Source organism: Vanessa tameamea, chromosome 17 (assembly GCF_037043105.1).
Source record: "Vanessa tameamea isolate UH-Manoa-2023 chromosome 17, ilVanTame1 primary haplotype, whole genome shotgun sequence".
NCBI classification, from domain to species: Eukaryota; Metazoa; Arthropoda; class Insecta; order Lepidoptera; family Nymphalidae; genus Vanessa; species Vanessa tameamea.
In genome coordinates, this window is record NC_087325.1 from 11,327,435 (window position 1) to 11,389,662 (window position 62,228).

Sequence of the window (62,228 nt, forward strand, 5' to 3'; positions counted from 1 at the left end):
TCTTATACTATGTAGGGATGATAGCAACAATCACTGTAGCCGAACCTTTTAGCCTTGCATATTAGATTAAACATGACTTTGCATTATTACACACTGCAGTCCGTCCGTTCATTATTTACATTAAGTATACACATGACGAGACAGTCACATCGACCTAGAGTTAATTTCTGTTAAGTTTTAAACCTTATACCAGCTTATAAACACACACTCAACATCTTATGATTTAAGATAAGTAAAATAACAGCCCGTGAATAAGTCACTGCTGGGCTAAGGTCTTCTCCCATTTTGAAGAGATTAAGAGCTTATTCCATTACGACGCTCCGCAAGTCTTTGGGTTTTTTATTAATTATATTGTAATGACGCTGAATACGATAGCCGTTCGCAATAGGGAGCAATTAGTGAATGTTGGGCCGAGATGGCCCAGTGGTTAGAATGCGTGCATCTTAACCGATGATTTCGGGTTCAAACCCAGACAGGCACCACTGAATTTTCATGTGCTTAATTTGTGTTTATAATTCATCTCGTGCTCGGAGGTGAAGGAAAACATCGTGAGGAAACCTGCATGTGTCTAATTTCAACGAAATTCTGCCACATGTGTATTCCACCAACCCGCATTAGAGCAGCGTGGTGGAATATGCTCCATACCTTCTCCTCAACGGGAGAGGAGGCCTTAGCCCAGCAGTGGGAAATTTACAGGCTGATTATGTTTTATGTAGTGAATGTTTTGGCAAGTCAGTGTTTTTAAGCCTCACACTCGATTGATGGTATATGTTCTTGGACTATTTTGATGATGTTATTACGTTTCCAACTCATTAAATCAATTCTTGAAATGAACACAATTGAACTAAATTGAATTATCGTTACATCTGTGTGCAAACAATCTTATCCGTGAACTAACAAGAGTACAAATGATTATTAAAAAAAATCGTAAAGTTTTCATCACTCACTCATATCTCAGATCATGCATCATGAGTCGCGCAAAGGAACAACAACTCACAATGAAAATACACATATATATTTTTAAGTTATCTTCAAACGGCTCAGCTTGTCCTATATTACCTTACATTATTAATCAAAGGTCGACACCCACGCACGACATAACCAATGTTTTCACGAAATTTATAAAATAATGTATTTTCTCACTCGGTTAATGAGAAACCTTTTAGGAATTATTCGACCTATGTACGGAGGTTAAAAGCTACTTGGAGGTCACGTGACGTGAGTTGGTCGCCTACCATCAATTTCTACCTGGTGATAGAATTATTTTTCGAAATGGATTTTGCCACGGAATTTTGTATAATTAAATCCCTGTTAAAAGCACTTTCGACTTTCACAAATACCATTACGAGGCAGTCACATCTAACACAGGGTTGTCGGGTCGGTTGGATAAAGAGCTGTTTTGTTTTTCTGTAGAAAAATTCTCAATAACAGCCCGGAATCTGAAAGTTGGAACTGTCTACAGTCCTGTATCTAGAACTCATTGCGCACTTGTGTACAGTATATAGTATATAATATGTCCCACGTAACTATGTGGCTAACTACTAGCCAACTGGCTGGTCTCTTGAGATATTCCGCCGCGGCCGGAATCATTCCGGTTGACATCACATAACATAACATCGATCAGGAGTATTAGACTCAACCCAAACTTATGTTTATGAATTTATGAATTTTAAAATGAGAAAAGTTTTTTGTATTGTTCTGTGTTCTGTAACCTGATTGTTATGTAATGAATGTGAGAAAGAAAAGTTTATTTAAGACAAGGCACAATTGAAAAACAAAAATTAATAACAAACTTGACAAAAAAATGTCAAACATACAATACTTAATTTAAAAAAAAAACAACAATAAAGAGAAGAATAAAAAAAATGAAATGACAGAAATGGTGTCCTAAATTTCCATTTAAAACATTCAGCTCCCAAGTTGGATTCCAAAACCCAACGCTTAATTTCAATGATACCCTATGTAGCTGTAACATTATAATAGATTATATGAAGTCATCATATCATCCTGACTTATTTTGGACACGACTATTTGGACTTATTAGGGAGATTAGCTATCAACAAGACATAGCTCGGATCATATTATAATACACAACCTATTCCCTTATTCTCATAAACCAGAAAGAGTTTAAGTGCTCATCTCTACGCGGCAGTGTAATCACTATCAATTTCAACATTGCAAATTTCTTGACGAAACCATTGCCTATGAACCCAGAACCTCGAGATCTTCTAGATGATAAGCTAGCCATTAGCGAGCTACACCAACTGAGCAATCGACCCACACACAGGTCAAAGGCCTATTAACGTTACACCAGCGAATGAGGTTATTCGTATTCCCAACACAAAGGAGAGCAATCGTTAAAATTTATTGATTTTATCCTTACAATACTCTTAACTAGTAGACTAAACAATCTTATTAATTAATTCAGATAATTATAACTGAAATACTCTTGAATATTTTATTTAAACAACAATAATTATACTAAACGATATAATGGTACTTCTTTCTGTTTAAGTCGTCCTAAAATTTAAAACTGAATTTCTCTAAGAAACTTTCCGCAAGCCTTATTGATTTCGGAGGACGTCGAACTTGGATGAAAATCTCAAAGCTTTATGCATAAGAAATATCTATTCTCGCAATATTGTCGAGAAAGTGGGGCAGGCTTAAGAGGAGACATTCAGCAGTCCTTACCCTAGTTTTTAAGTCCTTCTGTGTCGTCATTGCATGATACTTTAATTGTGCAAATTTTAATATATATATAAACTAACGCCTGTGCCAATATTTACTACCCATGAAATCAAATCTAAACAAAATATACTTTATTCAAGTAGGCTTTTACAAGCACTTTTGAATCGTCATTTAACAAACTATTTAAAGTAAAGCTACCACCGGTTCGGAATGTAGAGAAGAACCGGCAAGAAACTCAGTAGTTACTATTTTTCAACATCATATAACGGGACTCAATATTCCGACTGCCCTGAGACTAGCCGAGGACAGAGTGGTGTGGAGGAAGCTAGTCAACACATCGGTGAACGCATTTCAGAACAAGCACTACCTTCAGTAATGAAGCACACGAAGAAGAAGTCGGCTTTAAGTCTAAAGATTTCGGTTCGGAATCGGAATCAGTAAAAAGTATTGGGTATTTTTCAATAAGGATTCAAGAAGGATTTATTTTATGTAATATTAAATACATTTTATTTTAATTCCCAAGGAGTCAAAATGTAAGCATTAATATGGTATGACTCGACTTTTATGCCGTTTTAGTTTTGAGACATTCATTTTCTATTTATAAACTTAATGTTACCGTGGTGTGTTGAAAAGTTATGCACGCGGTGTTGTTGGCTTTTCAATAGACGTTTTTAAGATCTACATTTCCCCTGCCTGTAGTTTTCGAGGTTCTGTTCTAGTTTTAGCGGCGTATTTACGAAATGCCCGTAGCGGTGACTGTTTGTATAATAAATTACATATGTCTCGCTTAAAATCGCAAATTTTTAAGCACGATATACGACCAATATTTGTAAAATATTTATGTTACGGTTACTCTTAAATTACAGACACAAGACAGACATTTTCGTTTGTAAGTTATTCTAAAAAAAATGGACATTTTGAAATTGGTCTCAGAACATACTTGGAGATGATAGGAATATCTTAAATGTTTTTTTAAAACAACAAGTCTCTCTTTGAAATTATAAATGTTAATTGTAATATATGTCGATTTTGTATGATTTTATCTACTTCTTATTTACCTGTCTAATATTCATCCGTCTTGGATGTGCTAGAAGAAATCTCTTCGAGAGATAAGCATGCTTTTATAGTTAGTTCTCTTCTAACATCGTATAAAATAGTGTTAAACAATATTCAATATTTTAAGGAAGTAGGCCAGGCTTTGTTGGATATAATATTATTCGAGTTCCTTCGCCTGTAATCCTTTTGTGCGCGTTCATTGCTTTCGCTCTTTACATATCCTTGGAACCTTTTTATTCCAGCGATCTGTATTTGTGTAGTCGGCTCCTCTGCTCGCTTTTTCGTTTAAATACACTTTCGTGATGGTGATGCCGTTGTTGGAACTCTTTGAAACTTTTATATTTTTTACAGTTAGTATTATTAGTGAAAGCTTGTTAGGTTAGGTCATTGAAGAATGTTTTGGAACTATTTCACCACGTTGAAACAAATCATTTTGATACTAACATATATGGCAGATTTTCATCTGATGCATACAGTTTTTCTCACGAACACGAGTTAAGTTATTAAAAATAAAACCTCTAGACCATATTTTTTTCAAATATTAAAAGCTGTTAAGTGTATTTTCTATAGTATCTTACCGATGCTAGGGCTTTGTACGAGCCAAACTGGTAATACCAGCACCAAGTAAATACTTCAAGGTCAAATTTAATTACCGTTACTAACACTTAAATATATTTGAATTTTATACATATCACGCTCAACGAGTTTCACGTCAAAATATTAGTATTATATAATATCCTTAAAAACGATGGGACGGAGGCAAGTAGGTCGTTCGTTCCTCGCGAAGCCTTGCCACATTTTCTCATTCCTTGTTCCAGTCTAAAATTTTCTTTGTATTTTCTATACGAATGGTTTATTATTCAGAAATAATCGTCTTCGCGCGCACTCTCCATTCCTCCTTTTATATTTGTGATAACAATGTTTTATTGTTTCCGTTATTAAAAGTACAAAAGGGAATAAAACTAGAGATTTCTACTAAGTTTTTGTTATACGTAACTTGGATACTCGATCTTTTCGCTTCGACAGAATACTTATATTGTTGCCATCTGGAGGAAATTAATGTACGGAAGACTTAGTTATACAGTATAAAATAGTTCTTACGTCTTGGTTAGAATACGTGGTTAATCTTAACAGAAGTTGTGGGTTGAAACCCAGGCAAATACAACTGAATTTTCTAGGGCTTAGGGAACATCGTGAGGAAATCTATGCGTGTCACAAATAACTGTTAATAATTTTTCCAGTCCGCACTGATGGATCACAAACCATCTTCACAAAGGGAAAAATTAATGACAATTAATGAAACAAATATAAGAAAATAAAATAAATATAAAAAATAACATTCATATTTTATATTTGATGTTCAATGTTATTAACAGTATTAATAAGAATAATCTACATAAAAGTGTTAATAAAAAACCACTTTATACATATAATACACTAACAGTAAATGTCCCACTGTTGGGTCGAGAACCCCTCTAAGCCACCTACATCGCAAGCCGCTACATCGCAATGTGGTTGATAAACATATGGATTTGAGTCTACACAATATCCCAAAATGGTTTTTGCATTTGAAATTCCCCAGATCTATACCGAAAATGTCGGCCCATTAAAATCAAAACAATCTTACACAACGCGTAGAATCTTATTGTGCCAAAATCTCAATGTTAGCCTCCTTCAGAGATGTTTTGTTTTTTCGAAACAGTGCAGTACTTGCACTCGTCTTTTATATCTCGCAGGACCCTTTACTCGCATTCATATCGCGAGCGTAACTTAAAGTTCTGTTTAGGAATTACTAACATAACAATGGAGAGATGTAAACTTGAGATTTCGTTAGTAGAAAAAATTCGATACCTTTAATGTTAGTTTTTATATGTACTGTTGAAAACAACTTTTTTTTAATTCCCAAGAATATGAAGATTACGTTAATTGACAGCTACTTATAAATAAAAATAAATAAATAAATAAAAATTGGACAACATCACATACATTACTCTGATACCAACGTAAGTAACTAAAGCACTTGTATTATGGAAAATCAGAAGTAATGACGATACCACAAACACCCAGACCCAAGACAACATAGAAAACTAATGAAATTTTTCTACATCGACTCGGCCGGGAATCGAACCCGGGACCTCGGAGTGGCGTACCCATGAAAACCGGTGTACACACTACTCGACCACGGAGGTCGTCATTATATACTGTCAAACATCCAAAAAGCGCTCCAATTTATGGTGTAAGTTTTATGTATATTTGTTAAGTACTAGTTTCAGTTAAGCATTACAAAAAAAGCACAGATACTAACAGTATCTAAAACGGGATATTTACCATGTTTTTTATTTTTATTTGGTGGAGCTCGATATTTCGACATTATCTACGAATGTCTTGTTCTCGTGAACAGTAGTAATAAAAATAACCATGTTAATTTAAAATCTTAAAAAAAGCACAGATACGTTCAAATAATATATAATACATAGTCAAACCTCCGAAACTTGCGGCATCTTCTGGTATATTAGCTTAGTATTTACTTATTTTCTACCAATAAATAAAAAATACTTATTTATTGGTAGAGATTTTTTTTATAATCTCTCTTTTAAAGTAAACTAACTATATAAGAAGTTAGTAGAGATACGAAGCTTATTAATTTTATGTTAAGAGTAAAGGCAAGGCGGTGTTTAGTTTAGTCTTAAATTTGTATCGCATTTGCTCTACTGTAAGTAGTTTAATAATTGAAATATTAGTTCCTTGTTTATCTTTAACACACAAATGTTATTTAACTGTTACAAAAGTGTAACGACTGTATCCTGATGGCTTTTCTCGATAGATATATTCCGAAATGTTGGTATATAATACGCTTAAATATAAAAGTTTTTAGTTTAAAACCCGATGTGCATATATAAACATATTGTATGATGGAGTACCAGCGAGATCTATCATTCAAAGTCTGAATATGGTAATTTAAAGTCTTATAAAATAACATTCAACTTTATAAACAAGTAAATAGGAGCGCTCTTTACAATATCCGCTCCCATCATGGCCGCCTGTTAACTGGCTTTTATGTAACGGCTGCAGTTGAAAATTGCGCAACGTCCAACAGAAATGCTACAGCCTTGATGTCAGCAACTATAAATAACTTCTCTGGCTCGCCATCTTCCACGTCACTTGGAGCTGAAGTTCCAATTACTTGAAGACCATATTATAACCTTCAACCAAGTTAGTTTCTAGTTCCATATTTAAAAATATTATCTTCGTAATTTTAAATTCGTTCAAATCATATGCAATTTACTTTTAATTCATTTCTTATCAATATTCTGAAACTCTAATTAAAGTCAGATCAATTAATACCAGTTAAGTCTGAATTGTCATCGGTCGATGGCATGCGATATAGTCGATCAATAAGCGTTCAGTTCCAATGACTAAGATAAAATCTGGCCTACTCCTCATTGTTTCCAGAGCCGGTAGCGTTTGTATTGATCTCTCTCATTTCTTCGCAAACATCACTACTGTGACGCAATCTCCGATATGCAGCCAATAAGCATTGAAGAGCCCTCGCTCCTCATGTTAGGCTACCCTTTATCTACAACCTCTCAACTTGTCCTTGGAAGGAAGCCCTTACTTTGAAGATTGAATCCATTATGTGATTTAGCCTTACGCTCGTCAACCTTACGATATTGGAGTTTAAAGTAAGACCTAATTTATTATTTATGTGCTATACACATACATATGTAATACGTGTATATACATTTTATTCAAAAATAGTGTTAAAACAATATTTTTCTCATTTTTCTAGTGTTTAAAACATTCCGTAAATTTCAAATAAAAACCGTTGTCAAAGTATGCGTAATACTTCCAAAATGTACGACAACTTCAGTTGAAAAGATTTTTTCTGAAAACCAGAAATTTAAATTCAAAAATATATCATAAAAAATTGTGAGTGAGTTAAGTAGTTATACGACAAGTTAAAAATTGTACGCAAAATTCAACCTTATTAAGTTTGTGTTAAGGTTTAAAATTATACAGAAATACTAACCGCAATCCGCTGTCGAATTGTACTTAAATCTAGGGATGCGTATTGAAGGGCTCTCCATTCGATAGACTTCTGCCCCGTCCTCTCGTCAGTCCTCAGCATCGCAAGTACTTTTTCTAATTAATAATTAAACTGAACCAACACTAAAAATTACCCTCTTAAAAAGATAGTACAATAACTATAAATGTGGTAGAATTTTGTGTTGAGTCATTTTAAGCTAATGATGTGCAAACCTGTTCTGATTTTTTAGCTTTTTTTATCTAGTTGAATTGTGTTTCGGCTTGTCTCCTATATGCCACGTATGTAGGCATAAGCAACAGTTTTAGGACATTTCCTACTGCTGGGCTAAGGCCATCTCTTCCCTTTGGAGAAGGCCCAGTACGGATTGAACACGTCGAAGATTCTCATCCACCTTGGAGGTTATCTCACGATTTTTTCCTTCACCGCCGAATACGAGATGAACTATAAATATAAATTAAGCACATTAATTCAGTGATGCTTGATGCTCCGGTTTCGAACTCAGTCATCGGTTCTGATTTACTTCTTGTAACCACTGGGCCGTCACGGTTGTTGTTTGAAACGTTGATTTACATCCAAAGAATTATTGAGCGAAAAATAAATGGAATGGAAGTTCCTACAAAATGTTTTAATCGTAAAAAGTACCATGATATTTGAATAATGGATTCTGGCGAAGTAATTTACGCGCCATCACAACAACAGAAAAGTAATTCGTAACGAATTGTAACGCAACGTTACAAATTATAAAGAATAATGTATTCACCGATATTAATTCCACTACTTAATTAAACGAAAGAAATTAAAGCATGTCACAAAACAATGCTTTTTATGATATAGGTAGAGACGATAGCCACCTGATGTTAAGTCGAAGCCAACGCCCATAGACATTCGCGCTGTAAGAAATATTAACCATTCCTTACGTCGCCAATGCGCCACAAATCTTACTCACCCTTCAAACTTAAACAGAAACAACAATACAAAGTATTGCTGTTTGGAGAATGAATATCTAATGAATGGGTTATACCTACCCAGACGGGCTTACACAAATCCCTACCAAATTGTGGTGCTACTACTGGTGGTTAATTTGTGAGTAGTTTCTTATAAATAAATGTTTCTCAGTGTGTTTTAAATGTGTGTGCAAAATAGTACAGACTAGAACACGTAAATCTTAAAATAAGATTATGGTTTCAAACCCGGACAAGCATTAAAATGTGTTTATTTTGTGCTTTTAATTCGTGTTGTGCTCGGTTATGAAGGAAAGTATCATGATGAGACCTGCGTATGTCAGATGAAAATCTGCTAAATGTACACCAACGCGTATGAGAAAATCGTGGTGGAATAAGCCCCAAACCATTTCCTCAAAAAAAGATGTTATGTTACTAAACCATTTAGCAAGCTAGTAATTTTCGTTAGACATAATCCTAAAATTTAATTTGCAAAGATATTAAAATGTTTTCAAATACATAATAAGGAACATAGCGTTATCAATAAGCCGATTTGATATTACTTTAAATGTGCTTAAAATGATTGTTATATTCTCATCGCGAGCTAACCCTGTCGTTGCACTCGGCAAAGCGCAGTCAATGTAGGGAACCACTGCACTCGTGACCTTGTTACGAGGTCGTTGTCCCGTCATGTACCCCTCTTACGCCAATGTGAATTTTGAAAATATATTCTATCATCTTTGCGGAAAGAACAAAATTTCATAGTCGACTATTAGTGCAACGTAATATTCAACGTTTAAGTGCTTTAAGCACTTTATTATTTATTTCTATTTGGTTGAACTTATATGACGTCAATTTTTTTTTTAATATAGTTATTATTTTTTTATTAATCGATTTGATTGAAAAAATTTAATCGTTAAATAATAATGAAAATAGCGACACAGTTAGTCCAGCACTTTGTGGCTGTTTTTCATTAATTATAAAATAATTTTAATTTCTAAGTTTTCTGATATTAGTTTTTGTTTAATTTAATTTATAATTATTTAAACATTAAAGTAATATTTGTTGTTGTTTGTTAATATGAGAGTTTTTAATGTGTGGGTTTCAATTGTTATTAGACATTGAGGCACTAATGAAAAAAAACTTACCTTCAAATGTTGTGATGGCTTTCAATCGTCGTTATACCTAACCAAATAAGTTTAATAATAACTTTGATAAATTATAGATCAACGAGTTCTAAAAAAATTTCAACAACTACCTATATAAGATTTAAAAGAATTTCAACAAATTTCACTTAAAAATGTAAAGAAAAGTTTTGTAAAGAAAATTCGTTTTTAATTACAAAAATCAACTGCAATAGACCGGCACACTGAACTAGAACGTTAAGCGCTTAAATTGCAGCGCTCTTACGTGGTTCAGCGGGCGTTGGCATGTTCGACACAACGGCACGCGGTCTTGACGACCCATTACAGCTCTACCGGTGGAATGCAACGATTATAGCGCTCGCCAGTTTAGCGTTGAGCGTGAAGCTACTTTTTGTATGTTTTTTTTTTTGAATGAAAACATAAAATGAATGTTTTTATTATTGTTTCAATACGAAGTGGGTCATATGCTCTTGTAATATATTGTTATGAAAAGCTTTTTTTTTTTTTGTTTAATTTATAAGTAATTTTCATTTTTAATTGTAGCAATGTTATTGAATTATGTACAGAGGTACTTTTATAATTTTGATAACTTATAATAATTATAGATTTTATTTTGTTTATAGTTATTTCTTCTGGACGTGGACTATTAACAGTACTCGTGGCTACTAGGATTATATATGAATTTTAAGTTATAAGGAGTCAGTTGCTATCGGTGATGAACCGCACAGCCCCCATGCCCCCTCATTTTAGATAATTGTCAAAGTAACAGCCCGCAAAATGTTTCATTATTAAATAAAGGCCTCCTGTTACGGGGATTTGAAACTTGTTCCACCTCTGCGGGGTTATTCGTGATTTCCTAACAATATTTTCTTTCATTGTCGAACATGAAATGAATCTTTACTAATATTATAAATGCGAATCTGATGAAATTTGGCATGGAATAAGCTTGAACTCTAAGGAAGAACATATGCTTTTTGCATCTTAATCCTTACATCTACGAACCCCTCAGAGGGTGAGGCTGCGAATAAAAAATAGTTCGAAATAAAAATTATACACATCAAAACGTAGCGGTTTCCTCCACTTGACCCCTTTATTTGATAATTGAATTCGACTGGTAACTTTTTATAAGAGTTCATTAAAGCAAGTATGAAGGTACAGTTTTTAATTATATAGGAATTATAAATGCGTCCATTAACCTCTGCGACGGCTTATCATTCAGGATAAGAATCCATTAGAGTGATATTAGGTTCTGTAATTTTATGAAGAGTTTTTTTTGTAAAGCTATTTATTTAGGTTTCGTCCGAGTTTCGAGCAGATTGTTCCTTTTATAAATATGAAAATAATTATAATAATTTATTTACTTAAATAAATGTTGTATAAAATATGCTTAATTACGTCTTCTAGATATAAGCATACAAAGCCACTGCCGCTGAAGTAAGCACCGGTTAGTACCTATATTTTAGCAGGTATTGGAAGAGTAGTTATATATATGTTTAAGTATATAGATGGTTTTAAACTTAATGCAATACGTCAGTATTCGATTATATTAAAAAATCGTACGTAACATAGTTTTAAAAACGTCAACGTGATTCTGAGTTCTTCAATATTTTTTTATATATTTGTATATCCAAATATAGTTGTTTGTTTGTTTTTTTTTATTTACTTACTTAGGCTAAAGTTTTGTTCATTGAAATTTCTTCGTGCCGTCTCTGTCTTTAGTTTAATCTTTGACCACGCAAGTACTATAAATATTAGAATCTCACTCGATGCTGGCTTTAAATTTATGGCAATAATGAAGCAATACCACGCTGCTTCCCGTCAGTGGTGTATGAAATAGATTTTATATAAATGGCACAGCAATTTGATATAAAAAAACCGGGCATGTGCGATTCGGACTCGTGCTCTGAGGGTTCCGTACCACCAGACAGATAGACAAACAGACAACGACAAGTACCGTATAAGTTTTGATTCCCGTTAATACGCAGTTATGGGAATTGCGACAAAAACTATCATATATATTGATTGCGTAGGCTTTTAGTTGCGTGATAGAGCAGTTAGCGCTTTGTTTTTTTCAAGGCTCAAAAGGCTCTTTTCAAAGCTCTAAGGGACCGCAGTATTTGGTATTAACTTTATACCTCTACGTGTTCCCGAGAAAAAGGGTCTTGACGGATAGACAGACGGACAACTAAGTGATCTTATAAGGGTTAAATTTTTCTTTTATATGTACGGAACCCTAAAAATGAGAAATAAAATCTGTCGGTGCACTACTCCGTGATTCATCTCAATGCGGTGTTAGGAACACTTATCTTAATAGTTCGGAATGAAGTAGCTGGGTATATGGCGCCATAGAATTTTAACTTTATTACGTTTGAAGGAAGTTAGTCTTTATCGTAACTTTTAACATATCGTATAAGATCCAAGTGGATTGTACTTTAAAGTTTACTTTAAGGCAATTATATCAAAACATGTTAAGTTAAAGTCACTCGTTAGATATACATATGTTAGCGCTAATAATATAAACTATTTTTGAGATTTTTATTGTATTTTCAAGAGGAAAATCAGGCGATACACATATTTTGGCAGAATTTCAATCGACGCATGCGGATTTCTTCACGACGTTTTCGTTTATTCCCGAGCAAGGAATGCTTACTAGTCCGGGCTTGAACCCGCAATGTTTCGGCTATCATTCACTAGTCTAGGTTGAGATTGGAAATTAGTAAAACCTCCTTCGTAGCTACGTAGTTTGTGCTTCATTTCAGATTTTAAAAAAAGGATGGACTTTTCTTCTCATATCTGAGGATATATTTTCTACAATCAATAAGCAAATGTAACGTTTCTCCATATTGTAAAGATTTTGAACGTGTAAAGTATAAGTTATTTATTTAAACAGGATCGTACAAGTACTTTTGAAAAGTCATGTTTAAAGTGAAGTTATCGAGAAGAACCGATAAAAAAAAACTCAAGTATCCTTAAAAGTGAAAAGTACCGTAGTCCTCAGACATGTGTCTAAAATATAGTTAGTTCTATAGCATCAATGAAATATTATGTACAATTTGAATGGCGGACAGTTTATTAGCGCAACAGCAAAATGCACTCAGACCCGACTTCAAATAAGCATAACAATATATCGTAAAACAAGGGAATAACCGTACACCCTTCGACCAGTCTTCCACTGAAAATATAGCGCTATAGAGCTTTGAATGTGTTGTATAACATATTCAATGTTTCGCGAAAATTTCATTTGAATAGTAATCTCCGTGGACTTAGACGAACAGATCCAGAATAATTCAATCATAATGCCTATTGTGGACATAGACCCAAGTCGGATATTTATTGGCTGTTACTATACATTATGAGGATGTAGAAAATAATATTTTTTGGTCTAAAACTATGGTCGCGTCCATTTTAATCAACGCGTTGATCTGAATAAAAAAACTGTATACGACTCTCAGTTGGAGAAAGATGTATAAATCTAGGTATCTCGTATTCGGCAGTTAAGGAAAACATCGTAAGAACAACTGCATCTGACGGATGAAATTCTAAAACACGTGCATCCAGAAAGCCACATTAGAGCAACGTCGAAAAAGCTCAAGTCTTTTCCTCTAAAGGAGACGAACTATTAACCCAGCTGTGGGATATGTATAGGCTGTTACATTTTTATAAACGACTGTGTTCGTCAAATTACATATTTTAATTTGTTTCACGATGTCGACTTTAATCTTTAAGGTTATATGAAGTTTTAAACTAGTTTTTATGTTATCATAAAGCATAATAGCAAACATTTACCGCAAAAATTTAATTTTGCTAAATTGAAATTGAAAAAGTTACGCTATTTCAACTTTTTTATCCCTTTCTCTCATAATGCATTAAATAGTTTTATTTAATGTTTCACATCACTGTGCTGTCACTGTGATATCGCCTTTAAATAAGTCGGGGGGTAGCTTCGATCCGGATCATCGAAATTGAAATATCATTATCGTCGGGTTTCTGAGTATTTTCAACTTATACTTACAAAAATGGAAATCTTAAAACGTAGGAGTGCTCGAATATATTGGAACGGAATATATCATGATACTTTTATAACGTAACTTGACTACCAGTCCAGTGGCTAGCTATGGAGCCGCAGGTCCCGAGCTAGTCGATTTATTTTAATATTACCAGGTTGAAGACTGTTTCTAACTTTAAAAGAAAAAATTGAATTAATGAATCCCAATTTTGTTTACCTCAAGGTAAGACATTAGTTTGCTTGCAATCAAAAACACTACTACGAATGCAGACTAAATTAGCAAAATATATAATGATAAATACATGTAAAGTATATAGCTGGCTCTTATATATGTACAGTTATAATGAAAATATATATTGGGAACCATTTTCTTACATGGCAAGCACTTCGTAAAACTGCTTTGTTTCGTTACGGAAATCTCGTAGCGAGGTGGTGACGTCACGTGTCCAATTACGCATTGCGCCCTCGCATACTTTGCGGGTTTCAAGCGTTTTAAATGCACTTATATCGTACGAGACGAATACGACACGACTCGATGACAAGACGAGCGGAAATTATAAAATTAGTATTTTTATTTCCAGTAGCTAATAAGTAAAAATAAACATTATTTATTTTTTCTTTTGGTGTATTTTTTATGATAATTTAACTTATAATATTAGAGACAGTAAACTACCGTAAAAAGTTTAGCGTATGTTGAAGGAGTCAAATATTTATTTTATTTGAAACACCGAACATCGTAATAATTAAATTTATTCAACCGTTAGACTCGTAGTTAATAAAGTTTCAAATATCCAAGCGCCGTCAACAAAGAGTTAGCTTTTGCGGTTTTCATAGAAATAAGTTATACTACAGTAAAATTGGAATCAAAGCAATTGAAGGTTATCCTACAAAAAATAGGCAGATCTTGTTGGATAGAACCAAAGATATATATATTGTCTAGACAGCCGATGAATCTACAATATTTTTACAAAATAAATCACAACGATTACCTCACGTCAGATATAAATGTATTCTCCCCCTGAACCTTCAGTCTGGTTTATGTTCGGTCGAAATTTATCGCCAGCAACTTATCTCTTTGGATTTTTCGTCCAGCATTGTTAGAAAATGTTGATATAATGTATTATGTTGGAGCGGTTTCGTTATTCAATTCCACCGAGTGAATTTTTTTTATACATCTGTAAGTAGACCGTCAAATGGTCTACCTGAAGGGGTCACCGCTACCCACAGACAATGAGCATGAAATTTAAACCATTTATTACATAACCAATACTATCAATCTCGGGAACTGAGATGTTATGCTCACTGTGCCTGTAGTTACACTGAGTCACTCACCTTTCAAACCGGAAGTATATGACGACTGGGTTACCTACTAACCCAGTGGGTAACCCGTAAAAATATTAACCGTTCTTTAAATAGCCAGTGAGCCTCCAACCTTGGGAAGATATTACATATACGTCTCTTTTTCATGTAGTTACACTGGCTCACTCGACCCTTCAAACTGGATCCCAATAATATTAAGTATTGCTGTTTGGCGATTAAATATCTGAGTGGATAGAACCTACGCAGTGGGCTTGCACAAAGACCGACCACCAAATAAATTATTCATAAAGCTTAGTAGAGAGTAGAAGGGTTGTCCTTATAGTGCTTACCGTCTACTACCTACTCCCTAATGGGCTATTCCGTAATTTTAAATAGGACGAGAAATATAACATTCCAAATCATACAAATCGGTTCATAAATGACGAAGTTCCGAAATAACAAACTTCATAAATAAATGAACTATAATCTGGGATAAATTAACAACGTTTGAGAGTAATTTAATTGAAATAAATAAAAATGTTATTAATAAAAAATAATGTTATATAAATCCGTAAATAAGAGAGAGAAATAGAGTGAGCGAGAGAAAGAGGCCGCCTGGGGGGGGGGGGGATAGCACTTTCCTTTCCTTCCTTTCAATACAACCGAATTGATATACGCAATTTGAAGTCGGTTTTAAATTGCTACATCTTTAATACTTTCATAAAACAGATTTTTTTAATGAAAATGATTTTAGACTCTGACCTCTGACATTGCGGCAAGCAAACATCTCACCTTCTAACACACTTTTTTTTATATTTTTTATCAGCGCCTATTTTCAACCTTATAGCCGTCATAGAAAGGCGAGATTCCCAAACCAGTTCTTTCTAAATTTAAGGGCATAATTATTTTCAACTATGACGCACGAATTTCAACCATATATATTTCGAGATAGAGCTGTAATTTGTCTGACGCTTTTATGGATAAGTTTAAGTGGGCAGTTCTTGGCAAGGTAGGCTGTTTTGATAAATTCGATCGAGTGCGAACAAAAACCGTAAATGTCGCCGATTAGATCGCAATCAATTGTAAATAATGCTCGAAACGCACGCGACTTCGTTTAAAAAACATCTTATAAAGAGACGTAATAGTTATATCGTTAGTCTTAGGGAGGCTTTTTTTATTTATTGTTATATTTTTGAACTAACCGTCTAAATAAAGGTCGCCTCCAACCATATTACATAAAAGTTGTATTACCTGATCATCTTACACCGTCATTGCGCTGAAAACCTCGCGTTTTTAAATGTTATCGTAATAATTACATAGTGCCGGTAATAACGCTGGCTCGCACAACATTAAAACCGGAAAGTAATAAATAATATTACTGTTTAGTCGATTATATTGTGAGTTCAATATACTAAAAGTATCTCAAATATATTTATATAATAATTACTTAAAAATTCATTGTTTTAACTCTGATTTCAGCAACGTTTGTTGATTAGTTTTATTAAAGACGTCTTGATTAAGATAATAATAATTTCCTTTATTTAACAATCTTATATAATAGATACATTTCTTTCTTAAATACTAAATTTTAATATTGGAGACCAGTTTCGCCCAGATTGTCTTGCTTCCCAGCGTACCCCTCCCCTAAAGCTTGCCACGGTACGATCTTGTGTCTTTCTTCTCCATGTAAAACCTGATATTCTTTTTATGTCTTCTTCCCACCTACGACGTTGTCGTTCTTTATTTCTTTTGTATTGGATTCGTATCTTGATTAAGATATTACAAAATTAATAATGAAATAGAATCTCATAACGTTCGAAATCTTGATTAACTTTTAAAAGATCGTTATTAGATTTTACAAAGATCATATTATATTAATGGAAGGTAGGCCGTGTTCTTTATTTTAATTTAGACAATAAAACCTATAACCGATGAAGTACGTAAGAGAGCATAGTCAGGCAAAGCTATTTGGTATGAACTATTTATTGGGTACTAATTAAGGCCCGTGGCTTCGCCCATGACCCCCCCCCTCCATATAATGCGAATGTGTTTGATATATTTTTCCGAGATAAAAAGTAATCTACGTCGTATTCCAGCTCTGTCTCTGCCATGTTACAATAAGATCCGTTCAACTATTCTGGTGATTAAGTACCAAACATCCAGCCATCGAAACTATCGCATTTATAATATTAGTAAAATGAAGAGTCAGCGGTTCAACAATATGCGGCCCGGCTGACAGCGAGACGTGAGATCGCGTTTCCTAATATAAGTTCGCTCCACTGGAGGGGATGATACGTATCGGTATTTTCTTAAAAATATACGTTGCTGGGTTATTCATTAAAAATGGCCTGAATTGGTTGGTGGCGGTTGAAATGAAAGGCAATTCGGTTCAGAGAACCAGTGAAGGAACTGATGTAATACAGAGAGTAGTTAGTAATGAGTTCTTGGGCGGTTTATCTCGGCTGAGTCTACATTTCGAAGTGATACTACCGCGCTTTAATTTTTTTCGTTAATTAGTTTTACATTTAATTGTACCCTGTTACATGACGATTCAAAAGTGCGTTTATCAGTCTACCCGAATAAAGAATAATTTGATTTTGATTTTAAATGGACGTCGTCGTGGTAAGTGATCACCATACCCATAGTCATTGGCGCTTTAAGCCTTCCCTTACACCAACATAGCTGATCCACTACCCACCTTGGTGTTTTATATTATTGCTGTTTGTCTGTAGTATAAATTAAGAAGAGATTACCACACAACATATTAATATCCTATTTCAATGAAGTGAATTTTTGATATACAAGCCATTCAAAAGAACAAACAACGTATATTGAACATTATTTATTAAATATGTGTATAACGCGTGTCATGGCCTTGCTCGGGTATCGATCCCGCCACTCAGCCGTTATTCCACACGCACGTGCGATTGAATTACAAATGATTTATCGCGACCCCGCCGATGGAATCATACAAATAATTACATCAAAACGAATTAATCATGTTAATAACAACGACACGACGTTTAGTCTCTGTTTTTTGGAGATATATCAAATTATTGTCACGCTATCTTATAAAAGCCTTCTCTATAAGAAATTTATATACGCGTAAATATTTTTTAGTGATTATTCTAATAGTTCCGAAGGTTATTCACCGTAACAATAATATACTAACATCCATTTAGGTCCATGTGTTTATGTAGGTAATATCCGGAAAACTTGCTCTCGTCACCCGACTTTTACAAAGCTTAGTCGCAATTAGAGCAATGTATTTGGAGGAACGTTAGTTCGAGTCCGTAAGTAAGGTACCACCCACTCATCACAAATTCTAACGTCAAAAAGCAATACTGTTGTGCTCCGGTATATTGAGTGAGCCAGTGTAATTACAGGCACGAGTGAGATAATATCTCAGCTTTCAAGGTTGGCAGCACATTGGCGATGTAAAGAATGGTTAATAACTCTTACAGAGCCAATTACTACGGGGCAGGGGACCACTTACTGTGAGTTGCGTCATTATCCCAACCGAATACCTATTTCAAAAAAAAAAGGTCGTTCAATGAACGCAATCGTCTTTTTGTACATATTTACGAATAACAATAGATTAAGCCTAATCTGTATATCGCTTGGAACCAATACAATTCGACCGGCTATTCAATATCCCTCTCTAAAACCATTTTGTTAATGGCACGCGTTAGCCTCGGTCCGCTTGGCATTAGTTTGCCTTTGAAAATGTGTATCTACATAAATAACTGTCTGTGGCTCATTTACATAAGGACTATTAAATACCTATGTACGTAATTCGTAGTTTATTTTTTAGATTGCATGTAGAGTGCATACAGTTATTATTTTTATTTAGCTTAGGATTAAATACGTAAAAGCACATAAAAATATTACGTAATTTCTAATAAAAAAATCTAGCTCCAAATTGAATAATCCAAACTTCAAAAAATTCAAGTCGGATCATATATGAGAGATTCTAAGGTAACAAAAAAAAACAATACATCGGAATTGATAACCTCCTTCTTTTTTGAAGTCGGTTTAAAAGATATAGGGTCATGAACAACACTTCTATGGAAAAATGATTATTTAAAAAAAAAATGTATAAAATCAAACACTTAATATATCTCAAGCTTTATGCTTAAAATAAAAACAGACTACCGATTTTAATTTACGCATAAGATATAGATATCGTTTTACAATATTGTTACCTATGATGCTTGCAAAACTTTGTAACTCATCTTCCAAATGACTCAACTGGTTGTGATGACATATTTTGTACTAATGAGGTCATCTGGTGGTTCATGCAATGGTTTAGCGATAGACGTGCCCCATAGCTGGTGCTGTTAACCGATATCTATTTCTTCGACTTTCGAAGTTAAGTTTCAGCATCCCAGCACCTTTCATATTGTGTTATTCAATGATCTCTTAATCGTTCTTTGGTTAAATAATATTTCAAGATTAAATATTAAATTAATTAATAAATCTAACCTTATATTAAATACTATCCAAACGAAAATTTACGAATTTTAATAACATAAAATTGTACTTCTAAGTTCTATAATACTATTTATAACATTTTTCAAAGAACAAACACTGAAGTGTACCAATTATTTATTATTCTCTTAAATTGAATACGATTATGTTAATAATATTTTCATTAAAAATAAGAATTGAATGGAAGAAGAAAAGTCGAAAAACTCCGTATAAACGAGAGTCTAGTTCCCGCTTTATTTGACAAATAAAAATAGAATCAGCGAGACGAAAGAGATTTTATTTTTTCAGCTCTCGAAATAAATTAACATAACGAGGATTATGAGATTTTTACGGGAGGTTTAAGTGACGTTGTTTTATACGATTTAAGGCGGTTTTCACATCGAGATGTGTCATAAAAAAATTGCCTTTGGTAGTATTACGGAGAAAATAGGCTTTTGTGACAACGAGATTAATCGAAAAATAAATATCAAATTACTGATATTATATGTTCAAGGATTGTTCGCATGGCGGTATTTTCTATAAGGCAGCGTAGGCAATATACTAAGGGTTGCGCACAGGTAGGCCAAGATTAAGAACACGTTTTAAAATAAATTTTAATTATATATTTAAATGATGGCATAACTGCGTAATATATAACTTAAAAAATTCTGGTAACCGTCACCGCTCAGGCATATCTAAAGGAAACTGTCTACATGAAATAAATGTTTTTTATTTATTAATACAATGAAAACATGTTTAAATACTTAATGTTTTCGTAATATTAGTAAGTGCAAACCATGACCGCATACACCATATTAAAAAAAAAAACATTTTCAGTCATTAACCCGGTAGCATAAATTGCCGAACAAAACCCTTTAAGAGTGGTTTCAACTTCAAAGACATGTAACAATTCAATGAACGATTATCACATGCTTCGCTTGTTATCTTTCTCAGATATTCGGCTAAGTTTTGTTTTATTTATAATAACGACTTGAGTCATAATTTTGTACAAATAGAGTACTTTATAATATTATATTGTTTGACTTTTGTTCGGAATGATTGAATTTCCGTCGAAGAAACATTGAAAACTCTTTGTTGTCAAACATAAACTCGAACATGTAGGCACACTAAAATATAACAATAAAAAAATGAAACATAAGTTTTAGGTATTTTAAAATGTGTCTTAAAAATTCGAGCTGTATTAGTATTTGATGAGTCTCCTAAATAAAAGTGAGAGAGCGTGGAGTTTATGTTTTGTTGATATTCGTGAAGGATATATAAATATACATAGGGTTTATATATATATATATGTGTGTGTGTGTGTGTGTGTGTAATTTAATTAGCGTAAAAAATGAACATGGCTTTTCTAATCTTGTGAAATGACGATTCAAAAACGCTTGTAAGAGCCAAATTGAATGTAGCATATTTTGATTGATTCCATTTGTGTTCAGCGTACTTTATTATTCTTTATAAATTCTTGTATTCGTATAAATCACGGAGTACAATTTTAATATAATTGAAGCGAACAGCTAGTATCAGTATAAGTGTAACGAGGATTTTGTTCAGAGAAAGTTTTAGGCTCGAAGTTTTTGAATTAGTATTAAGTACTATTTTCATCTGTTCAGAGATCGGATTTCGGTTAATCGAATTTCATTTAGGGTTTGGGCGAGTTACTATCTAGTTTCGAAACATTAATTAAAATAAATATAATATTTAAAACATAAACCATTTAAACAAAAAGTAACATGAAAAAACAATAGCTCGTGACCGGATTTGAACCTACAAGCTTCGTAGAAGCCAATGGACAATCTCTAAACTAACCTTTAACTTTGGTTATTTTGACTGGAACCATAAATCTATGTGCCAGACAAAATCAAAATATACTTTATTCAAGTAGGCTGAAAAATTAAAATGTAGCTACCGCTAATTCGGAATACAGATTCTACCGAGAAGAACCGGCAAGAAATGTTTACATGTTTGATTAATATTATTTTAAATTTTCACAGTTATTCAGCTACACTATGCCTACACAAATATACATTTGATTATATTTAGGAATGTTTCACGCAACCGCAGAACTAAATTGATGGACTTCCATTATTGTTCAATCTAAATTAAATTTCAAAGCTCTCATCAATTGAAAAGCGTTCTAAACTGGCTACGATAAACTCGGTTAAAATTGAAAACTGACAATATTTATTGAGCTGATTCGGTCTGATATTAGCCTGAAGTTGCGGGAAATCGATCAAAAATCGATGGGATTTGAAGCAGTTGGCAAACTCGCAGGAATTTCATTTCCACACATTATCTGCTCTTTTCAACTTATAGTCTAAGATCCCGCTGCAGAATCAGTGTACCCACAGCAGCCACATTTTGCTAGGCAACCTGGTAGATATAAAATCTCCTAATCATAAATATGTGTAAAGATTTGGTTTTTAGCAAACACTCGATGGGTACACTGATTCTGCAGCCGGATGTCGTACTATTATATCGTTATAATTGTTAAGTGGCAGTGGCATTTGGTTCTGAAATTTAAGGTTCGACGATCGAATCTCATTAATAAAGTCGACTTATTTAATTATATTGATAAATTGTACTTTTTTTAATTATTACAATAAATATTTACAAAGTTTAATATTACAATAGAAATATTGGCAATTTCCGTAACATCGATATGTTTTTATGGCAAAAAAAATTGTATTTCAATAAAATTGTTAGCAAAAAAATATTCACAATGTAGTTGTTATTTAGAAAAGTCTCACGAATAGCTTTTTCAGTGGAAACCCATCTCGAGAATTTGATGAGCAAACATTACAAAATAAAAAATCGAATAGCTTCTTTGTACAAAAAGATTAAATTGTTTGGATATATTTAAGGGTGTTCCGGTATATCGATATTCGATTACCTCTAATCGAGCATCCTTTCCGCCCAAAGGTCCACGAGCCAGAAATTATTTCGAACGGATAAACATCGCGCTTTAAACGTACTTGAAGGGGTTGTCACTATTGGTATACATTTTGGAAAAATTGATTTTATATTATTTCAAACTATTAATACTAGCATTATATTAATGGCAAAATATATTTATTGATTAGACGAGTTTCTTTTGTATTCATATATTCTTTTTGGAAATATTTCGCTAATATAATAAGTCTAAAAGTAAAAGAGACTAGAGCCGAGTTTCAAATTAGTCCTATGAATATATTCACGTATGTTAATCTTATTTATGAACTTTTATTTGAATCAACGCGAGCTTAGATACATTACCAAATGCTCGATTTAAGTATACGGCTTCGTCATTTTGACGTAGAGTGTCCCTGAGCCAAATTTGTAGGCCGCACTGACATTGACTGGCAGTATTTAAAACAGTTACTTGTAAGAGACCGTAACATTTAGACTATTTACATATTTTTGCAGAATATTCGGTAGATTATTTTGAAAATCATCAGCATATAGATGAGACATATATAGAGAGAGAGAAAATAGATCAAAATAGAAAAAAAAGTAGAGGCAAGAGTACACCTCGCGGGACATATTAAGAGGTTCGTTGCGTACATGACTACACTGGGTGTCAAATGGCACGACAATAACACGGGATACTTACGCTCGAAGATTGTGTTGCCCGTCATGTCGCGGGCACACAAATTATACAATTAAAACAGCATTGGTCACCATCGCCAATAGTCATCGGCCCCGTGGAGTAAAATTCCTTACATTGCCTATGCTCCACTGACTTTGGTAGCTAAGATGTTCTTCCTCGTATAGTTGCCCTACTCATCTTTCAAACCACAACAACTTTAAGTATTTCTTCTTAACGGTAAAATATCAGAGCCGAGATGGCCCAGTGGTTAGAACGCGTGCATCTTAACCGATGATTGCGGGCTTAAACCCAGGCAAGCACCACTGAATTTTCATGTGTCATTTGTGTTTATAATTTGTCTCGTACTCGACGGTGAAAGAAAATATCGTGAGGAAACCTGCACGTTTCTAATTTCAATGAAATTCTGCCACGTGTGTATCCACCAACGCGCATTGGAGCAGAGTGGTGGAATATTCTGTAAACCTTCTCCTCAAAGGGAGAGGAGGCCTTAGCCCAGCAGTGAGAAATTTACAGACTGTTAATGTAATGTAATGTTTGTGGTAGAATATCAGATCTTGTTTCACTCGTCTCCTTATAAAAGCATCATCGTATCCGATCAACTAAAATGGACTAGACCCAAAAGTTAAATGTTAAATTAATCAGATTAAAATCAAATTCAATGAATTCAAATATATGTTCAATGAATGTTACTGGTATCCTCTTGATGTGGATATTAACTGCCTCATTGGTCTGGTGGTCAGATTTTAAGGCTCTAGATACTTAGGAGCTAAGTTCAATCCCCTGGTCGAGTCTCTAAAGTATTACTGGTTTATTTCTGTTATAGAATTTAAATTGTAAATTCGTATTTTACAATCCCTACCTAGAAAAGCATGTAAAACGTTTGCTACTTGAGAAATAAATGTAATGGAAAAATTAAAGTGCTCATAGCGAGTGCGAGGATTCTATGGAATTTATTTACGATAAATAGCGTTTAGTTTTATTAAATAATCCGATTATGAGCTTCAACTGTCATCATGAATACTTGATCACAATTGTGATGAACAATGTGTCCTCTAATATCCATAATTAATAATACCTTATCAAATATTTGTGCAACCAATTAGAGCATTTGGGAGCATCAAAATCAATCTTATCTATAATTATGTTTATGAAAATATTTTATAATTGAAGAAAACTAATAAATGTATATGGAGAAAATATATTAAAAAAACACCTGGCAAGTGCTCTTCCAACACGCGCTGAGGGCTCCTTTCCTCCCAGACAGATAGACAAACTGATAATGATGTAACAACAAATTTACGGTTTTCGGATCCTTTCATATATTTGAACTACAAAATATTGCTTCTTTGTTTCCCTTCGAATGTTTGGAAAATGCGATATTGTCAAAGTCAAAGTCAAAAATCTTTATTCAATATAGAAGTGTTTACACTTGCTTATTGATAGTCAAAAATCTACCACCTGTTCGGAATTTAACACCTCGGACCTGAGAAGAACCGGCGAAAGAAACTCAGCGGGATATATATTTTTTTCCATTTTGCATGTACAATAATAATTATATTTTAGTTATTTGAAACAGCCTGGAAGCGATCATTTCATTCTCAAGGGACGCAGTCAACTAAAAAGTCATTAGTGTTGGGACCGTAGTTCTCAGTATTTGGTTTTGGTTTCAACTTTAAATACCTCTGCGTTCCTGACAAAAACCGACTTTTTTTCCTCTTTTCTTTTAGAAGTACGGAGCCCTAAAAATAGAGTTTTGTTAATAATAAATGGGTTTGTAGAGAGGTGGCGAAAAGGCATGACGGAATAAGAGGGCGTCAAGTTGTTGGCCGTCTTACCCTCAAAGCGCATATGTTTGGCCTGGCAATACTCAAAAAAGACTTTTTTTAAATTGAAACAGCAAATATTGGTTATTAAAACGATGTATTAAATAAATACTCATGTATAAAGATTTGACCTCCATTATACCACAAATGTATAGGACGAGCCTACAAATAATTAATACATGTACTCACGTCCAGAGCAGTGACATGTCCCAAAAATAATACATGAAGGCTGACGTCCACTGTAGTGACATATCCGACAAAAGGGTACCCCTCAGTTTTAAGCCTGGCGTGTTTCAAACGACACTGTTTCAATAACCTTGCAACTTATATGGACAAGCTCTGTACGTGAAAATAATTAAATATTAACAACAATTTGTAGTAAAGTGCCTTTACTGATTTATCTCAATAGTAACCGTAAAATCACCAATTATTTTACACAAAAAAATGATGTAATAACATGTCTTATATACTTATATACCGATTTTCATAACCGTGCAAGGAATAAACTACAAAAGTAACTTACCTTAAGAGTTACATGTATGTACAACAGCAGTTTGTAAAATAGATAATTAACTGACCTTAAAATATCCCACCACTGGCCTTCTCTTCTAAAGTATTAGATTCTCTTCTACTCTGCTGCATGGATGTTTGGTTATAAAATGTACATTACGCACACGAATGTGAGAGAATTTCCTCTGACGCATACAAATTTTCTCACAGTGTTTTTCTTCAACGCTGAGCGATTTCGCTCTTCATATTACAATATCGCTCGCCCGATACAGACTACGGACTCACCTCGCCTCACATAGAGGGCTGTTCGTATCGTATTAAAAAAAAGATAAACCCAATGAAACTTATATTCAAAGTACCATTTATTGTTACAGATGTCGCGCTCCCATTGTAAACGAGATTTCATGTCGCAAAATGGATGCGTTTAATTTATGGTGAGTCGTAAATTATATATGATTTCTTCCTGGGGTGTCGAGGGATTTATCTGTTTGTTATGTTTTTTCTATGGTAATATATGTGTGTCTTTAGATTTTGGTATGATTTAGTCATATCGACTGAATGTCGTTCATTTACATGGAAATAAATGGCGTTCGATATTAATATTTGTATTGCCTTCATAACGTCCACGTCACGTCAGTCACGTTATGCTTTATACGTTAGAAAGGAAAAACAGATTTCAAGTTTTTAATTTTTTTTTTAATAGATAGCTTTAATTAAAACTTTTTTTCGTATTTTTTGCTTTTTTAATTCTTTAGGTTTATGTTTGACTTTTCTAGAGTTTCTGAATGATAAAAACAAAGTAAATGTTTTTCTATTTGAAGTAGGATAACTTCGCCTTAATATATATATTTATTAAAAAAGATTTCACAAAGTAAGTAGTCATCAATAAAGTAAGTAATCAATAAAATTATAATCTTACTACAATCAGACACACTCAAAAATATATTCGATACATGGACCACAGCCTTCGTGCTTTCCGAGGCATATACTGTAACACAAAGCTGAAAATATTTCAGGCATAATCCACGTGCTCAGAATGAAACAGTTCAAATTTTCTTACTTAGTAAAAATCTTGTTAGATAAACTTACAGACCCTCTAAATGTGCTATGTGATAAAAGCAAAACAATTTTTGTCATTCTTAAAAGAAATACCATAATTAATCAGAGACATTCAGCATTTGCTATTTTTAGAGTCCGGAGGACTAGACAGACATGTCTAATTCAGAACAAGCCTCGCAACGGAATGAATATCTCATTTCGTTCCGCATGCGGACGTGTTCTTGAAAAGGTTAAAAGTGTTTGCAAGTATAGGATGTACATATAATATATATATATAAAGGAGTATTACGTCACAATACCCTAAAATATTTCTAATCACAATCTAGGTGAGAATATTATTACAATATAATTTTATATAAGTATCATATAAAACTTTGATCTGTTTTCATAATGGTACTTTTTGAAGTTTTACATAATGGTAAACATTCTTGATATGTACCGATGGTAGGTAGGGCAAATAGTGATGGTAGGATTTTGTTTTCTACAATATTACATTTTTCAAATTTATTCTCACAAAGAGAAACATTACTAGAATTTTCAAACAAATACCGAACGTAGCTCGTACACATTCGTAGCAGCGCTACGGTATGCGTAGACCCACAGTTACAGCTTCTCGTAGTAATCGTTTCTATTTCCATCATTGCATTATCTCTTTACTTTAACTGTAAACTAAATTATATTAATTCTGTTAAGTTGTTTAATTTCTTTTCGTCGAGTATTTCAAGACAAGAAAATAAAACCGTTAAGTAGACATCATATGGACACGCTACGTACTTGCTTGGCTTGATATTAAAATATATGAGACATCACCCACGGCCGCCATTATGACGTGGCTCTACAATATGTATAATAATTCTTGTTCGACCACTGGAAATGCACCGTTATACCGAGAATATGTGGTTTTACATAAAGGATTCCTAATGGCAACGGTTAACATAACATTGTTTCAATTCTATACTATTCTAACCTCACTATGATGTAGCCTATTCGAGTTGTATATATTATTTTAATACCCTGAGTGTCTCTTTGGTCTATCCAGCTTAGAAGTGCGCAGATCCTAAGGCTCTGGGTTTAAACCTCGAGTCGATCCGATAAATTGTTATTGGGTTTTCTGGTATCATCGTGGTACATAATATAAAACAAAGTCGCTTCCCACTGTCTGTCTGTTCCTTCCCTTCTTATGTATGCTTAGATCTTTAAAACTAAGCAACGGATTTTGATGCGGTTTTTAATAGATAGAGTGGTTCAAGAAGAAGGAAATACTGATAATAATTTTAGAGGTTTCTAATGTGACCATAGACACTATTTTTTTGCGCTTACATTGTAAACGTTGGCTGAACCCTATGAGATAGATCAAAATAATGTTATACAGTATTGTACACCGTAAAAAGGTCTACAAAAAAGTCCGCGATGGTATATGTCTATCTGTTAGAGATAGCCCTCTATAACCATTTATAATCCCTTACTTTTTAGAAGAAATAATGGTGTATTCACAAAGCTAATTTAAGCAATACAGAATTAATCCTTATCCAATTAAGTACCTTAAATAAGTTGTGCATTTAATATAGATCAATGGCCCTTTACAGCATGTCATTAAAATTAATATTTTCAAAGATACTACGTATTTAAATGCAGTGACATAGCGGTTTGTATTGTCTAATGATAAAAAGCTGTGGACGTTGTATACAAAGATATTTTGTAGTATATTTAGTATCAGCATTGCACCCGCGCGAAGCCGGGACCCTAGTATGCATATAAAAAAGAAAAACGGAATCAAAGATTAATAGACAATAAGCAACTACGGACGATTTCGCGTCGATAGGTCTTAGTCTCATACGTTCAATGGTTTTCACGTGATAGACGTACAAAGAAAAAAAAAACATTATATATATATATATATAGACTATACCTATCTATTGGTAGCCAGCACCAACATTGTGTACAAAATATCAATCGAATTATTTCTGAACTGGTTGTAAATTCAATTGCAAGATTTACAAACATACAAATACGTTAAGTTAAATGGAAGGTCGTAATTAAAGTTGCTGAAAGGAAATCTGCATGCAGGTTCGGTTTATAATATTGTGCTGTTGGCTGAGACGTTGAGGTGAATTTAATTTATCCTTAAATTATAATTGCGGAAAAGGGTTTGTATCAACATGAAATTTTTCATACACGTTGTCAGGGATACAGAAAATAACATTGGATACCTGGGCACTTTGGTACCGACGCCTGGTCAGGATCAGGCCCTAGCCCCTCACTTTAAACGCAGATGAAGCCGCTGATAGAAACTAGTCCATATAAGTTTGCTTATATATTATAAGAAATACATCAATCAAAAATAAAATAAAGCTTTACTTAGGACCGACGGCCGTCAAGATATTTTTTGTTATAATTTTCCTCCGTGACAAAAATAGGCGCATCAAGATATACGGTCGGATGTTCGTGGGCGGTGGAGCGATTTATCAAACCCTCTGGCTGGCTGCTTCTTTGATTCTTATCTATCTTTATTCGCTACACATTGTACCTGCCAATCGCTGTATATTTGACGCTTCACCCACAACGTTTTAAACATATTGTTCGTTTATTACCCGTTATTTCCTAATGAATAGTTTCACATACTGACTTCGTACGAGAAGGAAAAGGGTCTACACGAAACGTTTAAATTGAAGGAAAATAATGCAAATATAATTTTGTTTTTTTTTTCGGTACGTACCTTTGCGGGTTTATGCAAAACGTAAACGTAAATGATCATGGGTTCAATAAATACTTTAACCTGCGACAGAAACTCTAGTAATATATAACAAATTTTAAAGATTTAAACACTGGAAACAATTAACCTCCTTCTACATTTAAGAAAAAGTAAATAGAAAACGTATATGTTCTCAGAAATGAAAGTAATCAGTATTAGAGCGCTGGAGGATTATGTGACAGTTCCCAAGGGGTTTTGAACGAAGCTGCAGATATGTTTGCTAAAAATTTATATTTGCTTTCGAATCATTCTCTGAGAGGCTGCAGCGCATGAGGTTATTAGAGTGGAATTTGAACATGTTAATATTATTTTTTCTCTTAAGAAAGCTGTTATTATAAAAAAAAATTAATATTAAATATATGATATCTACGGTAATAATTAAAAAAAAAAATGTAAGAAATTAAAAAATATTTCGTACTAGCCTTCGCCCACGTGTGAGGGGAGGAGGAGGGTGTGCAGTAGTGCAGTCGTCGTTTAGATATAAAAAAGTAGCCTATGTCCTTGCGATTCAACTTTCATACCAAATTTCATTAATTTCGTTTCAGTGGCTTAGCCTGAAAGCTTTACATACAGTTACTTTCTCTCATATTAGTATAAACTAGACTAGTATCTAACCGTAACCACATTGCTTCTGCGCAATTTTCCCAAAAAGGACAAACCAATAAGTTTTATTTTATTATAAAAAAAATCTTGAATTAATTCTCAGAAAATCTTTCAGATTACAAACTTTTAAATTACACGTCAGTTATATTGTGATGAAATGCGAAACCAATCGCCCGCAAACCACATACCAGAAGTTCAAAGTTAATTCCAAAAATACCCTCGTTTATGCTTGAAAAGAATATTGGCTGGCAACCGCACCCTAAACACCATTTAAACACATCAGCCCCATTGTTTACTCACGGTTTTCGTTCAGCTCAGCGCTAGTTAGAACGTTTTGTTCTCTCCCCACGAAAGATTTGTGTATGTACAAATTGATGGGTGGAGTTGGAACGGCGAAAGCCTGTCTTTAATATAATCGAAGACTAGCCTTGAAACATTTTTTTTTTTAAATTATAATAGAGCAAAGGTAGAACCTTTCAAGAAGGACATCACTATATTATCATATATTTCTTGCTAGATGTCACCTGTGGCTTCGCTTGCATTTTAGGGGTTGGTCGGTGTTAGACATGTATGTATGTATATCAAAATAGGATCCTTGCTTCATATCAAATTTCATCGAATTTACAGATAAATACATAACCGTAAGTGCGTAACTGAATTCGAACCTACGATCCTGTAAATTGATATCAAAGCTTATCGTTGGTAGCGTAAACTTAATATCCGTTGCAACATGTATGTGCTGTATGGTACCGTTGACTTCATTAAAGCGTTCGCAGTGTCGTCGTAATACGTCAAACTAGTATGTTTTAATTGAATGCTTTGTCCTAGATTTGGGTGTATTAACAAGATGGTATTGGTTATTCCAGTTTCGTCTATATAATAAGCCAATCGTGTTTAAATATTTACTATATAGAATATTTGTGAAAACGGCTATTTTATTTCTCTGAATAAAGTTGACTTAAAGGCGAGTACTAATATAATAGAGGAGGGAGAAGTAACGAGTCGACAAGGTAAACGTATCGATTTCAGAATTAGCATTCAAAGATCGGCCCGCGCGCAACCCGCGATGGTAGGCGCGGGCCGCGAATAAACGATTCCATATCTCCGCTTTTATGCACTCCTAGTACTTGTACATTTATTTAGTATCTTTAAAGATATAATATTCTGTACGTGTATGTGTGTGTGTCATTGAAAGGATTTTTTTTTTTTGTGTTTTTGACTTGGATTGATAGGTGGATCGGAATCCAGGTTATATTTAACAAAAAAAATCGAACGGAGTCGGGACGAGCATCTTGTTTTTAGTAGACTTGATAGTAGGGCTTTGTGCAAGCCCATCTTGGTAGGTACTCATAACATATTCTACCGCCAAGCAGCAATACGTAACGTTGTCGTGTTTCGGTTTGAAGGGTGAGTGAGCCAGTGTAACTACAGACACAAAGGGCGTAACATCTTATTTCAAAAGGTTGGTAGCGCATAGGTAAAAAATCCGCATAGTGGTGCAAAAAAAAATTAAATACACGTTGATTTTATACCCTGATAGAAACCTCAAGTTTAAAAATAAGATTACTTTTGTAATAACAAGAAAGTAATGAAAAAAAGACAAAGGACTGATTATAAATGTGCCAATGCTGTGCTGAGGTCTCCTCTATATTTGAAAAAAAAAAGACTCTATCCCATCACTCTGCTCTAATAAGGATTGACACGTGTTCCCTTAAGATGTTTTTTTCAAAGCCGAGAGCTAGATGAATCATCAAACAGAGTAAGGACATGACAATTGACACGTGTTCTGACTGACCCTACTAGAATTCCTACACGAAGGCAGATTTTACCCCCCTAACTAAATAACCCGTTACCTTCTTATATTATTTTAAATAAATACTTATAATACAATCTATCAAAAGTGCTTATAAATGTTAAAAATAATCTTTGTAATTGTGATTTATAATTCCTCCTCCTGCCCTTATCCCAATTTTACTTGGGGTCGGCGCAGCATGTCTTCTTCTTCCATACTTCTCTGTCGGACGTCATCTCACAAGTAACATTCTTTCTAACCATATCGTTTTTCACACAATCCATCCATCGTTTCTTGGGTCGTCCCCTATTATGATAATTGTGATTTATAATTGACAACAAAATTAAATTAAATTTGTATTCAAAAAAATAACGTTTATCTTTGTTAACAAACGAGGAGATTTTTTTGGAAAAGGTTTCAAAGGTTATTCATTAAATAAAGTTGTACAGACGAATGATCCGTGACAAATAACGCGTTTAAAAGTAAAATAGATAAACTCATTCGTATTGATTTTGTGTATCAAGATTCCGTCGACGCCTCGCCCTAGGGGCAGATTGGATAAGTAATTGCCCTGCCTACACGGTCTTGGTATTATTAGACTAAGGTTATTTTTAAACCTTAAAATGTAAACATTTTGTTATAATAATACGTTATTGATATACTATTTTCATCATACATATTTTAATTTATATTGTAAACTAGCTGAACCTGCCTTTACCCGCGCGACATTTATAAATCTTTACCTATGGCAAACAATCCGTCACTCGCCATTTCATCCCTTCGAGGAGTGAATTAAAAAAGTAACCTATGTCCTGCCGCGGGACTCAAACTATCTCCATATCAAATTTTCATCTAAATCAGTTTAGCAATATAAGCTTGAAGAGGTAACAATAAATGTAGTTACAGAATCAATATATAATTTGTACAGATGCATTTATAGTTTTATCTATTAAAATTGTTTGAAGGAAATTTAGTAAACTCTGTTGTAAGTGGCTTTTATAAATCAGCTCTTAGTAATGAAATTAAAATATTAAATAACAGTATTTAAAACGGGATATTTACCATGTTTTTTATTTTTATTTGGTGGAGCTCGATATTTCGACATTATCTACGAATGTCTTGTTCACGACGATTCGTAGGTAATGTCGAAATATCGAGCTCCACCAAATAAAAATAAAAAACATGGTAAATATCCCGTTTTAAATACTGTTAGTAATAAAAATAACCATGTTAATTTAAAATCTTATATAAAATATTAAATACTTATAAAGTCGATACAATCTTAATAATGTACTGTAGCTATCTCTCTTTAGTTTGCATTTACTAACTTCTGTTAGACACGACAATACCCCTAAATACTAATACCCGGTGTACGTTTCAATACCTCTAAATCCCAACTCACGTGACACCCATTGTACATTGATATTAATGATCCGGAAACCTTCACCCACGTCCTGATACTTCATAAATCCTCAACTATACTTTGTTCACTCAAATTAATAGTGTTCGACTTTTGAACTAACGACGAATTTCGAAATTTATAGATTACAAGCAACGACACATTAATTCACATTTATATATAAATAGATTCATATAAGATGATGTGGTTACAACGCGTACATCTTAACCAATGATTGCGGGTTCGAACCAGGCACAGATTTTTGCTTGCGTACTTCATTTATAGTTCATCCTGTAAACGGAGAAAATAAAACATCTTGAGGAAACAGGCACGTGTCTAACTTTAACGAAATTCTGCCACCCGTGTTGGAGCAGCGTGGTGGAATAAGATCCAAACCTTCTCATCGAAGGGAGACGAGACCTCAACCCTTAGATTCATATAACGAATGTCAAACAGTTCAGATGTCGCTACCTGTCGAATCATAAAGACCAACATCTCACCAAATTTCACACAGTAGATACAGTGGCGATAACACATAATAGACATAGATATACAAATACATAAGTAATACAAATACATAAGTAATACAGATTTTTATATATAGAATGGATCGTGAGACGGGTAAACGGGCCACCTAATGGGAAGTGGTCATCATTGTCGATATAAAAGTTAACCATTTCTTATATCGCCAATACGCCACCAACGTTGGGAACTAAAATGTTATGTTCCTTGTGCCTGTTACAATGTCTTACTTATCCTTCAAACAGGATACAATACGAATTATTGCTGTTTGGCGATAGACTAGTTTTTAAAAAGGTAGTTGCAAACGAACCATGCAACCATTCATAAGCTAAGTTCGTTGCAGATTCCGCTACTTGTCAAAACACCAATGACGACAAAGATGACATAATTATACCAAAAAGACATAAGAACTACACCACACTTAAACGATAACATTGTCAATACAATTATATAAGTCCCTTTATTACTAAAATGCAGAAACGTATCCGACGACAAAGTTTGTGTTTTATGACCGCTTTGAAACTCAGCTTCTAGTTTTAACCTTTAAAGTTAACAATACAATATGTTGGAGATATTTAAATTTATGCCAATGAGAATATCATTCAGAAAGTTTTGTCCGACTGATAAATTCAAGACTATACTTGGCTTATACTTTCCTTTATTATAAACTTAATAATTTTAAAATAGTTTATATAGCGTTCCGTTATAAAACCTCCTTCGTTTTTTTTTTCTTAACATTAAATATATTTAAAGATTGACTTGTAAGTAACGTAATAAAGATGTTTATTGTATTTGTTGAATTATTCGTAAAAGCAAATAATTCAGCTTTTTTTGAAGTCGCTTAAAAAGTAAATCGTATGACGTAATTAAAACGATATATTTATCTCCTTTTTTGAAAACATTTTGTATTACTTTGCTTATTTCTAAATAATTTTGTCGATTAGAAAATAGTAATAAGGCAAGATTCTCAATTTCAAGCTAGTACAAAATTGGTCGGAATCCACCATCAGACCCTTTCCCATCAATGGGACAGGGCGGTCGTAAATAATCATAAGGGGCTGAGTCTGAATCTAAAAATCCTCTTCCAAGCCGTAGCTTTGAGGGCAATGAAAAATAATATTTTTTGGGATTCGATTCGACGCGAGAATAAACGTCAGCGTTGAATTATTGCGTGCAATCACGATTAGGGATTTCAACTCAGAATATACGTGAAATATACTTTTATTTAGACACAAACCTGTAGGCAGACTTGTATGTATGTTCAATTTAGTTTTAAGCAACTTGTTTTATTGACGTCTTTGTGTACAAAATATAAAATATCTTATGTGTAGTGGCAATTTAATTTATTTATATTATTAATTTATTTCAGTAATTTAACGAACAACCGGGTCCAACTACAACTAAAATCCAGCCAATTGAACCTAATTTACTTATAGAGTTAAATAGAAAAGCTAATAATTATAAGGCTTATTATTATAATTATTAAAAAAACAACTCTAGTGTAAATAATGTATGAATACTTAACAATAATTAAATGTTTTTAGTACATAATATACCACGAAACTATTCTTATATATATAATAGTTGTGTTTATGTATTGATAATGTAAATTCATTTGAAAAGGAAAATTATAATAGAGTATATTTGCTAGGTAAAATCTAAACCATTCTATATGTGTCGTACAGCGTACGTCACGTCACGCTGTAAATTGCATTCGTATATTGACAACGCAAGATTGACGTTTTTATGTGTCGTCTAGGTGTGTGAATGAGTGCTCGTATTCGTATGATACAAATTACACGTGTGTGCGAAAATAGCAGCGCGAAACTGTAGTTTTAATGTAGGTAGAGTATAATTATATTAAACGTATCGGTTTTTTAAACACTTCAATTTAACATTTACTCTGTGACATGTAGTGAAGTGAAATATGTAGTAGCTACGATAAAAAAGAAAAAGTATAACAATTTGAGTCAGGGCCGGATCTACCGTATGGCTTGTTGGGCTTCAGCCCATTGCCCCGTGGATTCAAGAGGGCCCCGGCTAAGACAAGTCAAAGGCAAAAATAAACGATAATGCGAAAGAATCCATAATTTTATTACATTAAACAGATCGTATGGTTTGCAGCCCTGCGAGTCATGCAATTAATCAAACCCATTCAATTAATTTAATTCAAGTCTACGTTCAGATATGTCTTACGTGGGCCCCTAAGTAGTGTTAGCCCAGGGCCCCCTAAACTTACGGTCCGGCCCTGATGTGAGTCACACACAGAGATACGCAGGCATATGGCATAGGTGGCAATCGAGCAGGAGGCTCACCTTTTTGAAAGTCACTACCATCGCCCACGGACATTTGCATCACCGAAGGCAAGTGCAGTGGCTTTATCGCCAACCAAGAGATTCCAGTAAAACGGTTTTTAGATTAAGATCAGTACAGTCTTTACCATAATGGGCAAACAGGGCCTGAGGCAGAGCCCTCGCGGATTCTTTCGAGAGCCCCAAAATCTTCACAGTATATTTTTTTATATATTTTATAAGGCCCAACAAAAATAAATATGTAGGTTAATGAGGATTTTTTTTAATTATGTGGCAACATTGGACAGTCATAATAAAAAATAATCAAACGCTAGTCTGGTTTGCGCTATGTATCTCGAATCCATAATATCAAAGCTTTGTGGTACGGAACCTTCAGTGCACGAATTCGACTGGCCCTTGGTCTTCTTTACTTTCTAATAGGGGTTAATGTTGTATGCCCTAAAGCCCCAGAAATATTTCAGACGCTACTACTTAAGCCCTACGTCTTCCATCCACTTGGCCACTCGGTGGAGTGAACATCAACACTTTTCACTGACAAACTTTGCCTGTGCTCTAAATATCGATGACTTTTGCAAGTTCTCACTCCAAGAAAGTCAAAGTACCCGTAAATATTAATTTTCATCCAACATCGCAACTGGGTAAACCTTAATCTAGTTAAAGTTTACAATTAATAGCAATTGTTATTCATTTCCCGAGGCGTTATTAATGAATACTGTAAACTTTGAGACAGACTGATTGTAATTACATTATAATGATACTTATGGGTAGGTACCACCCACTCATCAGATATTCTACCACCAAGCAGAAGTACTCAGTATTGTTGTGTTCCGGTTTGAATGTTGAGTGAACCAGTGTAACTACAAGCACAAGGGATATAACATCTTAGTTCCCAAGGTTGGTGGCGCATTGGTGATGTAAGGAATGGTTAATATTTCTTACAGCGCCATTATCTGTGGGCGGTGGTGACCACTTACCATCAGGTGGCCCATTTGCTCGTCCGCATACCGATACCATAAAAAAAAAACTTAATAAACCATTCAATTAAGAGCCTAGCCTTTCTACCAAACGTCGCCATCATCATCAGCGGCTTGAATGACATTCAACCAATCTTCCGTTCATAGAATAGGGAATCGTAATTTGCTTTAGCGTCTCCTAAAGTAAACGACAGTTACAAGTTTAAACCGTTGTAGTTACTCAAAAAGTCATATATGTTTCATGAAAATCTACCACACTTGGTTAAAAACCGTTTCACACTAATATAATTTCTTTAATCAAACATTGAGCAGTCAGATCGCAATGTTAGATTAAGTAAATTGTAACCACCAATCGATGCAACTGTAATTTATAAGTTGTTTCTCTTTAGGGTTTTATATTTATAACCAACCGCATCGTACATATTATTCCTCGTCGGTTTTAATTTGAATATATGTTTTTAATTTTCTCTCATACAAATTTTCATAATATTATCTACCTCTGAGCTCGAGTTGACGGCGCTTGACACATAAACGGAACGAGGTGCACTCGGGGAAGATATTTTTTTTATTTTAATTGTCTTTATGAAAAGGCATTTTTTCAATAAAACTCTTAACCGATTTTTTTTTTAAACTTAATAATGTTCACAACATATAATGATATCAACATCAGTTTCAAGAGTTTACATTGTAAATAAAAATAGCTAATAATATAAGTTGCACAATATTTTTTTTTAATTCTCGAAAACTCACATAAAAATAATTTCTTATATAAAACCTCTTTTAATAAAAAAAGTGACGCTTAAGGCTACTTCATGTTAGTTTCACATGTGACGTGTCAAAGGCGAGTCAAATGCACTACAAAATTTAACACGAGATGAACATACACCTTCTTACCTTTTAGAGAACTATTTATATTAAACATTGTATACTTATTTGAAGTACAGTCAGAGTAAGAAAACCTTCGTCAGTTTTCAAATTCATTCCTTTATCAAGTTGTAAACTCTTGGTAGCTTTTGAAACTAAAGCACTAAACAGACAACTGCATATAAAATTAAACTAACATAGTATGATAACTTGGTTCAAAATAGTGTAACATCTTTGGACTACGTCTAATGTCATATCAACGTGAAACCTATTTAATGGCCTAATTAGTCATTACAAGATTTAAATTAGATATGATATCTTCTATTGAATTGCTTTTGCAATCTGTCAGTGTCATATATTTTCTTGCAATATCTTGCAATCTTAGAATAAAAACGTTTGTAATATTATTCGGCCGTTATTTTGAGTGACGGTTAATGTAATGACGTGACGTGTGATGAGTGGTTCCATCGGCACCGAGAAGTGGTGGTGATTCCTTGGCCTGCAAAAGCGGCGGATATAAAACCTATGGGATTTGATGGTGCAGCTGTGGATAAATAATAACGATAGAACCAAAGCAGCTGTCGTAGAACATTGCCGAAGTCTTTGGGAGGGCTTCAGAGGAACAGACATATGCTCTCGCCTTGATGGATCAATGCGACAGCGACTACAAGCTGTGATTAATACGAATGGCGGATAAACTCGTTTTTAATAAAAATAAATAAGATTTGTTTAAAATAATAAATTTTACCATAATTACTATTTATTTTTGCTTTTTTATTTACTACTTCCGTCATGCCCTTTCACCCGCGTTTCCGAAAGATTTTATGTTTTCCCGGGATAAAAAGTGTCCAATATGTTGTTCCAGTACATATTCTATCTGTGTGCAAAATTTTACCCAAATCCGGTCAGTAATTTTACGTGAAAGAGTAACAAACATCCATTCATACCTCAGAGAAATCAGCCAGATCCATACACACAAACTTTCGCGTTTATAATATTAGTAGGAAGTAGGATTACCACTATGCACTCTCTTTTAAAAGAGACAACACAATGTCCTAATCAATAAGTAAAGGTTTCGTGAAAAGTTGGTAATTCTCATCCCGATTGACGGCTTCTTCTTATTATTATAGCTTTTAAACGCTATTATACTCTTTGCTAGATGAGACTTATAATGACATTGCGACGCAATACGTCATACTCAATCGGTAAAGCAGGTTATCGCTCATACTGAGCACACGAATATAGATCTTAAGGTGACGAACCTTTTCTTACCCCGACTGCACATTACTGTTGACATATACGATAGAGAAAAATGTTTTATCTAAACAATTTGTTTACAAACGTGTTATAGTTAGAACTTAAGTTCGCTGCATCGATAATCAAACTATTAAAACCGAGCAAGATATCGCTTATAGGCAATAGTTTGCTTACGACCAATACGTCGTAAGCGCCGGAAATTTCATGACTCTTACGCTTTTCGTAAATCGTATTGTAACAGTATGGTAGTCTTTAATCACTTGTACAACGAGTAATTTTACTAACTTGACTACATAATTTGTATTTAAGTCCAGATTCATACTTTAATACGGATTTTCGAATTATTAGTCACCCTACACTGAATTAATGGCAAAACCACACTAATGTCAGGTGAACAGTCTGCAGTTCATTTCAGTCGAACACAACGATTGTTCGGAACGCCATGTCCAGTGCGTAGTACATATGTATATGTACGTACGTATGTATATGTCTGGACCGTTTAAAAACACTAGGAAATGGTATTTTAGTACCTCCATTTTAAACCTCCAAATTCGTCTACTTCGTAGGTAGATTTGGTGATAGAATAATTGAGTTCTCTTTTAGGTTATACCCACCCAGACGGCCTTGCACATAACCCTACCGCTTAAAGTAAGTGTTCAAAAGAGGTCAACACAGATTTTAATAAAAAAAATCAAACAGTCCTTCACGAATATATTACTGCAACTGTGACGATCAATATTGTCTTACAACTCCATTTCAAACACAAATCAAGTGAATGCCTCGTTATGTATAATCCTCCCTTTTGAAGTTAACAAACAAGGGCTCTAAAGAACTTCGTATTAAATGTTTCTTGCGTGAAGTGAATGTAAAAAGTATTAAAGTTTGAATATAGACAAATTATGAATGCATTTGATGGCAAAATGTTTAAAAGTAGCCTTCATGGTTTTTATTTCAAAAGAATATAGTCTTTTTGTGTGTGCGTGGTGTGCTTTCCAAGACACGGAAGTATAAATGGTGCCAACTTTCAAACTCCGGACGGTTACTGAGAATTTAATAACAGAAAACTCCGATTAGTTTTTACTGGTCGTGTTGGCATATAAGAACTCAACCTTATTTATTATGAGTTGATCACATTTTTTTTTCCTCTGTCTTAATCGGTTATTGAGATGTAAGCTTGTAACCTTTGTGCTAACAATATACGTTCGTTACATTTTCAAAGTAATCGTTTATTTATTTCCACTTAAATATCAACAGGTCCAACCCGGCCTTTGCTTCTAGGTATACGGAATCTGCATATTTATATGTCATCCAGTAAACCAACGAAGTGATTAAATATGAATATTCATTATAATATGTCTGCATGCTTATTTACTTATTTTATTTGAAAATACCAACAAGCAGTAAACAAAAATACACAATAAACCAAAAGTCATCGTAAGTAATTGGGTAATTGTCTACTTTTTTAAGGTGTTCTAAAATTACTTGGAAATTGACATATAAGTCAACATTGTAAAAAACAATAATTCTAAAAAGTTAATTGATAAAATAAAACATTATAAAATTAAAAATAATAAAAATAAAATAAACGATTTAAATAGATTGTTAGAATTTGTAAAATGTCATAATGGAAATATAAAATTTGAATTATACATAATGTTATCAGTTCGAACGTAAGACCTTAAAACCAGGATAAATATTAAGAGTTAATATATTAGTATAAGCTATGAATTATTATTTATGTACAATATTATACACTATTGCTTTTTTTATTAAAATTACGTTTATTGTCATTAAAAATGTCAATTTTACATATGCTATTTTAGTTAATAATTAATCTATTCATTGGGGATAGGCGAACATAGCATGAATGAGCAAATATTTCGACAAAAGATGTGCTCTAAAGCATCTTGTAGGGGCACGACACATTATTTTAGACAACAGATAAGATGATTCTATTGACCCATTGACTAATTTAAATATGAATGAGTGGTCTAGTACGCGTCTACGGTTTTAAAGCGAAGGTAGTTGGAAAAACGATAGCCTCTCTTTATAGTTTTGTATCTTTTAGCTAAATTGAGACTGTAGATTAAATGACAGATAAATCTTTTTTGAACACTTTCTAACCTATTTTTTCAATAGATAGTTGTGAATCGCGCCCTATCAACTGTCCTAAACTCACCTACTCGTAGCCATAGACAATAGGTATAATAGATATTCATTTTACGAATTACTTGAGAAACTACAGAGAAATATTACTCGTTTCAAATGCATTGTTATCATTGTAAGATATATTTTCTTCGTCATCAAAAGAAACGGGTGAGCCATTACTCAGGAGATTTAGTTTGAAAAGAACTGCTACTGACGTATAAACTCGGATAGATATAATAAAAGCTTACGTTATTTTTATAACATATGTAGACGTATCACTACTCCAATAAACGGTTGGTAAAAATGGTCACCAACCCTTTTTACCAACTATTAATTACTGCACCACACCCGACTAAAAATCATTTAATTGGAATATAATTAGGGACCTTAACTCTTTCGTTGCTTTAAGCCTTCAGACCTCTAAATCTGGCCTAGCATAGAGTAAAACAAGACCTACAGATTCCCGTCCGTGCATATAATTTACACATTCAAGGTAGTCTTCTAAATCTAGCCCCCCCTATAACCGAAGTTAAACCGAACTTGAGCCAACGTACTGTTAAATGCAAATAGGTCTGGCGTGAGTTTGTAATACGACCTTGTTAATACGACCCAGCTGTTACAGTCCACGCTATCGACGATAGGAAAACAGCACATCGCCTGTATATTAACCATTCAATGTCTATAAGAAATTTCATTTAGATCTTGAATTGGGTACGCTCACCACTGCTCAAATACATTGGTGCTGTAATAAGAAATTTTAACCATACATTACAACGCCAATGCGCCACCAACATCGGAAACTAAGACGTTCTGTGTTTATAGTTACACTGGCTTACTCACCCTTCAAACCGAAACGCAATAATACTAAGTCTTGCTATATGGCAAGAATATCTTATGACTGTGTTGTACCGCACCCGCACATATGCAGGCTTTCAAAACGCCCTGCCACCAAGTGCACGCAAAAAAGCACCACAAATTTCATCTACTCGGATCATGAAAATTAACATTATTTATGTGATATGTATATGCTTGTTGACTTCCAGGCAGGAGACATAACATACATATATAATTGTATATAACTATCGTGACTATTTTTTGATGTTGAAAAATAGTAACTACTGAGATTCTTGCCGGTTCTTTTCGGTAGAATCTACATTCCGAACCGGTGGTAGCTTTACTTGAAATAGTTTATTAAATGATACTCAAAAGTGCTTGTAATGCCTACTTGAATAAAGTATATTTTGATTTTGATTTTTTTTTTATAATAATCATACATGATTTTAATATAAATAAATATATGTTATAATTGTATCGCATTATATCAGCGCGTTTTCCCGACGGCGCCAGATTGCCACTTGAAGATGCAAATTAGCAATCTCATCACAAACCGAAATGAGTTGCGAAATAATATTTTTAATGCTATAATCATATTTTCTGGCGTCTTTCTCGTGCATTTCGTTATTCGACGCCGCGTTAACGTCTCGAGTCATATTGAAACATTCCACATCGATCTCTAAAGATCTACTTGAATAATCTACTACTGTTTAAAATATTTTAAAATATTAAAATCGAATTTTATTACAATTAATATAATTATGTAACTCTATTGTAATTCGCGTATGTGAACCTCAGCGTTCTCATTATTTTGAAAAATACAATATCTTATAAATTTGAACATATTAATTTTTCCGTTTTAATTATTTATTTACAGATAATAATCTCAACGAAGTGTCTCAACTGCCGTACCGTGTGACAGCAAGACCGACTTACGTGGCACGCTTTATGGAGACCGGCGCTCCTTCTCTACGGACCATTTATTAAAAGTAAGGTACTTCAAATATTGTATAATGTTATTAGCTTAAAACCAAGCGGAGCCACTTAAAAGAGAATTGTAGGTTGGGTTGGGTTAAGTTTTTAGCACTTTTGTGAATCTTATTAGAACCTAGGCATTGTGTGACTCACTTAGCTACTTGCTCTATCATTCCATTTCTATTTGTACAGATACAAATTTCCTGTTTTGAAAATTCATTTATAGGTCCTTTAGGTTTTTTTTTTTTTTCTTTAATAAACGTAAATGGTTATATAATATTGATCATAGATATATCATATCAAATAGACACACAAACTTTCAAAAATAGTAGAAGGCATATTTGAGGCCTAGCTGATATATTCTGCTTCAAAAAGTTTCATATTGGACCAGCGGAAGGACAATTCACTTGCATTTTATTTGCTTGCTGAGGCTGTTAATTCTGTTAATGTATGCTTCATTTGGTTTACTCTCTCGGCTAACGACATTAAAAAGAAACTAAAAAATAATCGTAGAAATAGTTGCTACAATAATAAAAGAAATGCTGCTAAGCCTGCGTTAAAAAATAAAATTCAGGTGAACGAATAACGAACATGTAGACACCAATTTTTTATATTAAAAGCGTTATTAAATTCTACAAGAGTTTTTTACTTTATTACGTTTTATTGCTTCTTCTTTTTCTTCAAACAACATAATTTCGCTGTCGTCACCAGCTAGGGGTGGTCCATGCCCCACGCGGCGCCAGCTACCGCCATGTCGGCCCCGCCGCGCCACCCTCACTTCTACACGGTCGAGGTCGGCGACACGCGCTTCACGATCCTCAAACGTTACCAGAACCTTAAGCCTATCGGTTCCGGAGCACAGGGCATAGTATGGTGAGTTAATTACAGGATTTTCTTTATTTTATTATACAGTGGCTCCAAAACTTCTGAAATAAATGTTGTGTTCAATTTAGACAGTTTTGTTTCGAAAAAACTACTGATGAAATTTTAAGATTAAAAATAATCTACATATATGTATTTATACTAATATCATAAATGTAAAGATAACCCTATGTTTGTAACTTTGTCACGATTTAAACCACTGAAGTGATCGTAATGAAATTTGCCAATGATATAGCCTGGAACATGGATATGGACGTAGGCATACAGATTACGGTTATGATGAGAAAAAAGGGTATCGGGTCGGGAGGAACGCCTTGTACGAAAATAGTTTATCCTATATATAATATATAGTTTTCTTATTGCCAAAATTGATTTTCAATTGTATAACATATTTTTGGGATTTTCGTGAAATTCAAGATATGACAAAATATCGGCATTCATATGTTGTAACAGCAATTACGTGATGCATGACGTGTATGACGTGTACCTACAGATACATCAGAATATGGATATCATCGCATGATCTGGGAATTTATAAGTACAACTACTTGCAATAATATTTCTCTTGTGCATTGTTTTCAGCTTTTCAGAAAGAAGATCTTAGTTAATTTACAAAATACATATATTACGTCATTTATGTAAAAGATCTGAATGTATGTTATAGAACTATTTATTTTGTCTTTGATTTAATTTTATGTTTCTATAGTGATATTTTTTTCTTTTTTATGTACTTATTCGTGTTTTGTCGAAATTATCTTTTCTCAGCTTATACTTTACTTGATAGATATACATATATCACTGTAATGCACATGAACTCCGCACGCCATCATTTCTCTGCATGCACGTATTTGCACTGTTCTTGTAATCTCATATAGGATCCATTCGATCATTGATCAATGTTCTCCTTCCCTTCCGTTACGCAAACAATTCCAAATGAAACTCAACAAAATTTTGGACTTGATTAAACCTTTGTGATTATCAAAACTCTTCTAATTTCTCCTACTTATGAAGGCATGCCATATAAATGAATGTTTCGAATCTTTAATTTCGTTTACACAATAAATCTGTCTCCTCTTACAAAGATAATACACAAAAAATATCTTAGGTACACAATTATTTAATGACAGAAAGTGTCGTTCAGAAACATACCGAAACTCAGCCCACCGGCTGTCCATATAAAGTATATTTCTCTTTATAGCTGATCCAGTTATAACGTTAGCTGAGTAGAAATGGTTCAGTATTACTCTGTCACACTCGGTGACACGGTGTTCACGATACCGACGCGGTACACAGAGCTCGTGCGTCGAGGCGCGGGCGCGCAGGGCATGGTGTGGTAAGCGACGCAGTTGGAAAACGCTTGTGCTTCAATGTTTCCACTCATACCCCGCTTTGGTTGTGAAAACTAATTTTTCTTAATATTCGTCGCAACGTCTTCGAGGTTTCATTTAAGGTTGCCATTGGTGATCGAGATTTCTCTCTTCTCGTATTTTAAGAGTTCTGGTTTGAATCAGTCTTGCAAATTATCTAATCCAAAATTGTATTCGAAACAAATGAAAAAATCACTCATTATTATCATTGCTTGTAGACTTGGGACATTGAGGTATTTGATTGAATTCGCGTTTATTAATAAACTTTATCCTCAGATCAAAAGAATAACAGCGCACGTAGAACAAACTAGTTAAGCCAAATTAAGCTGTTAGTGTGCGTGGCAGACGTGTATTTACAAGGTTAGCCACGTATACCTATTGTATGAAATATAAAATTTAAAAAAAGATTCGCTTAGTAATGTGGTAATTTTCGGTAATACTGCTGTTCTGTATCTGCATTTCGAACTGTGGTTTTTAAGATATGGATAGGTGTTCAAGATGACTGTTAACCCAAAAGTTCTACGATCTCCGTCTATCTGGTACTTTTGGTCTGAGATAAAGAGGGATGTCCAATTTTAAACGTGTTATGTTCGACTTCAAAATTCTCTATTTACAAAGTTATTTCATAAATGATCGACTTCATATTCAATTCAGACTTATATTGATTGGGACGAGCTGAACAAATCTTTGCTTAGTTTGACTTCATCATGTCTATTATGAATTTATTAGAAGAGGACAGAAAGGTATTAACCTTACAATATAATCAACCTACTATTATTCATATAACATGTCTGTCTGACTAACAGTTGCATATTTACCATCATTTTCAGCTAGCCTTGTGGTATTTAATAATAATTTTACCCTTTTCCTCTTCTAAATTTAATTAAATTCGAATTGTTCAACACAAAGTCATTTAACTGCAAAACCCAATAACAAATGCATGAGTTTTTTTTTAAAAGGACTATAGAAAAAGTCATAACATAGTTAAATTGAACTAGTTCCATTTTTTTTTAAACTACAAAATACTGGATCCTGTTTCAAGCGTATTTTAATTCCAATTTATGTATTTTTATTAAAATGTTACATTTAAGAAAATCCAACATTTATATAACAACAGCTTGTCTTCAATATAGTATAATATATTATATAATACAAGTTTAAAAAAAACTTGTTTCATTTAAATGAATAAAAATAAGCTGATCAAATTTTGCTGATGTATATTAACCTGTGCCCACACAAATATTAAAAAAAAACTCATCGGTCCACGTGACAATAGCATAAATATCTATACAGGCGATTGGGCATATGTCTCAACAATAAGGAATTTACGTATTTTTTATGTTGTTACTTTATTAAAAATATATATCTTTAGCATGGCTTTTTAAATTTATGTTATTATATTTATTTATTGTTTATCGTTTGACATTTATAATTATAACGAAATATGTCTATTTTATGGTTTCTTCTGGTTTTATTTTATATACGTATTTTTACTTAATATAACTTAACCAAAGGTGTTTAAAGAACGCGAATAATTTCTTAATTTCGCTGAAAATTTACTGAGGTAATGAGAAAGTGATCCGTCTTGCAGCGCCGCGTATGACACGGTGACACAGCAGAATGTCGCGATCAAGAAGCTATCCCGGCCTTTCCAGAACGTGACGCACGCGAAACGCGCCTACCGCGAGTTCAAGCTTATGAAACTTGTCAATCATAAAAATGTAAGTTTCACCAGCAATCAAACTCGTATCGTAGTTTTCTAAAAACTCACGATATCATCCTGAATTTATTTCCCCGAGATGGCTCGTGAATTTCGATTCCTGATTTTTAGTAAGTTATGTCACAACCAATGAAATATTTTCAGATAATCGGTCTCTTAAACGCGTTCACGCCACAGAAGAGCCTTGAGGAGTTTCAGGACGTATATTTGGTGATGGAACTGATGGATGCCAATTTATGCCAAGTGATTCAAATGGATTTGGATCACGAGCGTATGAGCTACTTGCTCTATCAAATGCTGTGTGGCATCAAGCATCTTCATCTTGCTGGAATTATACATCGGGTAGGATTTTTATTTCAAAATGTATTTTTTAACGAAAACCTTTTTTTTCTTTATGTGAATGTATATATTATAATGAATAAATATAAAAAACTTTGCTGCAGGACCTGAAGCCGTCCAACATAGTGGTAAAAAGCGACTGCACGCTTAAGATCCTCGACTTCGGCCTGGCGCGTACCGCTGGCACTACCTTCATGATGACTCCATACGTCGTCACCAGATATTATCGTGCGCCTGAGGTGAGCTTCTAGGCGTTATTTCATCTTATAACTTTAAGTACATTATATCATCATCATAAATATATTCATTGTTCAAGTAGACTTCTACAGGCACTTTTGAATCATTTTAGAAGTTTAAAATTTAAAGCAAAGGCTTGGAACAAATATTCTGCTGAGAAGACCAGTTAAGAAACTCAGCAGAAAAAGTTATAGCATCATTTTTACTAATTAAAATCATAATATGGATTAGTGCCCTTAGCCAAAAATAAGACAATCAGTTCAGACCATTAGAAAAGTATTATAGTAATTTTAAATCTGCTAATTTATAATATGATACATGATACAATGGCAACATTGTTTCCAATAACGAGGAAGTTTTGTTACTTTAAAATTTGAAAGTAATAAATGAATGTTATTCTAGGAACTAGTGAGTAATTTTGAATCTGGAATAAAATCAGTATGTACAATGAGTTTTGCGTTCGATCGTGTCAGGTAATCCTCGGTATGGGCTACACGGAGAACGTGGACATATGGTCAGTCGGCTGCATCATGGGGGAGATGATTCGCGGTGGAGTTCTCTTCCCGGGGACCGACCACATCGACCAGTGGAACAAAATTATAGGTAACTGGCATACTCGATATTATCATAAACCAAGCAACCATTCCACCGACCGTTAGTAACAGGTCTAATAATGAAAAAATAAATTTAAGTGGCCATTTTTGGGCTAATTGGATAGTTCACCGATACTTATAGTTAGCAATAGATTTGGATAGCATGTAATAACCGAATGATAAAATTGCCTCTATGAGACGCTGCTGATGCTGATACACCTTTTAAAATGTTAATGTTTAACTCGCATGGCATTTCCTAATAACATGATCCTTTGTTTAGTTTATAGAACTTATTTTTGAAATATTTATTGTCAAACAAAGTTTAAAATAGCTTTTACATAATTATATAATTAATTATCTAGTCGCGCACCTTAAGTATCAGTAGAAACAGATTTCAACTCATTTGATTAAACGATTGCCGACGAGACACTGTATGCACTGTATGCATTGTAACACTGACGCACGCCCCGCCGTGTCCGCAGAGCAACTGGGCACGCCGTCGGCCGCCTTCATGGCGCGCCTGCAGCCCACCGTGCGCAACTACGTGGAGAACCGGCCGCGCTACGCCGGCTACAGCTTCGAGCGCCTGTTCCCCGACATCCTGTTCCCCTCCGACTCCAGCGAGCACAACCGCCTCAAGGCGTCGCAGGCGCGGGACCTGCTGTCGCGCATGCTGGTCATCGACCCCGAGCGCCGCATCTCGGTGGACGAGGCGCTGCTGCACCCCTACATCAACGTGTGGTACGACGAGGGCGAGGTCAACGCGCCGGCGCCCGCGTCCTACGACCACTCGGTGGACGAGCGCGAGCACACGGTGGAGCAGTGGAAGCAGCTCATCTACCAGGAGGTGGTGGAGTACGCCGCGCCGCCGCCCGCCGCGCTCGCCGCGCCGCCGCCCGACCACGCGCAGCCCGCGCTCACCACATAGGTGCGCCCCCGCCCCCCCTGGCCCCCCACGCCCCCCCACGCCCTGGCCGTCCTAGGCTCGTCTAAAATCACGTACAATGTCCGCAGGTCCGGGCGGGCCGGCAGCCGCGGCGCGGGCGGGCTGTGACCGATCGCTCCAACCACTCTGTTAATAAATAAACTGATGTATATATTCATTGCGGTTTTATGTGCAATAGGACGGCCGGCCCGCGAGGTCTCGCCGCGATAACGCTGTAAGTCGACTCGCTCGGTTCGCTCGGGAACTGTTATCTTGTCTATTAGTTGTAGTTTCTTCCCGTTTCTAAATAGTATATAGGGTAAGTTATGTTTGCGTATATATATTACTCGTTCCTTTGTTTCGAGCTCGACGGAGAATTCGATTGTGAGTAGGAACTAGCCGCGGGGTGAAATCGTGTATTTTATTAGGAAATAATATAACGAGGCGCCATCTTCGACCCACTAGTGACATTACAGATTTTGCTAAACGTATACCCCGAGTTGATTTGCATGGAGGAGTGCCTTTCGCAATTTGCTAATAAAATATTGGTGATTTTTCACGATACGGACTGAATTTGATACGTTTGGATATTTTTGTAATATATTATCGATGGCGGCGTGACGAAAGCGTTTTTTCCGATTGCAAGTTTATTTTATTCTTTATTTAATTTTATTAGAAATAAAAGAGTTGAGCTTGATATTTGTTATGTTGTTTTTAATCACGCGATCCGTTTTTTTTTTAATATATTATTATTATTGATCTGTAAGTATGAAATATTGCAAATTACTGAGCCGTGAAAAATCTATTTTCTGATCCCATTTTGCCAATATATCGATGAATATCAGAACGAATTAAAAGTGCAGTGCCATTTTGTGTATTCGCTGCGTGCTCGCGTGCTCGCGTGCTCGCGCACTCGCCGTTTCGTTTGTAGGCAGCGCCCTTGTGTAGGTTTGCGTGCGGTCCGGCCTCCGAGGTCATTCGGTTACTTCACGATCTGTTCCGTAGACACACATGAGATAGTCACTCGGGATTTTGTGATGTTCATAGTTTTCCATAAGTAGTTTGTAAATCTAGTTGCGTTGTTGACGATATCGTATCGAATGTACGGATGTAGTTGAATAAGTACATTTTTACCTAAGTAGCGTAATAGATGGTCTCACGCGTTAAGGCCGAGGACACACCGACACGTTGACAGCTTTCGTTAACCAAATATTATTCTTAAAGTTATAAAATGTAGTGAAATATTTCTATCGAAATTAGAAACCGAATATGACATTATTATAATGTATATTTAGATATATATACAGTTTTTATGAAACGGAAATTATACATGGCTTAACGTGTGAGGTACGTCGTAGGTTATTGTTTGAAACCTCACTAGGTGATATAATTATATGATAAGTGAAAACAAAGAATGTTGATAGTCTTTATCGGGTGGTTTCAGCAAATAGCACAATTTATTAGCTATAGAATAATGCTGGGCCGAGATGTCTGTGAAGAAAAGTTTACCGTATACTAAACTATATGCCACTCATTCGACGAAGATTCGTACGAAACCTATTCGCGAATGTGTATCGCCGACATTACGATGTAAACGTCGTATTGAGATATTGTTAAGTATACGATAAACGAAATCAAGTTGGAGATACGACTTATAATATTATAAATCGAAAGCAATAATACATTTCCAATTTTCCCTCCTCGAGCGCAAAAATTGCCGATTCGCTTATTTCTTGTACGAAACATATCAAGGACGTTTCAATAGATAGGTTAATTTACTGTTACAAGCAAACCGTTTGATTCAATTGCCGCTCCATATAGAGATATGTTACTTTACTTTTGTTCCATGTCGTACGTCATTGTGACATTGACATTTCGTTATACTGAATGAGCGGGAAAAGTTTATGTCAAAAGCCGTTACAAAAAAGAAAAAGATGACGATGTCTCTGATAATGCCTTCCATGCATTACCTTTGTGGTTTAATGACAGAACGAGATAATTATATTCACCACACATATTAATGTATGAAATAATGATCGTTATCTCTGTCACACTTTTATCGGCTGAAATCGTATATGAAATTATATAAACAAATAAATTAAATATTATTGTTAGCTATTGCAGTCGCACTTAAATTTCATAAGAACGAATGTTATGAAGCGGACGGAAAAGCTAACAATAATAATACTATGAACAATTGTTCAATTAGTAGTAAAAAAATTATATTTGGTATCAGCAATATGAAAGTCTATAAAGATCATTGTATACAATAATTAAAAGAATATCTAAATGTAAGTAGGGATGTGTAAATATAAACATGTAAAATAAGCTGAATGGAACGAAAGTGAAGAGAACATGCGCTATCTATAGGACATTCTGTTTATCGCTATAGTAAATAAATAATTCACAACTGTACGTCCAAATTGTCCATTTATATGTTAATGTACCTATTGCAAATTACAATAATGTAATCTTTAGAATGTATTTAGTATTAAAACAAGGGTTAAGGTAGTGGCAACGTTGAACGCAGGCCGAGCGGCTTCTAGCGGTACTTGGTTTGACACTTGGATGACTATCTTTAACAACTTATTTTTACTGTACACGTAAGTTATTTCATATTTTAACTGAATAAATCAAAATGGTTATTATATATAGTTTGTTTGATTTATCACCTTGTTTTATTTATGATATAGGTAAGAAACCATAATTGGTCACTACCGTCCATAGATATTGGCGCTGTAAGAAATATCAACCATTGCTAATATCGTCAACGCGCCCCCAAACTTGGGAGTTAAGATGTTATCCCACGCACCTGTAGTTGCTGGCTCACTCGCCCCGCCAACCGGAACACAAGTCTGTTTTGCTGTTTGGCGGAATAATATCGAATCAGTGTCTGGTAATTACCCAGACGGTTCAGAACTCTACTACGAAGTACCACCTTATTGTGTAAACTTCCTAATATTTGGTAATTATGTTATTGTATTTACAAGTTAAAATTATCTTGGCTTAGGTACGACAATGTCGTCATGAGATATCTGGAACTATTAAACTACAATCTTGAAATTTGGCTGGAATTTTGATGAGTAAAAGACTACTAAGAACGGGTAACAAGAGAAGTTAGGAAGATAGGATTATCTTAAAAAAGTACAAGGGATGGAAAAGGATCGGGCCAGCCACTTGTATATGTATCTCTAATGCTTCACTAACCTTGGAAGCTAAGATGTTTTGTCTCTCGTGCCTGTTGATACACTAGCTCACTCACTCTTAAAAACGGAACACAAAAATGCTAAAAATTGCTGTTTAACGGTAGAATATCTGATGAGTGGTTGGTACTTGCCCAGACGGGCTTGCGCAAAACCCCTACCATAAAGTAAAATATATTTTATTTTTTTAGACGACTCTGACAATAGGCTGTCGCCCATGGCAACCGATATAACAGAAACAAGCATCTCTTTTGCATAACTAATGAGTAAGGTTCGGAAAAGAATGGGTCGGCTATTCAATTCCAAGACTTGGCTTGGCTCGGTTAAGCATATAGCGTTACAAACGCGATTTATTTTTATTAAAAAAATATAACGAATTAAGGAGATACGTTAAATTAATGGATGCCGACATATGAGTACTCTTTATTATATTTTTAATACTACTATGAATACTTTATTTAATTAAATTTATAATAAAACCTAAAAATTGTCGTGTTTATGCGACATATAAAATTAAAGACATTATCGCATGATTTGATTGGCATAAGATAACATTAACAGAAAATATATCTTTTCATATAAGTGAATTGTTATATTATTTTGGGAAATAAATGATCTTAATTATATATAAAATTATGAATAAGATAGCAGGCAGTGTAATATTAGGAAAGGTTGACGAGTGGACGAAAGTACATGATAACAGGCGAGTCGGTAGATATTTGGGTGGATTGGATAACATGTGGTAATGTACACTGAATTCGGTTTAGTTTATCCTATTTCGATAATTTATCTTGTATTAGAACAAAATCGGAGGAATGATAATTTCACAGTGGCTTAAGTTTCCCCATTTTAATATTTATTAATAAAAAAATAATATAAGGAAATATCAATGAGCTATATGTAAAATATATTCTAAATATTATGCATTCGAATTCAAATAATCTTTGGATAAAGAGTATATTTTACAAGGGCAAATTTTTCATTTAATGCTTTTCTACAATCGCCAATAAAGAACTAAATTGATATTATTTTTGCAAAAAAATAATAATCCAAAAATATAAATCGAATAGTTATGTCTGTTATGAGTTGGCTGTATGAAAGATCCAATGAATGACATTTGATGATCTCTAATGTCAACTGTCAATTGTCATCGCTAACGCTAATTTCGTAGACGGACGTGAATTTGTTATTTTTACCAAAACACAATCAGAAAACAAATGTTATAAACAAAATTATTCTAAATTAATATAATAAGTTTAACAAACTTTAATAATTTTGTGCACTATTAAGTTAATCTACAAGAAGAAAAAATGGCGGAAAAAGACAAATCGAAAGTTAGCACACAAATGAAACACATACCCAAAGACGCGCAAGTTATTATGTCCATAATGAAAGAAGTTGGTATAGCGGAATACGAACCAAGAGTCGTAAACCAGCTCCTCGAATTCACATATCGGTATGTTACCTCAGTGCTAGACGATGCAAGGGTTTTTGCTAACCACGCGAAAAAGAAGACGATTGACTTGGACGACGTGAGATTGGCGGTTCAAATGCAATTAGACAAGTCTTTCACGAGTCCCCCTCCAAGAGAAGTACTCTTAGAACTGGCTAGAGTTAAAAATGTGAATCCACTTCCATTAATTAAACCACACTGTGGACTACGTTTGCCACCAGATCGGTAAGATTTAATTTTAACTCTTAAACATCTTGAATTTAATAACTATTCCATTATTTTCTTTTATCATTCATTGGGATAATCTTTGGTGCTACTCAATGTATCCTTATTACGTATGTGTTGAAAATAGTTTGCTTTAATTAGAAAAAAAAACAGTAGCTCGAGTAGGTAGTATCTTTAGTAGATTGTCTAATCACCATTCTATACAATATTTTCTTATTTTGTAGAAGGCAAGAGTAGTTGACATATTGCAATCCACACACATTCCTATATTTATATTCTCTTCATATGACTCCTGTTTTTCAGCTATTGCTTATCAGCATGTAATTACCGTTTGAAACCAGCCACAAAGAAAGTGGTAGTAAAATCATCAATACCCACCACACCGACCATAAAAACAGTGACCACATCCAAGCCAGGAGGACCACAGAATGTTGTAGTTAAAAGACCACCGGGAGCCATAGTTAATGTCACATCTAAACCTAGTGTTGTCCCAAAACCTGTGTTGAAGTTCACATCAAGCAGTAAGGTGTGTGGGAATTTTAATATGTATTTCTAATAACATACTTCATATCATTTAGAAACCAACAAACTTGTCACATAAAATAAAATGACTACAATTTAAAAACAAACACATTTGTACTACAAACATCTCAGTCAATTTGTGTTAAATAATTGAGAGATAATCTTATATTTGTAATGTATGAGTGACAATATTTTCTTGCCATTCATGTAATTTATTTTTTCTTATTCAGACACATCTACCTAAAGCCTAATTTCATTACAATCTGTTCTGTTCTTAGTTGGGGTGAGGTATCAAAGAGACAGATATATTGTAATGTTATATAGAAAATGATATACTTTTATATTTTTATTATTTGCCTCATTATAAATTATAATAAAAAAAGGAAAATTACAGGAAAATTAAATTCAGTCCTTCTATTTGTTCCAACACTCATGCACAGTAACATCTGAGCAGATGGTTACTTTAAGGATGAAATCTTTAGGTATAAAACATAATTGTGATTTATATCTTACAGGTGGTTGCCAAGCCAGCAGTTCGTGTGACAGCAGGGCCATCATCACAAGGCCCTATCAAAATGGAAGTTGATGAAGTATCTCAAAAAAGGAAACGTGAAGATGATGATTATGATATGTAATTAAGTTTAAATAGTTTAAGATAATATTATTAAAGTTTTTATTAATAAAATAATTGTTTACTATTTATTCCTTGAACATGTATGTAACAATTCGATATCTATTTAGAACAAAAACTCTATACATAGAATATTATCAGTAGAAAGAAAGAAACGCTAGTGTCAAAATGTAAATTTTGAATTGGTAATCGAATTTTAAAATGAGGTTTACTAGCTCAACTAAATATTTTCTAAAAACACCATTTATCACAATCAAAATCAAAACATTACATTAGTTCAGAATGCAGATCCTACCGAGAAGCTGCAAGAAACTATGTAGTTACTCTTTTTCAACATTTAAAAAAACATAGTCAACACTGACAATAGATATAACGTAATTATAATATCTCAACAATATATGAGTCCCCCAGTAATATGGAAATAGCAAATTCGATAGACCACTCAAGGCACACATATTTTACACCCATTTTTGAGATTTGCATTCAAATGAAAGACTTAAATAGGAATATTAGTATTTATTTCTTTTCATCAAGGCGTCTTGAAAGATGTATTTTGAAGTTGGTTAAAATATCCATTACAATACAAAAACAAGTTATTTGCTGAAGATCAGTTGCTTGCTATAGTTTTATTCCATATTTTTTTAAATACATCCAAATTGTATAACAAAAGTATTAATGAACATTCTTATTAGCTTTAGATTAGAATGTCGGCTCCAAATATTATCATTATCAGAAATGGTTCATATCAGCCGTAAAACATGGCAAATCATATCACTTAAGCTAATGATTAGTTATAAAGAAAACATCATTAAAAAATATAAAGTTTTTAATAAAGTTATAATATGAAGTTCAATAAATAAAATATACCAATTGATTACTCTTACAACAATACTAGAAAAATATTTATAAAATCTCAACTTATAACAAACTCATTTATTTATTTCTTTTCATACTTGTAAAAACCTTCTCCAGTCTTAACACCGAGTTTTCCTTCAGATACCAGCTTGTTGAGTAAAGGAATCGGGTTAAATAAGGTTTCTTGTGGGTACTTTTTGTGCCATCCATCTAAGATGAACTTGTTTGTATCCAAACCGACATAGTCGGCCAATTCTAGTGGTCCCATGGGATACCCTGCTCCTAACTTCATCGCAATGTCAATGTCACGTGCTGATGCATCACCTATAAAACAAAGAATAACGAAATTAATTTTCCAAATCTACATATAGGGCCAGAATCATATTCCTTGAGTCTTGAACGAAAATTAATGAAAATCCTAAATTATTTATAAACTAGTTGAAAATAAATTGTTATAAAGCTGAATTACTTATTTTCAATAATTTATTCACATAATGGTAAAAAAACATTAAAAATAAGTTACTTTTCTTAGTGTTAAATTATTTCTAATTTATCAGTATTTATAATTTAAAAAAATAAAAGTTCAAAGAAACTGATATGGTGGAGACCCTAGCAGAGCTAAATAGGCCTACTTATCTGAATCTGTACTTTATTGTTTGAATAAAAAATAATTAACATGAAATGTACACAAAAACTGAGACTGTAATTTGAAAGTTACTTCCATAGTTATTATAAAGGATATAGTTATATAACTTTTAATTGACATACTATAATCGATAATATAATAATTGTGAAATGAATATGTTGGATGCTTTTCATGATAAAACTAAAAAAGTATATATACCTCGTTCGAACAGACGAATTGCCTCAGCAATGTATGGTACCAGCAATCTGTTAACAACAAAGCCCGGTGTATCTTTGCAGGTGATGCAGGTCTTGCCAACACCCTTGCCCCATGCCATCATTGTTTCGTATGTGGCTGTAGATGTCTCTGCACCTTTGACCACTTCTAAAAGCCGCATCACAGGAACTGGATTGAAAAAGTGAAGACCTCCAAACCTGTCATTATATAAATAATTTAGTAAGATCATAATATTGTTAAAAAGGAAACAGCATGCCTTTCCATGTGCATCTGTTATGGCAATAGAGGAAGTATTAAAACACCATGCTATTTAACTGTATAGAAAATTGGGTATATATAGCAGAATTTCATTGAATGCAACTATCTTAAAATGAAAACCTTGGAAATTTAATATTTTAGAGTTTTTTCTTTTTTTAAAGTTTTATTTATCATACATATTTATTTGTCTTTATGAATTCTAAACACAAATAAATCACCTAATAAGATATAATACTCTGGATTTCAACCAGACCTTCAACTAAGATCCACATATTATGATCCCCCACTCCCCCCAGACACTCAAACCCACTGGCTTCGCTTTATTTATAGTTAGTATATTGTATATTTGTTTTGTTAAGAAGAATTGTAAAGTAATGTATAAAAATATTGTAGTACTAATTGATGCATATTAATTAATTTAGGTTTTTTTGTTTTATTAATTTTAAATTACTTTTCATAAATTAATATTCATTTTTTAAATTAATTCATTCATGAAATTAATGATAATTAAAATGAAAAAGCAGGACAAGAACTAGTCAATTTTTGATAGATCTTTAAAATATTCATCATTAGTCTTCCTGGAAAGATAATATTATAAGACATTGACGTAGGCACTTGGTGGACATCACATATTTACCACCAAATAGCAATACTTAGTATTGTTTTGATACAGTTTGGAGGGAGAATGAGTGTAATTACAGACTCAAGGGACATAACATCTCAGTTCCCAAGATTGGTTGTTGTATGATTGGATTGGTTTGGATTGTAAGCACCATAGTGGTGATTCATCATCAGGTAGCCCATTTGCCCCTGTCATATAATAAAAAAATAAATTATTAGTAGCCTTGAAAGGGTTAGGAAGATGTCAGCATACTACACTTAAGTTTTCTTTGATAATGTTTTGTATCTATTTTAATAACGTTAAATAAATAATACACTACAATGCCTCAGAAAGTATGGACAGCATATTTTTTTCTTCATGCTTGATTGAGCAAAGAGAAGAGAGTGTATCTGTAATAAAAAATAATAGTGAACAGAGAAATGTATTCATACCAACTTACTTGTCTTTCCTCTTTACAGCTGCTGCAATTTCATTGATAGAGAGAGAGGAGGTGTTCGATGCGAATATGGTGTGGTTTGGAGCAGCCTGGAATTAAACATGAAATCAACATAAAAAAAAATGCAAGCTCATTAAAATCACAAATATAAGATGTAACGACAGCACTAACAGCACTGTCTGTGGAAATTCAATAATAACATTTAAAAAAAAAGTAAATGTATTTAATAGTTAAATGTTAATGTTTACCGCATCCAGTTTTTTGAAGAGCTGATGTTTGATGTCCATGTTTTCAACAATAGCTTCAACCACAAGATCAGCACCTTGACTTGCACTCACAGGATCTGTTGCTGTTTTGATTCTAGCCATGGACTCAGACACAAACTTTTCTCCTTCTTTAGGGTTATCCTTGTAAATCTTCTTGGCCACTCTGCCCAAGTTGTTGCCAATTGATTTTTGTGACTTTGCTAATACATCTGAACTGAGATCTACTAGAATCACATTTTGACCAGCTTGAGCAGAGACCTAAAAAAAAGTATATGTAATGCATACTAATGTTAATAATTGTAGTTTTGGTCTTGGATGACAAACGAGCCGTGTCTATCACGTTGCCTGCAAGAAACACAAACATATGCTTAAACCGTCAATGTGGCTCGGATCACGTTGATCTCTTGTACCTGCAATTACTCTAGGTCAATTACCGACTCTGGAGGACTACGGCAATACGAAGCATTTATTTCACTTAACAGATGAGTCTTAGAGGATAGTCGAGTCCTCCAAGACAAGTCTGCACACCGCCGGTAAAGTAAAGTATTAAAAATATTTAAAAAATAGTATTAACACAAATGTTGAATACCTGAGCAATTCCAGATCCCATCAAACCACCTCCAATAACTGTAACATTTTTAATTGCACTTTGTACTGCTGAAGAACTAGAAAAGTTTCTTGCAATCACTCCGAACTGGATCATTTTAATTTATTTTGTTACTACCAATTACTTAAAAGATTATATTTAATAAAGATGCACAGTAGTTAGAACCGGTGTACCGGTTCAAAGAAAAACTTCTAAGTATATGAATTAAAAAAAAGTATTCCAAAGTCCAACTAAAAAATATAAGATAACTTTTGTAATAAGGCCGAGTACATACAAGACAATCAGCATATACGGCGATATTTGGTAGCTATATTACAAATCAAATAAATTATAGATCATGCCTTTATTATAATTTTTGAAATATAGTTTAAGTTAATATTATATATGTTTAAATAACTCTTATCTATAATATTTTAGAAAATATGAAATTGAATGGAATTAGAACTTTCTAAAATTACAAAAATAGGACAACTTACACAGACTTCCGATTCATTATCTAAATTAAAATCAAAGTACACTTTTTTAAGTAGGCTATTACAAGCACTTTTGAATCATCATTTTACCGAGAAGAACAGTAATTATTTTTTAACATTTAAAATACAGTTATTTTAGCCGAATAAAATTATATATATTGTTAGCGACAAAAATATCACCGGTGTTGTGGTCACGTGTCCTACTGTTATAAAGCTATAAAAGAGCATGACAAAGGGGGATCGGACACTTTTTCTTGGGCACTCGGAACGTAAAGACGTTGACGAGATTTTTTTGTAATCCTAATCTTTAATCTATATTTTTGTGTTTATTACAATATAATTGCTAGAACATTTCAGTAAAAGTTTTGTTTGTTGATTTAAAGATATTCTAATAAGAGATTTAATGATTTTGTTTTTATTATTATTTAAGTTTAAATTGTTAAATTGATTATAAATAAGAAACCTTTTATTTGGAGTAGTTTTATTTTTTTTTTTAATTTAATTATTAGCTTTTTGCTAATATCAGAAGTGGGATCTGGCTCCATAGCTAGATTTCCTTTTGACTTGGCATTCTGACTAGGGCTCATTAATTGTGTCTGACTAACATGTCGGGCACAAATAAGAGACAACGAGGTAAAAATACTAATGACACACTAATACAAGGTTTGGAACAGCAGTTGCATGCAATTCTAGACCGTCTCAATGCCTTGGAAGATAGCTCCAGTAACGGGCGATTAAGCAATGCAGTGGCTTCTGGATCAGGCACTGCTGATTTGTTGCCTGTACTACCATCAACATCTGGTCACCCGGAGTCACAAAGACAACCAGCATCACCACTGCCGCGTCCCACCGAGGTATCCGATATTGCTAGTCTGGACATGTCTGTACAGCCGGGACCATCGGTATCCTCCGATACCATAGTGAGTGTGGTGACCGACAGGATTGTTAACGCCATCAACTTAATCCCGGTAAGATCCACCCATATTTATATCTCAAATTTTGACCCGCAGTATAATGATATAGATGCATGGTGTGATGAAGTCGATCACGTACGTATTCTTAATAAATGGGACGATAGAGAGTGTTTATCTCATATTGGTAATTGCCTTAAAGGGGACGCGAAATTATGGTTAAACGAGTGGGTTACAAGTAATCGTACGTGGTCTAACTTTAAAAAGGACTTTAAGGCCTTATGCCCTCGTAAGGTTGACATCGCAAATATATTGTTTGAAGTAATGAGTACTAATTCCGATAGCTATCCTACTTATGCTGAATATGCGAGGCGATCATTATTACGTTTAAAAATTGTTAATGGTTTAAGTAATGAATTAACAGTAGCAATTATAATAAGGGGTATAGTTGATCCTCAAATACGCGCTGCCGCCACTAACGCCAAACTTACACCTGATGATTTAGTGAATTTTTTTTCAATTTATACTAAGCCGATACAACATAAGATTATTCGAGGGCATCGCGAAATGTCTGATTATAAAGCTAATTACGTTAATACGCGTAAGAGGGAATATAGTGATACAAAAAGTAAATGTTTTCTTTGTGGTGGTTTTGGTCATAAGCAATATAAATGTTCGAAACGTTTTAAATCAAATAACAATAATGGGAATGTGCGTAACCTTCCATCAACTACCCCCAATAATACAAATAACATGCAAAATAAAATAGATCTTTGCACTTTCTGTAAAAAGATAGGCCATAAAGTTGAGGATTGTTTTACAAAACAACGTGTTGAAGCTCAGGGTAAACCTAATGTAAACTTTTGTCGTGAAGTTGTTGATAATAGAAGGAAAAATGATATTTGCGCGGCCGTTATACAAGGCGTTCCTGTTGATATTTTAATAGATAGTGGGTCTACAATTTCTTTAATATCGGAATCTATCATAAAACATTTTAAAAGTCACAAGACGCCTTGTTTTCGTATTTTACGCGGTATTGGAAGTCAAGAAGTAGAGTCATGCTTTTCGACCGTGTTGACTGTAGAATTTCCAGAAATTACTTTAGAAATCGATTTTCATATTATTGCTGATTGTTACATGAATACGCCTATAATAATAGGTACCGACGTTTTGAACAGGGATGGGGTTATTTACACGCGATCGAAAGGCAGACAATGTTTGACACGTGTACAAAATGTATTTAATATTGAAACAACAACATCTGACAATATCATAAAAACACCTTTGGTTGGCACTGATAAAGATCGTCTTTTGTCAATTGTTAATGAATTCGCGGAACATTTTATTACTGGCACCGCCACGAGTACGGTCAAAACTGGATCTATGTTTCTACGTTTATCTAATAATTCCCCTATAGTTTATAGACCTTACAGACTCTCTCACGAAGAAAAATTGCGTGTTAGACAAATTATTAAGGAACTTTTATCTAAAGGTATTATAAGAGAATCAGAATCAGCATACTCTAGTCCAATCCTTTTGGTTAAAAAGAAAGACGGCACAGACAGAATGTGTGTTGACTTTAGGGCATTGAATGCAATAACTGTAAAAGATCGCTACCCTCTACCACTTATTGACGATCACATAGACAGACTAGGTAAAAGTAAATTTTTTACAAGCCTTGACATGGCCACTGGGTTCCATCAAATACCAATGAGTAGTGAGTGTATTCATTTGACGGGATTTGTTACCCCAGATGGACACTA

At 33.9% G+C, this 62,228-nt stretch overlaps 3 protein-coding genes across 4 annotated transcripts; 2 read left to right on the forward strand and 1 right to left on the reverse strand.

Moving 5' to 3' along the window:
• The first annotated feature begins 25,961 nt into the window (after nucleotides 1–25,961).
• LOC113404314 (stress-activated protein kinase JNK) lies at nucleotides 25,962–49,166 on the forward strand. 2 transcript variants are annotated; one of them, XM_064217413.1, is made up of 8 exons: nucleotides 25,962–26,021; nucleotides 42,981–43,092; nucleotides 43,790–43,951; nucleotides 46,919–47,048; nucleotides 47,192–47,389; nucleotides 47,491–47,625; nucleotides 48,097–48,226; nucleotides 48,699–49,166. In XM_064217413.1, exons 3-8 carry the CDS (start codon nucleotides 43,803–43,805, stop codon nucleotides 49,142–49,144), a joined length of 1,188 nt encoding a protein of 395 aa, XP_064073483.1. In that variant the 5' UTR covers nucleotides 25,962–26,021; nucleotides 42,981–43,092; nucleotides 43,790–43,802; the 3' UTR covers nucleotides 49,145–49,166. The 2 variants fall into 2 exon arrangements, with proteins under 2 accessions (XP_064073483.1, XP_026500965.1); XM_026645180.2 differs by lacking the exons at nucleotides 25,962–26,021; nucleotides 42,981–43,092 and adding an exon at nucleotides 45,159–45,293 and having other exon boundaries at nucleotides 43,813–43,951.
• A 4,325-nt stretch (nucleotides 49,167–53,491) lies between these two features.
• LOC113404356 (transcription initiation factor TFIID subunit 9) lies at nucleotides 53,492–55,232 on the forward strand. Its single transcript, XM_026645223.2, has 3 exons — nucleotides 53,492–54,022; nucleotides 54,326–54,548; nucleotides 55,060–55,232. Exons 1-3 carry the CDS (start codon nucleotides 53,655–53,657, stop codon nucleotides 55,177–55,179), a joined length of 711 nt encoding a protein of 236 aa, XP_026501008.2. The 5' UTR covers nucleotides 53,492–53,654; the 3' UTR covers nucleotides 55,180–55,232.
• A 751-nt stretch (nucleotides 55,233–55,983) lies between these two features.
• Nucleotides 55,984–59,354, reverse strand: LOC113404337 (hydroxyacyl-coenzyme A dehydrogenase, mitochondrial-like). Its single transcript, XM_026645203.2, has 5 exons — nucleotides 59,064–59,354; nucleotides 58,457–58,732; nucleotides 58,212–58,297; nucleotides 56,875–57,089; nucleotides 55,984–56,354 (listed from the first exon to the last, which is right to left on the reverse strand). Exons 1-5 carry the CDS (start codon nucleotides 59,175–59,177, stop codon nucleotides 56,113–56,115), a joined length of 933 nt encoding a protein of 310 aa, XP_026500988.2. The 5' UTR covers nucleotides 59,178–59,354; the 3' UTR covers nucleotides 55,984–56,112.
• Nucleotides 59,355–62,228: the final 2,874 nt, after the last annotated feature.

Bases quoted from the DNA above. Each gene is read 5' to 3' on its own strand.
- LOC113404337 (XM_026645203.2), bottom strand. From the start codon at position 59,177: ATGATCCAGTTCGGAGTGATTGCAAGAAACTTTTCTAGTTCTTCAGCA. The intron at 58,733-59,063 runs GTATTCAACATT...ACTTTTTTTTAG, and splicing joins TGGGATCTGGAATTGCTCAG to GTCTCTGCTCAAGCTGGTCA. The intron at 58,298-58,456 runs GTAAACATTAAC...GTTTAATTCCAG, and splicing joins TCTTCAAAAAACTGGATGCG to GCTGCTCCAAACCACACCAT.
- LOC113404314 (XM_064217413.1), top strand. From the start codon at position 43,803: ATGCCCCACGCGGCGCCAGCTACCGCCATGTCGGCCCCGCCGCGCCAC. The intron at 47,049-47,191 runs GTAAGTTTCACC...AAATATTTTCAG, and splicing joins AACTTGTCAATCATAAAAAT to ATAATCGGTCTCTTAAACGC. The intron at 48,227-48,698 runs GTAACTGGCATA...CCGTGTCCGCAG, and splicing joins CCAGTGGAACAAAATTATAG to AGCAACTGGGCACGCCGTCG.
- LOC113404356 (XM_026645223.2), top strand. From the start codon at position 53,655: ATGGCGGAAAAAGACAAATCGAAAGTTAGCACACAAATGAAACACATA. The intron at 54,023-54,325 runs GTAAGATTTAAT...CCTGTTTTTCAG, and splicing joins CTACGTTTGCCACCAGATCG to CTATTGCTTATCAGCATGTA. The intron at 54,549-55,059 runs GTGTGTGGGAAT...TATATCTTACAG, and splicing joins AGTTCACATCAAGCAGTAAG to GTGGTTGCCAAGCCAGCAGT.